Below are 69,843 nucleotides of genomic sequence, written 5' to 3'. Positions count from 1 at the left end.
TCGTATGACTTGGGTCTACTTCTTAAAAAATAAGACTGAGGTTTTTGAAAAATTCACCCAATTCTACAGCATGGTCCAAACTCAGTATAAACAAAATATCCAAGTCTTACGGTCCGACAATGGGGGGGAATATTTAAATGCCAACATGAAATCCTTCTTTCTTGAAAAAGGGCTTATCCATCAAACTTCTTGTGCATACACACCTGAACAGAATGGGGTAGCAGAACGGAAAAATAGGTATATCCTAGAAATCACCAGGGCTCTCCTCATCGAGTCAAAAATCCCCACATCTTTTTGGCCAGAAGCTATAGCCACCGCTGTGTACCTTATGAACCGTCTTCCAACAGGTATCCTCAACTTCAAAACTCCCATCGATACTTTTATCAACCATGAAGCCATACAGAAACCAACCTATCTCACCCTTGACCCGAAAGTCTTTGGTTGTACAGTCTTTGTCCACATCCCGAAACATGACCGTACCAAATTCTCTCCTTGTGCCGTTAAATGTGTTTTTCTCGGGTATGGGGTCAATCAGAAAGGTTATCGGTGCTATGACCCTATAAATAAGCACATGTATACTACCATGAACTGTGATTTTGTTGAGGGAGAATACTACTATAGCCAATCTAGCGGTCAGGGGGAGAGCCAACCACATAGACCAATTAGCGACCCACTAAATTGGCTATACATCCCAACGGACGCAATCCATCAGCCGGAACCTATACTAGGGGAAACCGAGCAAGGGGGAGATGAGGGGAAGGAAAACAGACCTATCATTGGCACAGAACTCAACTTAAACGAGGAAACAAGCCATGCCAATGAGCTATCAAAATCCACTAGTCAGGCCGCAAAGTTTGGAGACATCACCCAACCATCAACTCCGTCTTCGAATCCTGAGGTAAACAATCTTGCTGAACTCAACATAGTTCCTTTAGAAATCACTAACACTTACAGTGAAGGCCAAGAAGGGGACAGTGAGAAGCGGTATGAACTGCCACACAGAAGTACAAGGGGGATCCCTCCCAAAAGATACTCTCCAGATTGGAAAGGAAGGAAACAACGTATTCAATAGCAAACATAGCTCAAAGACACCTCACAGAGATGGCCAGAGCATTCGAGGTTGCCCTATATGAAGAAGAAGAAATTCCTCAGTCTTTCCAAGAAGCTGTTAAGCACAAACATTGGAGAGAAGCCATGAAAAAGGAAATTGATGCCCTGATCAAAAATGGAACGTGGGAAAAATGTAGTCTACCAGAAGGGAAGAAACCAGTCGGGTGTAGATGGGTGTTCACCATCAAAAGACGTGCAGATGGATCAATCGAGAGATATAAGGCGCGATTGGTGGCCAAAGGATATACTCAAGTGTATGGAATTGATTACGACGAGACTTTCTCCCCAGTTGCTAAACTTGACACGATCCGGGCATTATTGTCAGTTGCAGCATGTAAGGATTGGTCGCTACATCAATTTGATGTGACAAATGCATTCCTCCATGGAGAATTAGGTGAAGAAAAGGAGGTCTATATGGCAGTTCCACCTGGATTTGAGACCGAATTTGGTTACAGGCAAGTGTGCAGATTAAAGAAAACTCTTTACGGCTTGAAGCAGTCCCCAAGAATCTGGTTTGGAAGATTTTGCCAAGCAATGGTCAAGCATGGGTTCAAACAGAGTCTTTCTGATCATACGCTTTTTACAAAAAAGAGAGGAGATAAGATAACTTGTCTCATCATCTATGTCGATGATATGATCATCACAGGGGATGACACAGAAGAAATCAACAATCTCAAGATCAATCTGTTTAAAGAATTTGACATGAAAGATCTCGGCCCTCTAAAATACTTCTTAGGAATTGAAGTGCTCAGGTCGAATCATGGAATATTCTTAAGACAGAGAAAATATGTCCTCGACATGTTGGCAGAAACTGGCCTCTTAGATTGCAAGCCTGCTGACACACCAATGATACCGAATCATGGGCTAAAAATTGTTGAGGGAGCTGAACCTGCAGATCGAGAGAAATATCAAAGGTTAGTAGGGAAATTACTCTATCTGTCGCACACCAGGCCAGACATTGCATATGCAGTAGGAATTGTCAGCCAGTTCATGCACCAACCACAAGAAGAACACATGAACGCAGCCTTACGAATAGTAAGATACCTCAAGGGCACAACAAATTATGGAGTGTTCTTAAGAAAAGGAAAGGACCTTGAAGTAGATGGCTATACAGATGCCGATTGGGCAAGTAATCCAGTCGATAGAAAGTCAACCGGTGGATACTTTACCTTCATCGGAGGCAACCTAGTTACTTGGAGAAGTAAGAAGCAAAAGGTTGTAGCCTTATCAAGTGCTGAAGCAGAGTTCCGAGGCATCAAGAGTGGACTCATGGAGATCATATGGCTTAGGAGATTACTTACTGAGATCGGTTTTCCCCCAAACCGAAAGAGTAAGTTATTCTGTGACAATAAAGCGGCAATCAGCATATCAGAAAATCCAGTACAACATGATCGAACCAAACACGTTGAAGTCGATCGCCACTTCATTAAAGAAAAATTGGAAGGTGGAGTCATAGAATTCCCGTTTGTGCGATCCGAGGAACAATTGGCTGATATCCTAACCAAAGCAGTGAATCCCAGAATTTTTAGAGAAGTTTTGGCCAAGTTGAACATTGGAGATACCATTGCTCAACTTGAGGGGGAGTGTCAAAAAGAAGAGAATAACGGCTAGTACCAAGTTTCCATAACTTGGTAATTGGTATTACAATAAATGAGTGAACTTTCCTAGATACATTTAATTAGTGATAGTTCCTAGTGTAATGGTGGTATTTCCTATGGTTGTAATTCCCCTATAAAAGGGAACATGTGTAACCTATTCAAAACATAACAGAAAAATACAATCAAAACCATTCTTCTATCTTTGCCACCATGTTCTACCTCCAATACAACGCCTCTCTCAATTACCATCTTTAAGAGTTTATGTATAACACATTTTGCCCTTTGTTGTTAACTTTATAAATTGGCTGATGACTTGATGTGTAGCTTCATCAAACAACTATGTATTGTAATTTCGCACGGTCTATACTGCACCTAATGCATAAATGATTTTTTATACGTCCAAGAAATATTTTATACTATTCTTCATCCGTCTCAATTTAAGTGGAACATTTATTGTTCAATATATTTTTTGTTTGTTAAGTAGAAGGAGAATAAAGTAAAAAATAAAAATAAAAATAAAAAATAAAGAGGTGATGCTTCTATTTAAAAAAAGTGTATTTTTGAGTGTGATATCTCAAAATGTATATCAATACATGCAATACTCGGAGACTTCTCCACAAAAAAAATTTCAATGATTTGGACACAAATTAATTATGATGATTTATAACACTACTCACCACAAATAAGATAATTCTCACTTAAATATTCATTATTTTACATAATAAATATTGAAATATAAGTACATGGAAATTCCAAATCTATCCTTGTGTTTCCTTTTAAGGGTACTGTGTGTCTTTTGACTTGATTCAAAGATTCCAACGACACACTATTTTAGAGGTGCTCGCTAGTAATTTTCTGTTAAATCATACTTTGGGAAGGTGGGAAGAAAAAGAAAAAGATTTCCATTAGATTCGCTAAGTCATTATCAGTGTATCATTATTGATACGATATTCGTGGACTACTATTTTTTTAAATACAATAATACACCAAAGGACTACTATTTGTGTCTTCATTTTTTTCACATGTTTTTTAAATTTTTTTCCTTTAATTTTTTTTAAATTAACTTCATATATTTATATCATATATATGAAGGAGGAAATTACAAATCAACTCCTATAACAAGGAGGAAAGACAAATTACGCCACCCAGGGTTCGAACTCGAGACCTCCAGGATGGACGCGGTATCCAGCACCCTTTACCGCTAGGCCAAGGGGCCACCCAGGGTTCGAACTCGAGACCTCCAGGATGGACGCGGTATCCAGCACCCTTTACCGCTAGGCCAAGGGGTTCGAACCCTTTAATTAACTCTTTAGAATTTATTTTCACTTTAATTACATACAAAATTTTGATTGTTAGAGTTATAAATTCACAAGGTATACAATTTGTTCAAAATCGAGTATTTTTTAAAGAAATATTATTATACTAGAATAAATTTGTAATTTATACTAATATATTAGTACTATTATAATAATAGTTTAGAATTAGAACACAAAAATGAGACATTTAATAAATCTCATCCTGATTTGTATGTACAGATATTACGGAAACGCGTTTCAAGTTTCAACCTTTACTCAACATTATGAAACAATTATTCCACGTACGTCCCAAATAATTGGTGATATGCTCTCACTTAGATAAGTATAGACTTGTAAATGCAATTTATTTGCAATTCATTATGAAACAATTTAACTTTGCCTGTTACAATGATTAATTGAAGCATGTAACCGACGACGAGGGTTAAGAATAGATAAATGAAATGACACGTATATATTTAGGACTGGACGTGCTAACCTATGTTTATGAAAACTCCAAAATATAATATAAATTTAGTTTTAAAAAATTCCAAACTACAAATTAAAGGAATCTTCCTAGCACATCTAGATGTAAAAGTCAATAATTCAAATTAGGTAGTTATAATGTTAATTGCCAGAGGAAGGAAACCTCACGTCAAATATAATGCATAAATAGTATTAAATATTATTCATCAATTAATTCTCTGCTATTTAACTTGTGCAAGTACATTGTATTTATTCATCAGCACGCAAATGACTCCCTTAATTATAGGAGTACAAGTATAAGATATCGAAAATTAGTCGATTTTTCTTTCAAGGTTAATCCTGTTTGCTGTATAAGTCAAGAAAGAGAAAATAGTTAGTACTCCATCCGTCCCATAATAGATGGCATAGTTGAAGAATGACAAGAGATTTTAGCATATATTGTTTTGTGTGTTAAGTGGAGAGATAAAATAGTATATTTATATTAATGTGAGAAAGAACTTTTTCCAAAAAAAGGTAATGTGACATCTTTTGTGGGACAAACTGAAAATGAAAGTGTGACATCTATTATGAGACGGAGCAAGTACTATATATGGAAATGACTCAACTATATATGTGACATCTTTTGTGGGATTTTATGCACAGTAGGGAGTTATTTGTTCCTATTTGAAGGTGGTAAATGACCTCACCATCACTATCTTTCTCGTTAATACATAGTCTATTTCTCAATGATTTAGGCTAATTTTATTAATTATTATTGCATGCACATTGGCAAATTTGAGGGACAAAGTCGTTCACTTTGGACCCAACCATATATCTCGAAAATAGATGCTCAAAATAAAGCTCCCAATCTGGCCCATATAACATACCCCTAGGTGTGTAGCTACAAAAAGTAAATCACTTTTGGCTTCATAATAAATTAATTAGAAGTTCTAATCAAAAGTATCAGACAAATGGATCCATGCAATTTGGAATTGATTAAAAATGTTGTGGTAGTAGACTAGTAGTTAAAGCTCAGCCTATTCAAAAGAGAAATTGGATTTGCGATTTAAATATTAAGAATTAAAGCATAAAACACACACAATCCGGAAAGTATTTTCAGTTAAATAATTAAAGGAAAAACCACTCTTGTATAAATTTCTATTTATATGCTTTTACTTTTAATATTATATCCGTTTATAATATTCTTAGTATAGGGGCGAGCAAAATAATTGAAAATTGAATATTTGATCTGAATCAAACCGAAATTTAAAATTTGGTTCAATTTTTTTTCGGGTACGGTTTAAACTTTTGGCTAATTTCAGTTCGGTTCGGATATTAAAAAAATTAAATTTAATATTAATTTTCAAATTTTTTTTTTCCAAATATCTTGGATATAGTATTATGCAATTTCGATTTTCGAGTTCAGTGTTTGTAGTTTGAATTTTGGTTTTTCAAAACTTTTGGATATATTTTTTGAAAAAATGGTTTTTCTGATAATTCGATTTGGTTTTCATTTTCATAAAATTTGGATTTTTTAGTTCTGCTTGTCCAACAACTTAAACCGAAAATCGATTACTCACCCCTACTTAGTCTATTATGTATATATTTTTTCATACTCTCTTCGTCCACAAAAAAATCCTATTTATAGATGGCATCAATTATAATAAACTTAAGACAAATTTTAGTGGACGAACTAAAATACAAAAAATTGACTATTTTTATGGATGTATGGAATCACGTGTGATAAAATGGGATTAAATTGCAACAATCACTTATACATACTACTTTGAATCTACAAAACACACTCATGTACTAAAATACACGTATACCCTCATACCATATACGGAGTATTTAAAATTCATACTACTACTATTATACTCCATTTAACTGGTCATAATTTATTTGGTAATGGTACTAAATACTAATGTGCAGAGATTTAAACAATCATTTGCTTCAACAACACCAGTTTATTTCTTAGACCGCCAAAGTTAGATAACATGTTGCCTATGGAAACCACAGAAGTTTCACCAAAGGGAAACAGAAAATAGTTAACAAGAAAACAGAAACCAAATAAGTAAAAAATCAAGAAAGTGAAGCAAAAGAGAGACGCTATCTTGTACACGTCTCATTGTTGGCCGCGGACCACAACAACAATGAGAAGGATGACGACAGAGAGCAGCAACGAAGACCTAAGCTTCTCGTCAAGAAGGTCATCAAGTTGTGAACTGGGATTTTCATTTGAAGGAGGCTGGAATATGTCATTCACGAGCGATGTAAAGCTTTCAAGCAGTTGCATAACTTTGGACTTGGCCAAATCCAAAATCCATTTCAGCATAACATCCGCCAACGCTGGCTCTGCCTTAGCCTTCTCAAGGTAGCTCACCAGCTTCTCTTCTTTAGCTGCATTCATATTTATTACTACAAACCAATCATTGGAGCTAAAAATTTGTTTTATCAACTCTTACAACAAGAAAAAATGGAGCCACCTGCAGAGATTGAGCCTCGTAGATCACCAACCACCTTGTTACTCAACATGGCCTTCCAAACGGCTTCATCACACGAGATAGAGGTAACCAAATTCTGAACAAAAAGGACATAATCAAAGAGAATTCTCTACCAAAATTTTACTAGTATAATGAAAATGCAAGCTAGACATCCATGAAGCACCAGAAGAGGTGGTTCTGCTTGCATCATGGCAAACGCCTCGGAGAATTTTGTGAACCCGGGAGATAGCAAGTGGAGATGGTGATGCATTTGGTCACGCATAAACCTGACTATAGCATAGGATTAGAACACTCCACATTAAGCCACAGAAATGCAAGCAAAAGCCAATTGCATATAATGAACTAATTTCTGACATAAATATACAATCAAAGTAGTTTTCACTATTCTTAGGGTTACTTGACTGAGGCTGCTCTGTTTAGATGGTTACATATAATTATTTTCTTCATATGAGCATATGAAATTAAAGGTTAAAATTAGGCTATTCACATCAAATTGACAAATATGGTTTCACAAATCTAATAAATTTGAAATCCCCAAATTCGGTATGTGATTCAATTCCACCAAAAGGAAGCCTTATCATTCAATCATACATAAACAAATTGAGTATTTTTCAAAATATCCCACATCAAATTACCCATCTAATCAAGTAAAAATAACAACCTTGATCCCGATTAGAATCAGAAGTTGGAGAAGAATAAGAAGAAATGGAAAAAAGTAGCGATCTTTAACCTTTGGAGTTGAAGAATTGCAGATTCAACTTCGACCCGAGAAGGAACCGGCCCTAAAAAGCTGTCGTTATCAGAGCAATAGCATGGTTGAAGTTCAGTGCACACAGCCGGAGTTTGGAAGCTTCTTGAGGCGGGGAACGGCGGCGAAGCGGAGGCTGAGGCTGAGTTGGCAGAGAACATGAAACCGCCTCCCATTGATGATTGATGATTGTTTCAGACCTCAGTTGGGATAAGGTAAGCCAAAATACGATGAACCTTACTTCTTGTTGTTGGGAGTTTACTTTGTTTTAATAATTTGAGCATATTTTCATTTTTACCCCTTCTTTAAATTGGATTACATTTTCTAATCTGGTAGTGTTCCAAGGAAATAAACATAGAAAAGAAATTAAGAATTTATCATGATCTTAAACATTAGCTAAAGATAGACATCTAGTTATTACTTGACTCATTTATTACTCCAGTATTATTTTTTTGGACGAAAGCAATGGAGTATTAATTACTCCGTCCGTCCGCCATTAGGAATCTCATTTCTTAGTGACATGTATTTTAAGAAATGTTAAGAAAAGTGAGTGAAAAAAAAGTTAATGGAATATAAGTCTCACTTTTATATATTAGTTTTAAATTAAATGTGAATGAAATGAGTTAGTGGTATGTGAAACCTTATTAACATTTATGGTAAAAGTGAATTGAGACTCCTATTCGCGGACTAAAAAGAAAATAGAGAGTTCTATTTGGAAGTGGAGGGAGTATTAAACATGAATGAAATGAAATACATTTAATAATTTCCACATAGAATCTGGATTCATTAATATTTGATAAATAAAACTTGCACATAGTGTACCAAAGTTTATTAAAAGACGCATTTTAAATAGAGGGAACATCTTTTTTGGTCCACGAACTTTGCCAAAGTATCATTTTAGGTCCGTGAACTTTGAAAATATCATTTTAGGTCTGTGAACTTTGAGTTAGTATCATTTGAGGTACTTTTTACTATTTCTAAGTTTTTTTGGACGAAAATACCCTCAATACCTTAAAGTGTATATATTTTTAATAAATTTGTCATATACTCATATTTTTTATAAATATCTTTACAATATATTTTTGACAAATTTTCTAAATATCATTTAACCTTAAATATTATCACTTAATTTTGTGACATGCAAGTAAAATTGCTTCTTCAATTTTTTATATTATTTTTTTAAAATTGAATAAAGAACTTTTCTTTAATAATAAAAAATTGAATAAAGCAATTTTACTTTCATGTCACAAAATTAAGTGATAATATTTAAGGTCAAATTATATTTAGAAAATTTGTCAAAAATATATTGTAAAGATATTTATAAAAAAATATGAGTATATGATAAATTTATTAAAAATATATACACTTTAAGGTATTGAGAGTATTTTCGTCCAAAAAACTTGGAAATAGTAAAAAGTACCTCAAATGATACTAACTCAAAGTTCACGGACCTAAAATGATATTTTCAAAGTTCACGGACCTAAAATGATACTTTGGCAAAGTTCGTGGACCAAAAAAGATGTTCCCTCTTTTAAATAATAGTGGATGTATAAATTAAAGTCGTCTGTATCAAACCACATAGTTAATAGTAGTAGTATACAAATACAAGCGTAGCTAGTTAATCAATTAATGCATGGGAGTGTTTTTCGATCCGATAATTCTACCAACTAACTTAACTGCTACTTCCTCATTTCAGCAAATATAATTAATTAAACACAAAATAGTTTGAAATTAATCTCTCTTTCTGAGTTCATAGAATTCCCAAAAAGTTAATGAATTAATGAGAGAGATGGCAGAAGGGTCGTACGTAAAGCTAACAGAGGATCAAATTGCCTTACAAAACATCACTCCTGGTGAACTAAACGAACCCATTGATATCGAAAAGGTTATACATGTATTCACAAATTAAAAAGTTGGTCTATATGCACAGTTTAAATGTAAATTGTGAGATTCATTAATTGGATGAGAAATCTTGCAGGTAAATGGTAGAACATGTGAGCTATGTGGGCAATCCCTACCTGTATCGTACGTGCCTCCAGCGGACGAAGATTGGGCTACCGGCATCTTTGGCTGCCTTGATGATTCTAATAGTTGTAAGTTAAACTTGAAACAGAGAACCATTATTGATTCTCTTTCAAAAATTTTAAAAAAAAAGACTAATGCAAGAATTAAAAGAGCATGTACTGATGAAATAAAATACGTGCAGGCGTGACAGGGTTGTTATGCCCGTGCGTGCTATTTGGGCGCAACATGGCGGTGATGAACGAGAAGATATCCCCGGATAGGGCATGCGTGGGCCATGCAGTGTGCGTGGAAGGTGGCATAGCGGCCGCTGCTTTAACGATGGCGTGTAACGGGATGATTGATCCGGACACGGTGTGCCTGGTGACGGAGGGTTTGTTGTTCGCGTGGTGGGTGTGCGCCATATACAGCGGGATGGGGCGGCAGTTGCTGCAGCGGAAATACCACTTGAAGGATTCACCGTGTGATCCGTGTGCAGTGCACTGCTGCTTGCATTGGTGCGCCATATGCCAAGAACACAGAGAGATGAAGCATCATCTCTCTGAGGAATCGGCGGCCATTGTTGATCTTGATCCGCCTCAACTGCAGGAGAAGATCAACGCTGCTGCTGCCTCTGCTAATTCCCAACCAAACAATCAAATTGTATTAGTAACTACTAATCATGATAGTAATAATGTGTAGTAATTCCCTTCCCTACCTATTTTAATTTAGGGGACGCATAATATTACAATTTTTTTCAAAAAATTATTTTTTTCCACAAACATTAAACTTGGCATATAATATCACGAACTTAAATAGTTGTTGAATTTTTCCCCTAGCTACATTTCATTTATTATTACGCCACCTAAGATATGGTTATCACTGAAATATGATAACAGTGTGATTATAAAGTCCCTAGAAGCCATTTATGTTATTCATCTTATTTTTATGTAGTTGAATTTTGTCACCGGTGGGAAAAATTCAACAACTATTTAAGTTCGTGTTATTATAATTTAAGTTCAAAGTTGTGGAAAAAACAAGTCTTTCAAAAATTTTGTGATATTAGGTGTCAATAGCTCTTTGTTTTATATATATAACCCTTCACTTGTATTGTTAGATATATATTCACAATAATCCTATTTTCAATATTACGTGATTACAAACTAAGAGCATCCGCAGCGGTGGCGAAAGACGCCACCGCCGTCCGCGCCGTTGGCAAGGCGCAGGACCGCCGCCGCTGCAGCCGCGCCGCTGGCACGGCGCTGCTCGATGTATCGAGCGCGTCCGTGCCAGCGGACGCACACGTGGCGCGCTCCCATTCGTCAACGGCATAGCCGTTGTGTTTAAACTTTTTTTTATTTTTTTTTTAAAAAATCGGTATTTAATTATAAATAATGCTAAAAAATAAAAAAAAATTTTCCAAATCCCAAAAATATGGCCGTTTTTTTCCCGTTTTTTCTGAATTTTTTTGATTTTTTTTGATTTTTTTTTCCCCAAAATCATCTATAAATACACACATTCATCATCCATTTATCACATCAAATCATCTCTCATTCTTCTCTCATTCATAATTCTCATACAAACTATCAACACATTCATCCCCCACTCAAAATCTCAAATGGATTTCACCCATATTATGGCGGAAGCGGAACGCGAAGAACAAGAATACTACGAACAACATCGTGCCGCTTACGAAGCATATGTCGCGGCGAATACCCCTGCTCCTCCTCCTCAACGAACCAGATCAAATCGACGGTACATCCATCGTGACCGGGAGGGAGCCCACGAAAGGCTCGTTGCCGACTACTTTGCCGACCAGCCGCGGTTTCCGGCAGATTACTTCAGGCGCCGTTTTCGCATGTCAAAGCGCTTGTTCATGCGAATTGTCAACACATTGTCCGCACGTGTTGAATACTTTCAAACAGGTGTAGATGCAGCCGGCCGGCAAAGTATCACGGCGTTGCAGAAGTGTACGTGTGCCATCCGACAACTCGCTACTGGGCAAACGGCCGACATGTTCGACGAGTATTTGCATATCGGTGAGTCCACTGGAATCCTATGTTTAAAGAATTTTTGCGAGGGCGTTCGTTCTGCTTTTGGGGATGAATTCCTTCGAGCACCCACCACTGATGATTGCCAACGGTTGCTTCGTCTTCACGAATCAGTCCATGGCTTTCCCGTAATGCTTGGCAGCATTGACTGCATGCATTGGAGGTGGAAGAATTGTCCGACTGCTTGGAGGGGGCAACACTTGAGCGGTCACAAAGGCGGCGGCCCAACGCTTATCCTTGAGGCGGTCGCCGACTACCGCCTATGGATTTGGCATGCATATTTCGGCGTTGCTGGATCCAACAACGACTTGAATGTGCTATATTCGTCACCACTCTTCAATGATGTGATGAATGGTGTAGCACCGGCGATCGACTTCACCATCAACGGAAATATATACCGCATGGGTTACTATCTCGCCGATGGTATCTACCCAAGGTGGTCGACGTTCGTGAAGACGCTCCACAACCCACACGACCCGAGACGGGTTCTTTTTGCGCAGCGTCAAGAGTCAGCGCGGAAAGATGTCGAAAGAGCCTTCGGGGTCCTTCAAGCTCGATTCAACATTGTGAAGGCCCCGACTCAGCTGTGGTACGTGAATAATATCGCCGACATCATGTTCACGTGTATTATATTACACAACATGATTATAGCCGACGAAGGGCCGAGGGCGGCTAGCTTCTACGACGAGGACGAAGCCGGAAGCTCAACAGCGAGGTCTCCCCTACGCCGAGGCGAGCATACGACGGTTGGCGAGAGGATCGAGACAAGACACACAATGCGCGATACTCGAATCCACAATCAACTACAAGAAGACCTAATCAACCACATGTGGGCGAAATTCGGCAACGAGTAGTGTCATTTTTAATTTTTAGGATTTTAATTATGTAATTTTTAATTTTTAGGATTTTAATTATGCAATGTTTAATTTTATTTGTCATTTGTAATATTTATTGTGGGTTTTAAATGAATTTTAATATTATGGAAATGTTTTTGTGTAATTGAATTTTATATTAATTGTGCTCGTCCTTGCGGAAGAGCACAGTTGTGGGTGTTGTGCTCTTGCCAGAGAGCAGGCATGAATAGTACCGCCCGGGCCCACAACCGTGCCGCTGGCAAGAGCACGGTTGTGGATGCTCTAAGTTTAGCCTTTGAAGTAAGCATATGACGGTTTCTAACACCGGATCATTATGACTACAAGGAATCCGCCATTTCTCTGTCACAATGGTCATATTAATAACACTACATAAAATTAGGACATATTAATCATGTGTGATCAAATATCAATTAATTTATAGTAATAACTAATACTCCTTCTGTCGCAGGATAAGTGAGCCAAAACTTTTCGGTACGAGATTTAAGAATATGAGGTTTTGTTAGTAAAGTGGAAAGTGAATAAAGTAAGAGAGTTAATAAAGTTGAGAGAAAAAGTAAGTGAGAGAATGTCAAAAAAGAAAATGACTCACTTATCTTGGGACGTCCCAAAAAAGAATGTGAGTCGCCTATCTTGGGACGGAGGGAGTAACTAATATCAATTTGTATGTTAAAAATATCAACACAAAGACATAAATTTATCAATGTTCTCGTGTTAATAAACTTATGTCTTTGTGTTGATATTTAAATTTATATGTTGTATTGATATAATTATGTCTTTGTGTTGATAATTTTAATACACAGAATTGAAAGTTATTAGTTATTACTATAAATTAGTTAACACACTAATGCAACCCTATTATCCGATCCCATAATAATTATTGTAAAAATTATCCATACAATTAATCATATGTTTTATGTTCAATTATTGGTCAGTGGATAAAGTGTTACATCAAGGGAAAATAGTAGGTTATAAAAAGTTCTTTTGTAAATAAGTACTAAGAAGATAAACTATAAGGATGTTCATCACAAAAATAAGATAATTGATGTACATTTTTTGTGGACATTATATATTCTAAAATACTCCATATTAGGTTCATTCAAGCATTTTTAATTAGATTCAAACATTTATATAAACATGACAGTACATATTAATGAATAATTATTTAATCTGTTATATTAATATAATTAAACAGTTCACTAGTGCTTACACATTTAGACATTCATGACTACATAGTACATATGTTTGCCATAACATAACCCTATGATTTCACTTCATGACATGAAAATTGGAAAATTGTACTTGTACATAAAAACAACATCATTGACAGCGCCATGTTTAAAAATTCAAAATTCTGTTCCGAAAACACTAAGATAGAATGCGCATAGTTATACTACTGTTACGATGTGATAAAATAGCCTACGAAATACTATATAACCAAGTAGCAACCCCTAATCGTCATTCTGGCTCTCGTCTTTAACAAGCCTGATCATGTCATCAATCCGGAGAATAGTAATAGCAGCTTCAGTAGCAAACTAGCAATGAATGAAAACAGATTCTTGAGTTCAAATGTGTCTAGTGCTGAAAGATCAATGAATCGTTCTAGTTGTAGTTGCCAGGCTCTTACCTGGATTATTTTCACTTTGCTCATTGCAGGCTCAATAACACCAGTTTCCAAGTTGTTCCGAACGGTACCATTTATCAGATCCAGACCCATACTGCAGTAATAAAAAAGGAAGCATCATCAACAAAAACTGCCTTCCATCAAGGCCAAGAACAACTGTTCTTTGCAGCATTTTTACTAGATTTACCATATGATGAAGAAATTCAATATTATATCATCTATGCTAGGGATTCGAGGATATAAAAACAACAGTGACAATAAAATTCCAGGCAAAATCCAGGTACTCCAGTGTCACATAATATGGATTTAAGATTCAAGTGACAGTCATCAATGATTGAATTATATGACTCATAATCATCTAGCAACCTCAATTAGTATTAAACAAAAGGTAATTAATAAATGCAGAGCAAACCAATATGATACCATCATCCTTCTATGCTAACCAATTTAAACAGCCAATGTTAAACATGCTTACGATCCTAACTCCTAAAGATGTTTCAAAACACTACTAACGCTTACCAAAACAGAAAATGAGATCCTTGGACAACGGTAAATAGAGAAAATAAAATTAACAATGATGAGAATGATTGAAGTTAGGGTAGTTAATTTGAGGGTATTTTGTTCTCTTAGAGAATCTATTACTATTATAAAAGTGCATAATCTTACATATTTTTACGTATTACAAATCTAAGGATAGTAACATGCATTGTATGTACAATTTGGTAGTAACACCAAAACAAATAAGCAGTGTAATACTGCTAATATGCGATATATACCTTGACAAATGCTTTTTATCTGCTTTGGTCTGTGCAGTGTGGTGGTAAGCTCGTAGTTTAGCAACCAAATCAGTAGCGTCCTTAGCAGCATTGACAGCAAGTACCTAGAAGGAAAATATCCAGATGCACTTCAGTTGGCAAAAGATAACTTATGAGTTCTTGATGAAATAAAATCAAGAACAAAGTTTGCTTATAAGTACCTTAGGAATGATCAATAAAGCTTCAGCAAACTCAGCTATAGCCAACTGCTCCCGTGACCCCAGAGTTGTAGCTAAATTCTCCAAATATACAGATAGGGCAGCCTCAACTGCACCTCCACCAGCAACAACCTATATTTCATCGAACTCAAGAACATGAGGTAAGTGTATCTATGACAATTGTCTATGTTTTTGTCAGATCTAAATGTTTAAAATTTGGCTTGAATAATAGTAACTAACAATGTGTTACCTATAAATTTGAAATTTAAGCATAAAAATTACAAGCGCATTTCAAGAGGTGTAGCATTTAAGTAAAACTAATAGACATATTAAGTCTAAGAAAGAGACAACAATTAATAGAAAAAACAAGTTCAATACTTAAGGAATATACGAAAAATTAGACAGAATCCACAAGGCAAAATAAATGACAACAGAATCTTACAGTATTAGATTCAAGAGTCCTTTTGACAACGCATATGGCATCATGCAAAGCCCTGTCCATTTCATCAAGCATGTAATCGTTGGCACCTCTAAGTATTAATGAAACCTGAAAAAAACAAATTCCAGGTCAATATGTATAATACTGAATGAAAGTTACTGTAAGACATTAATCTATACATTTAAAAAATGAGCATTTTCATGAATATAAATGATTGGGAGTTGAACCAACCAACCCATCAAATTGCAAACTTTCAGAAGTAGCTCAAGCATTTCAGCAGGACAAGAAATCATTTTAGTATTAAAGAATTCAGAGCTAATACATACCGCACTTGAGGTTTTGGTTCCTTTTATCATAATCACATCATCATCAGCAATTCGTTCCTCCACTACTTCATCAGCATGTCCCAGAAGTGATGCATCAAATGTTTCTTCCCCTTCCATATCGGCAAAAGTTGAAACCTGTATAGGAGCAACAATTAAGGATGGAATGTTGATACATAAAAAATGATAACAGTTTTTCACTCTATCTTTTTCCAAAGCAAGAGATCTCAAAATAGAAATTTGATAGCTAGAAAAAGAAAATCATATAAGCCTATGCCTCTTGTTGAGAAAGACAAATCTCAAGAACTGCCATACTTATATTGCACTTAATTTTGTTGTTTATAAGTAGCATCATCGATGAGAAAATGGTAAACAGGAAATTAGGGATATTACCTCGAGTAAATGAATAATAGTAGGAGACCTCTTTAAGCAACCATATCGTTATGAATTATGATACCACACTTCAGTTTCGTGGTCATATTCATTAAACCCTTTTTTGTAACTATATATGGTGGTCGAGCCGTCGAGTCGTGATTTCAGCATAACCATCTCTTAGGTCATTCTAAAACTGAACTCATCCGTAATACTAATAATTTATCTTCCCTTTTACACGTTTATGGGAACAAACGAAAGATATAAGACAGGCAGTTGGAAGATAAGAAGCAAAACCTACCGCAGAAGCACCAGTTGCCTTGGCAACGTGACGCAGATCTTCCTTGCGAACACGTCTCACTGCTATTGCACCAGCCTCCACAAAATACTGTTACGGTATAACACACAGTCACGACAAGAGAAAACCAAGTAGATGTGCAAAGATAATATGTTAGCACAATACAACAATATTCTATTTCATGTCTTAATGAAAATGGTTCCGACTTCAACCCTTTCCAGAAGTGTTTCCACTGTTTGCCCAGTTATCATACAAGATTGTCTTATTTTTACATGGATGAATAAAAAGCAAGCTATAAAATGGAAGCATAATAAAACAGTAAGTTATTTCATGTATCTGCCAGTAAAAAGGATGAAAGAACTTCTATGCGACTAAGGTTGTGCTGAAGGCAGACCTTGAGTGCCATGTCATCGATTCCTTTTGTAGTTAAAATTACATTGGCTCCTGCCTGAAGAAGCTTCTGAATACGTTCTTTTGTCACGTCCGCTTCTCTAAAAGTCAAGAGGTCAATCAATTGTTAGTACATTTAAACTTCAGGGAAGTTGTGCGGGTAAATTGCTGTGGCCTTCAAAAGGCACTTAATATACACGAGCAACTATAGAATATGAATAAGCAACACCAGTAAAAATGCATATCTCCAAAACATGCAAATTTATTTACGGTTGCCTGATACAACTATTGTGTGGGCAAGAAATACAGAATTATAGATCCAACTTCATGCCCAAAAGAAATGAAAAGATGCTAAATAGATTAAAATGAAGTCAACTGCCGTGTTTAGGACACAATATCTTACAAGAAATGAATAAAATAAATCACCTTTGACGAATCTTCTCCAACTCTCTGGGGTCAGTGACCAAAACTTGGACACCCATTTGCATCTTTGCCTTCTGAAGATTAAAATCAAGACAAGCAATTCTGGCTGGAGCAACCCTCAATGGCATGCCCTGCGCAGCACGTCCCGTGTTGAGAGCATACCCCTTAAGTAAGTAGCTATCTCGGGCACTTTTACCATGGGCTTTAAGAATATTGATTCCCTGAATATTACCAATATCATTTGAGCTACTTCTTCCAGATCAACGGTTATAACAATGATGTGAAGCTAGAATTCATGCATATTCAGGAACCTTTTTCTCCAGCCTTTCAAATCTATGTTTATTGACTGTCCTTGTAGACACAGGGTTTCACATAGAAAGGTGAAGGAAAAGCAAGTCAACGAGTCTAGTTTCAACCAAATGTAAATGTCAATTATTCAATGTTTGTAAGTCGTCCGATATATCGCGATATATCGCGATATATCGCCTGTATCGGTAGGCCAAGGGTCGATACACACCCAGATGCGACTTAGGCGACTAACATTCGAGTCGTCCGATATATCGCGCGACTCGACCGATTAGTCGCCTGATCGAGTCGAGGACGACTTAATGGGCTTCACTCCAGATTGGGCCAGGCGGACAGGTAGGTGTCTATTCAGCCCATTAGGGTTTCTTTATACATCCCCCACACCCCCTCCCCACGTCCTCCTCCTCCAGAACTGCAGCCGCCGCCGACGCTCCCTCCACCTCCAGAAACTGAAGAACGCCGCCGCCTCTCCTGGACACGCCTCCGGCCTGCCTCATCCGCCGCCTCTCCTCATTCAGGATGAACTCTAGTTCCGGTAATGCTCCAGTTCCTCTTCCTCTCTTATGTCTCTCCTCTCTCGTCTATTATTTGAGTTCCTCAAGCGCTGCATCTGTTCTCTATTGTTATTTTTTAGAGCAATATGATGCTGTGTTTTTTCCTGTTGTAATTTGAAGTATATATTGCATATTTTACATGTGTAAAAGGGCAAGTCGCCCGATATATCGATATATATCGGTCTTGAGGGACCTGGACGACTTGTCTGGTGAGTCGCCCGACTTACTATCGATATATCGACTAAGTCGACCGATATATCGACTGAGTCGATATATCGGTCCTATGGCGACGCGGTTCGATTCACCGACTTAAAAACATTGCAATTATTAATGTGCTCTTTGAAGCAAATACATTTCCTATTTAACATCTAAAAAATTGTCCATGTGTTTGTACTTTGTACAAGCTGTAAATTAAAGAGAGGGGAAAAGGAAAGTATTTCCTTTAGCTTTCAATTTTTACAATAAACCCAATATGAAAAATACAACATTAATAAAATTCACATTCTTTTACACTCTTGTGATCTAGTTCTTGGATTCCTAATAAACCCGAAAAATGCAAAACTGTCTATCCCCAACCCTGCCCCCTCCCCCCAACCAAAAAACATGTTTAGAAGAGAACAGAGTAAGGGAAAGGATAACTAGAAGGGAATATCAAACAGCAACAAGCACCAACCTTGATTGGATATTTAACTTCACCTCTGGCATTGGTCATCTTTACTGCTTGTACAGCTTCCACAACCTGAAGTGAAACTAACTTGAGTTATGACTACAAATAAAGTGATGAGATGATAGGAAACAGCTGCTAAATGCACATCTCATGAACCGGGTATCTTTAGTGGGAAAGAGGAAGCACTTTCATGCCAGATGCCAGACACACAACTCAAAAGTTAAGAATGAAATCATCGTTCCTAGCTACTGCTAATCACTGAGCAACTTACCAGATTTGCAAAGAAATCGCTATCACCACCTATCAATTTTGAGGACATGCATGTCTTCGCAGAGTTTACAAGAGAATCTTTCCCAAGCTTTTCTACCTAATATACACATGGAAAATGGCTGTCAGAATGATGTAGTTGTATCAGTACATTTAAACAGATGCTAGACTGCAAAAAAAATTCTAAACCTTTCCAGTGGCAAAGTATCTATTTAAGTTGTTAATATAATTTTTAACTTGATACAGAAGCAACCATTCAAGGTTATCAGAGGCGAAAGCATCAGGTTGACTCGGAAGAAACCAAGGATGAAGCTTCTGTAATAATCTTGATTATTGAGTCGCTATGTATTAATAACATTAGATTATATATCTACATATCATATACTCCATCTGTCCCATTCAAGATGTCCACATTCATGAGTGACACGGGATTTTAGGAGAAGTTGTTAGGTGGAGTAAATCGAGAGAAAAAAGGTGGTTGAATATTTTAATGAGAGAGGAGAGTGAGATTTATTTCCAAATATAGAAAGTGTACATCTTGAGTGGGACGGAGGGAGTAGGGTTTAGGAAATATGGTTCCTTGAGACTATTAGGGTTAGGAATTAGCAGTTGAGTTTTGCAGCAGAAACTGTTGAACAGTCACTAGCCTGTGGAGGCTGCTTTCTTAGGTCCTTCATTGAGATTCATTCCATCATAACTGGCCCATTGTCATATGTTCGTGAAGCAGGCGGGAAAAGGGAGCACTTCAGTGGCGAGATTAAAAGAGGAGAGTTATGAGAGAGAAGCCGTATAAAGTATAAACCAAAAACTGTAGCATGACAACTTAAAATGCTTAAAAGATTTGGCAGTGTTGGTTTATCCAAACAAGAAAGGTAATCCAATTCAAATTATGGCATATCTAGCCTCTTCATAATTTTAATATTTTTTAAACTTCAGGAAATGTATTATACAAAATCAATAGATATCAAATGGTCAGGGGAGTAAACCTTTACAGCCAGCTTCTCATCAACATATTTACATGCTTCCCTCATTGAAAGCTGCCAAAAAATGTTTACACAATTAGATGTATCATGAACATACAAAAGATTACACCGTGAAGGGAAATATAGAGATCAATATGTACTGGGGAAACTGTATAGAAGGACAAAAGCTTACTCTGTATCCACTGATTATTGATGTTGGATGTATCTTATTTCTAACTAAGTCGTTAGCTTTCTGCAAAAAAAGACTGTCATATTAGTACTCAGGATTCATATTCCCAATATATAATAGGTGGAATGTACAACAAGATTAGAGGATTCTTTTATCTTGCTGCCAGGTCCAAATATGTTACCTTAAGCAATTCTGCAGCTACAATGACCACAGAAGTTGTCCCATCTCCAACTTCTCGATCTTGTAGTTCAGCCAACTCAACAAGGATCTATACGAATTGAAGATGAAGGCAACATAAGTAAGGAACTGGTTGTTCAAAAACTGATTTTGTAGAAGCCAAAAGTTTATTCATTCACCTTGGCAGCTGGGTGCTCCACTTCCAGCATCTTCAGTATTGTCGCACCATCATTAGTGATGGTCACATCACCAATATCATCCACGAGCATCTGAAAAGCAGAATATGGGATATTGAGCAAAATAGAACATAAATTTCCAGTTTGATTTCACGTTCAAAATTGTGCACAAGTAATAGTAGGAAATGCAGATGGGTCCATGACTCATGCACATCAAGCTGTTAGTTACATTATACCTACTCTTTCCTTCACTAAAAGAATCAACCACATACAGCATTCACTAAAGCCCTCAAAAAGATTCACATCCACAATTGCTTAGCCAAAAATTAACTGCAAATTTAGCTCAACTGTTATATACATCTTCTGATTCCACGTAGCCTAATCACAGGCATTATAAAAACATCACTAGATTCAGGATATTATAGGAGAACTCACATGTAACGGAAGCCTAAATGCACTCAGTGGTAAAATGTCATTCTAATCCAAGACCACCTTAAGCATAAATTAACGCAAAAAAAAATGTATAAGTGAAATACCTTATCAAGGCCGACAGGACCAAGCGAAGACTTGACGATGTTCGACACGGCCTGGCATGCCATCACTGCGCCATATCCAACAACAAAATACATCAATATCGAAGGAAAATCCAACATACATCCGAACAAGCGCTATACATCGAATGATAATTCATACCGTTTTGAGCGCGAACGTCTTGCCCAGATTGCCGCTCGCCGGAAATATCAGGTGTATTTGCAGAAAACGCCATTTTTTAATCTATTCAAACAGCTAAAAGAAGGTAGATCGAGTCGGCGGCTTTCGTCTGCTTTACAATATAGATTTTGAGCGTAGAAATAGTGAGAGTGATCTCTCTCTCTCTCTCGCTCTCTCGCAAAGGGGCTTCTTCGATAGCATAAACAAATGTGGAAGGGTTTGAGTTTGAGCGGAACATTTTGAAACTAAACGACGGCTTTATTATTCAGCTCAATTTGGGCTGACCGGGATCGGCTTAATGGGCTTTACATTTGAATGAGTCCACGACATATATTGGGCCTGCAACTATAATAGTAGAGGGCCAAAACTGTTTTGGGTGTCATGAAAATTTACACTAAGTATATACATTTACTTATTACTCTATTAAATGCAGCACAAATTTGTACAGTATTTCATAGAAATGAAAATTCATTTTTATTGCATTTAATTTCATTGTAGATTTTTATAAAATAAGAATTAAAAATAGAACCCATCATGAATTTGTGTAACAAAATGGTAACTCTATTAATTGGTGATGTCTATAATATAAGAACTGAAAATAGATACTACTACTATTCATTAATCATTATATATGCATGGAGGATGTGAGTGATAGAAAACTCTCAAATTATTTAAGTGATTTTACGTAATCTTAAACAAAAGCCTGATTCGTCACGGCAATATGCATGTGAAATCATCAATTAGTATCATTAGAACATTCATTATCAAGATAAAAATCATAAAGTTGGGATCCTCATAATTCAAGAGTGGGATGGGCGTTAGGGAGCATTTGTATTTGTTTTTAGGGCCTTTTTGGAACAAATATCAACAATTGATTCTGACAAATAGATATTTGGTTGGAACATGATCACATTACATGTTCACTAATTATTCCATTATACTATATGGATATGATGATATCCTCTCCGTTGTGATGATCAAGATTTGGCTGTGTAAATAACTACAGTACTATGTACTTCCTTCGTCCATTAATATGTACATGTCCCATTTTGATCCGATATATGTTGAAGAAATGTAAAGATAATTAAGTGAATTGAAAAATTAGTGGAAAATGGGTTTTAGTTTTATACATATGCAAAAATGTGTTAGTGGAATGCAAGGTTGACTATCCTAAACAGTAAAAATAAAAATGAAATAATTAATAAGAGACTGACCAAAATAAAGAGTTGGGACACATAATAGGGATGGAATGAGTATAAAACATTCAAAACAAAATGCTCATTTTTGGAATTTTGCTGGTATAATTTTATTTTATGTTTTGATAAATGTTGAAACCGACGGCAAATCAAGTCGTTGACAAGTTAATAATCTGTCGATAAAACATATAACATTTAGATAAGATGTTTTTATTTTTAATTTAAGAGATCGGAAGATGAAGTCAACATTAGATAAATTTGGAATCATTGATGGTTCAGAAAGAAAAAGGTAGTTGTAGATAAGTGTATGGATTTGAATTTCTATCCTTCCACGCAAGCTGCTCATGCAGACAAACTTCATAGATGCGGGGCCTAATCTATATACTACGATTTTGTATAATTAAATTGCATTAATAATTATATTGATTACCAGAATTCGAGTATCGTTATGCGTGACGTTGTATATATTATGTGGTTGGTGAGCTAGTGGTAATGGTAATTGATACTTATAGCACCTGGAAATTGTATATCATTGACATTACTCCTAGCTTTGTCCATGAATTTTACCCCAAAAACAGTTTCATGGTGCAAAATGAACAAAATTCATCAATATATTTTTCATGTAGCTAAAAGGTGCTGACGGGCATCATACGCATTAATTAAATACTCCCTATATGATATAAAAATAATTTTTTTAATAATTTCCTTATACATTAATATACTCCAATAATCAATTTTTTCTACATTCTCTTTTATTTTACCAATCATATAATAAAATATTTGTAATCCTAAATATATCTGTTTTTATAGGATGGGAGAGAACTAAATAGCGACATAAAATGCACATTAATTAAACATATACATATAGAGTAAAGGTAAAAACAATGGTCTTACACATATGACGATTTTATGATTTTGGTCCAAAACATTATCTTTTGAATTATTTCGTCCCTCACAAATCAAAACGGATCAAATTTAGTCCTTTTTGGACGGTGCCGTTAAAAATTAATAGTCAACTACAATTTAAACTATTTTGACTAAATTAGAGATTTAAATTAGAATATTTAATATTTTTCTTATTTTAAAAACAAATTTGACTCTCTCTCTCCCAACACTCTCTTCTATCCTCCTCTCAACACCATCTTCTTCCCCTTCCGCTCCACCACTCTCCGCCGCCGCCGTTGCCCGCCCCCACCTTTGCCGCCGCTCCTGGTTTGCTTCCCTCTGCTCCCTGCTCTTCTCCTGGGCTTCATTTGGGCAATCCGGCACAAGACCAACGCCGAATCCCATCTCGAGAAGATGCAAATTGACCCCCGCTTGCCGTTGCATCGGTTCAATTGGCTGCGGTGGCAACAATTGTACAGAATTGGGTTGAATTTTTGGGGAATGAGTTGTACGTGAGTCAGTGTTGTGATTAACAATGTCGATCTCGGCGAGCGAGAGACTAAGCCTCGTGGGCGGATCGGTGAGCAGAGAGCTGGTGTGGGTAGAACCGGAGGTAGAGGACTGGGCAGGGAGAAATAAGTGGCAGAGGTGGAGCCGACACTGACGGATCTCCTCAAGGGAGGAGTCGTCGTATTCGGTGAAAGAGGAGCACTTGCGCTTGAGGGTAGAATTGCAGTGGTTTTTGATTGCGTTGTCGGTGCGGCCGGAGAGGGGGGGACAATGGTGGCCCATTTGTTGACAAAGCGGGCGTGGGCGTGAATGATGGTGTCTTCCTCGCCGGGGTGAAGGCGCGATGCTTGGCCTGAGGGGAGAGCTGGTTGCACCGGCGGAGGCGGCAGCTCTTACCGGAGGGGCGGGTGAATGAGGGATTTAGGAATGTGGCGACGGCAATTAATCGCGTCAGAATCACCATAGTAATTGATTTGAATTGATGGGCTAGCTGCTAGCTTTATGTGTTTGATTTTACTATAAGAAAATCTGAAGGAGAATAACGAAGAAACGTAATCTCTAACCCAAAAAATTAAGGTATAATTTAATTGATAATAAAACGTTATTAGTTACATAATCTAGTCAAAATAGTTTAAACTGCAGTTGACCGTCATTTTTAAACGGTGCCGTCCAAAAATGATTAAATTTGACCCGTTTTTAATTGTGAGGGACCAAATAATTCAAAAGATAATGTTTTAAACTAAAATCGTAAAATCATCGTATATTTAGGACTAATTTCGACCTTTTGTATACATATATAACGTGGAATATTGTGTGCGTTTATATAAAACAGGGAGGCGCACACCGACTCTAAAGCCCCACTACTACTACTACCTTTCCTCCATTAACAAATTATTACTCCAATAAAACCCCTCTGCCTCTCTCTCTCACTCTCAGTTTTAACTTAATTGATCGATTTCTCAAATTAAGAAGAAAAAAAAATGGTGGATGTTTGCTGTCTGTGCGGCGACGTGGGCTTCTCCGATAAGCTTTTCCGGTGCTCCGACTGCGGCCACCGCTTCCAACACTGGTGAGAAAATCTATCTCCATTTTCTGCTATCTTTGCACGTGCATGTTTAATTTCCTTCATCATTGCCTCTGCCCTCCATAGCTCTAATCTATACACGAATCCCCATCCCCCTTATCCCTCCATTTTTCATTATTATTTTTTATTTCTAAAATACAACAATTGGATAATTTAGGTATTGCAGTAATTACTACGGAGAATACGGAGAGAGTAATCAAGTATGCGATTGGTGCCAATGCGACAAAAGGAGGTCCGTCGGCAAGAAAGGCGGCCGTCCGGCGGGGAAATCCGCCGGAAAAGGCGCAATCCGAAGGTACAAGCTTCTCAAAGATGTAATGTGCTGATCAACAAATCAAGTTACAACTTTGTTTTTGGCTTTAGGTGTTTTGCTCGGCTCGGCCCATCTTGTGTGCTGGCTAATTTCAATAAATTCATTTTACGAGTTTCGTTCTTATTTTTCACTTTTTATTTTTTTTTTTAAATTGCAAATTTGAAGTGTTTACGATATTCTGATCATGAATTTCATAAGGGAAAATGCCGACGTGTCAATACTGATGCTTTTATTTATTAAACAATATTAATGTACAGTAATGTTTGTATGACATTTGGAAGAATGTTTGTCGAGCAACGGCTTCAATGTAAAACATAAATGTTTATAATCAAATAAATAATGGAAATTTTAATGTTTTTTCGGAAAATATTCATAATTGATCAGACAGAAATTAAACTAAATTCACTAATATTTAAACGACTAATTATTAATATTAATCAATTACAAGAATAACTTTTTATCCGCTAATTAGTGGGCGATCTTCTTTAAACTTTGTTTCGACTTCTTAGGGTTTGAATATGAATCTCGTATGTATTTCACATAATTTTGAAATAGAAGAAGACTTGAACTATAGATTAAATCATAATATATAAATTTTGAACGGATCATTATCATATTGTCATATTTATGCATATAATTTAACTAAACATTATTTAAGGAAAAGCTAGTGTTGCTCACTATTATTCTGCAAGCCACTGAAGATGAAGATACGTATTATTTTAAATTTGGCAATAAAACACACATTCTGTTTTGGATAGCAAAATAACTGTTTCTAGGAAATAAAAGCATTTTTATTTTAAAAAGACTTATATACAAAAATCATGACATATGCTTGTGTAGCTGGTTTTGAACATGAAAAGTAAGTAGTTCCATATATGTTCGTTGCTTGCCTTCACAAAGTTTGCTTTCCAACTTGCAAGCAACAAATTCCATATGGAAGATTCATTGCATCATTTTGTCTTTAATTTTGTCATATATATATATATATATATATATATATATATATGGGTGCGTTAAAATATGATAACCATATTTATAGTGATAACCTAATAACATATTATTTTATGGGTCAAAAATATCATTTTTACTAAAAATGATATTTATACACTATAAAATGATATTTTTTCAGCATACATAGAATAATACTTTTAATCCATAAAATGATATTCTATTTTATAAAATGATATATTTCGTCCATAGAATAATAGGTTATTAGGTTATCACCATAAATATGTCATATGATCACATCCCATATATATCAATGCAAATATGTCACACACTTGAATCTCATATCATAAAATAGTAGTACATGTATGTTATGTGTTCAAAGACCTAAGTCACCATGCGTACAAGACATGCACGCCCCCAATATATAAAAAAATCATCTTGAATCTGGAGTTATAAATGAGGTTTTGGAGATTAAAGTTAGTATGCAATGCCAATGAATTGGGGTATAAATGAACTGTCATTTTGGCTATTTTAACTTTTACTAGGTGTTTATCTGAGTTTAAAAGTTGTTTAACTAAAAGGTTATAGGCTATTGAAAAGTGTTTGAGGTCGTTCAAGACTTGTAAAGTTATGAAAATATCGCACTACAAAAAAAGACGTGCATTTTACTAGTAGATAGATGAGGTCTAAACAAATTTGACGCTATTATGAGGTGTAAACATCTGACAAACCTTTCAAAGAAAAGGTTAACAACCTCATCTTATTTTTTCATGATTATATAAGTAAAGTAACACCCAATTTACATAAATAAGTTTATATTACTATATGAAATATTTTATTTATTGTTGGAGCTTATAAAATGTATACCTCTATATTATGTAGTGGAGGTTCCACGATTTCCATTACTTCACTGCAAAATGCATTATAATTTGTGGGGTAGTTTTGATTTGACAAATTCATTGTACATTAATTTTCGTTGGTTGAATTGAATTCATAAAATTAGCAATGGTGGATGTTGACTCACTACCCCACGGACACGTGGTACTACAGTTTCATCAACACGTGGTTGTCACACCTATCCAAATTTGTCTATAATTTTTTTTTATGTCTAGGTTATCGTTTTGAAGTTCATGCTCATGTCCTAATCGATTATCCCACATGCTATCAACTCAATATGTTTTGAATTGGATTGAATCAGAGTGTTTATATATATATATATATATATATATATATATATATATATATATATATATATATATATAGAACCATTCTTAAACGTAGAACAAATGTCAAACGGAGGTCGTTAGATCTTTTAATCCAATGGTGTTGATTTGCACAGCAACTTCCCATTACAACCAAAACTATTATTAATGGGTGAATGCAGAGAAGTGAAAAAATAAAACATGCATGGACTCTTCTTCGTTTCATTCATTCTTCCATCAACATGTGAGTTTTTTCACATGTTGAGTCCGGAATGTCGTGAAAACATAGTCTAATATGTATAATTTTTAATCTTGACCGTCATTTTTTCCTCATCCAATGAATAAAATATGTAGAGTTCTAGGTTCTACACTTAAGAATGGTTCTATCTTTAACACAACCCTATATATATATAATTTTAATATTTTAATTAAGTATTTGAAGAGTTTACACGATATATAATAAAATGGTTGAAAATGTAATCTTAATTAAGACATGAATAAGCCAATGTTTTTTCCTCCATCAACTCTTTTGCACTAATGTCCATCTTCTCCCTCGAAAATTCATCGATTTTGAGACCTGAAAATACATAAATCCATCGCTTATAATGAAGGATTAATAAAATATTATGAAATTCGACAAATTAAAATCGAAATATCGATTTGAGTTTTCTTAAAGTTTCGATTCAATTCAGATATTTTAAATCCATATCATTAGGTTTGATTTGGTTTTGTATTTCAAAAAACAAAAACCGAAATTTGAATTTTATATAAAATAATATTTTTATATGATTACGTCCAATTTTGAGGCAGAATTTAAGATTCTCAATATAGATTGTAGAAATTAAAGGATGATCACCAACTTAATTTTATTAATAGTAGTCAATTTTTATGACAAAATGACTCATACAGTAAAAAAATAAGGAAAAATTGCCAGAAAAATCACTACTTTAATAAAATTTCCTCAATTGTCACATTTATTTGTATTTATAGGAAATTGTGTACGACTTATAGAAGTAAGAGAAATGTGTTACCTTGTACGATAGACCATTGTCCGTTGTGACAAGTAACCGGGAAAGAATAGACAAGGCCGGCCGGTATGCCATAAGATCCATCAGAACATACCCCCATCGACACCCAACCACCCTACAAATAATCAAACACACTGTTCATAAACTATGAAACCAAAAGAAGAAAAAGAAAGGCATGCAAACCTTAGGAGTTCCAAGAAGCCAATCACGCATATGATCACAAGCAGCGCTCGCAGCAGACATCGCGCTCGACATCTTCCTCGCTTTGATAATCGCCGCGCCCCTTTGCTGCACCCTCGCCACGAACTCCCCTTTCAACCTGCCAAACAAACCGGTCCAATATTATTCACTACTACCTCGAAAAACAGTCTTATTTTTCTATTTTGGGTAGTCCCTATTTAATTATGATAAGTTTTTTCCTATTACAAGGTGTGTCTTATAATTTTTCACTAACAATAATTGAACTACTTTTTCCTTTTTTCCTCTTATTTTATCATTCTTGTATGCAAACTTGTGTCATCCATTGTCAAGACTATTTTTATACCAACCATTTGTCATCAGCAATCATTTCTCTTGCCGATTTCTCCCCTGCAATGGTGTTGACTATGGCGTGGGTGGCGTCGGGGTATTGGGAGGAGGAGTGGTTCCCCCATATGACCACATTCTTGACGTCGCCCACGTCCACGTCCAACTTCTCCGAGATTTGCCCCAGTGCTCGGTTGTGGTCCAGTCTTGTTAGGCAAGTGATGTTCTTCTCCGGGATCGAAGGAGCAAATTCTTTCAAGATCAACGCGTTTGTGTTGGCCGGATTAGCCACCACCAGAACCTGCATTCATCAGATACCAAATATTTGCCTCCGCCACTTAAGATTAATTTAATTATCACAATTACTACATACTTTGCAATGAGGAGCCGCGTGTTGCTCAAGAGCCGCGGCGTGGGCCTTGTAGATAGACACATTCTTGGACATCACATCCTTCCTCTCCATACCTTCCTTCCGAGGGAACCCGCCTACCATCACCGCAATCTCCGCGCCACTGCACGCCTCCACCACGTCCGTCGTGGCCACCACGCCTTTGAGAAGGGGTAGGGCGGCGTCAATGAGCTCCATTTTGACGCCGTTGAGAGAGTCAGCTGCGGCTTCGATGTCAAGCATGTGGATGATCACTGGCTGATCAGGACCCAACATTTCCCCTCTTGCTATCATTGGAACCAAGGCATAACCTATTTGACCTATTATGGTGCCAACAAAACATATTATCTTCATATCATAAAAAACAATCAAGAATTATTGTTCATTTTAACATGCCTGCAGCGCCAGTGACAAGGACAGTGATGGGTTCTTTCCCAACATCCAAGAAACTCCAAATGTGTCTAACAATTTTCCATGACAAGAGCACACACCCCAGAACAACAACAGGAGTTTCCAATGACAAAAGTTGTTCCATTTTTCCTCTCAAATGAGATGGATTAAACAGTATATAAATAGGAAAATCAAGGTAGATGGGGTTGCTAAAGAAAGAAAGAGCAAGACCAAATCCAGAAGGCATGTAATAGTATAACTTCTCTTCTTACCAAAGAAAAGAACATCATGTGTTAACATTAAACATGCAAGAGGGGTTTGTGCCAATTGCCATCTTGCATATATTCAAATTCAATATTGAGTCCCTTTATTGTTGTTAGTATATTAGCCTCATTCGCCAGATTGCATCATACATAAATTATTGAATAAAATGTCATCAATAAATAAAGCAAAATAGAAAGTGGACTAATTTTTCAGCATAAATTGAGTTGGGCTTTCCCGGCCCAGCCCAAGTGGCCATTGGTTAATGGGCATGAGCTCGATGTATGATGAATCCAATAAATAAGTTTCATAATAATAGTAATATATGAATAAATCATTTTAAAATTATTTATACGGCATGGTATAATGTGTGTAATTAAGTTGGGAAATAATTTGGCGCTCTCCAGAACAAATATCAGAACACAAAATTTCGATTTTGGTTGGAAGACTCGAAATTAGGGTTTTTGACTCACTACAATGTCTTACCCTCCAGAAATCGCCTCTCAGTTTGACATACCTGACCTTGTAGGTTCCCATTGTTATGTTTGATTCAGTGGTTACAATCGCAATTTCTCGTCGATGATAATGTGCGTGTCTTTTTTTCTTTGACGCAGGAAAAGGATAAATTGGTAGGGGAAGTGATCCGCTACATCCTCTTCAAAACCGAGCAAAATTCAGGCTGTCCAATTAGAAGGGAGGAACTGACTCAGTTGATTACGGCTAAAGGGTATAAGCAGAGAAATTTTCCTTCTTTTGTAATCGACGAGGCCAAATCCAAACTCTCTTCAATCTTCGGCTATGAAATGAGAGAACTTCAGCGCTCTCGGCCTTCGGCAGCAGCCAACACAGGCCGTGCTTCGCAATCACAACAGTGTGAGTTTCCTTAGTTTATTTTGGTTTTATTGAAAGGAGAAATGTTTGATTATTTGCTTTGTCGTTTTGCTTTGTTTAGGAGCTAGAATTTGTGAAGCTTTAAAAATGTTATCTTTGCCCTTATACTATAGGAACCAGAGATGAATAACAATGTTCTTTAGTAGTAATAGTAGTTATATTCTCTTGTTTTAAGGTGGAAAATGCAAGCAAGTATATATTAATGCCTAAGTTGAGTCCTTCCCCTTTTTAGCCTTGGTTTGCAAAGGTAGCCAGTCATCAAGGGCTACTGATTAAGAGTAACATAATTAACTCTTATTTGGTAAACTTTTAGCCTGATGGTTCCTTTTTTCTTTGTTGCAGCTGTTGGTGATGCAAAATCGTATATAATCATAAGTAAGCTGCCTTCTGATGTCTATGGAAAATTTGTAGAGGATAAGAGTTCAGTACATCTGTCAGGCTTAACTTTTGTCGTAATTGGGATAATTCATTTAGCAGGAGGCAAAATCACGGAAGGTGTGGCTTCTTCCTGATTCAATTATAATCATACTACTGTTGATTCGTTGTTTAGATTTTTTCATTTATCATTCTAAAATATTGTTTTCATTGCAACTCTTGAAGAAAATCTTTGGCATCATCTAAAGCGCTTGGGATTGCATGAAAATGAGGAAAACCATCCGAAATTTTCAAATACCAAACAGGCGTTAGAAGCACTTGTCCAGCAAAGGTGATTGTTAGAACATTCTTACAGAGTTTGGTTGGCCTCAATATCTAATCTTGGTATTGCTATGCAGATATTTGCAGAAAGAAAAAGTTAATGGTCCTGAAGGCAACATTGTGCATTATGAGCTTGCTGAGAGAGCTCTAGATGCGCCTATTTACGACAAGATCAAAGAATATGTAGCTCAGGTGAAGTATAGTAAAATTCATTTGCCTTATTTTGTTATGTGTATCAGTGTATATTTCATGTTTTCTATTTTTTTCTGGCAAGCTAATTCATATCCTTCTTTGGGGCATTGCATGATTTGGTTTCAATTGCGATGCAGTTTTCAATAAATAAGGTCTCACGAGCAAATTATTAATCAATTCAAGCAGCTATGAAATTACTAGGCAGAATAGTCTAAAATTGTCTGCTTGTGAGCTCTTTTGAGTGTGTTAATGCAGTTGCACAGTTGATTTATCTTTGATTGTCTCCATACCTGTGTGTTTATGGGAAGGTTAATATTCATGTTCTGTGTGGCTGGCCTATCCAGCATTGCTGTTCTAACCAGAAGATTTTTAAGAAACGAGGTTTCCTTTGTTAACGCTGATGTGCAGTTAATATTCCTGATGAATTCTGTGCTGCACTTTTTCTTGACAGATGGTGCAGAAAGATGCAACGCCATTGGAATATGATTAGACATCTCCTTTTGCTCCGGCTGTACATGGGACAAGTATATGCTATTCAACGTGACCTTTTGTGTATAAGCTTGAACTGTAAGTGAGTTCTTCTGGATTGTGGTAGAGTTTGTTGGATTGATTGGATGGTTGATGAACAATGTCATTAGTTATGTAGCTGCTGCTAGTATTGGAAAAGAAACCTTAATCTTGTCAATAGCATCTGTTTTGCGGTCAAATTGCACTGGATTTGTCAAATACATGTGCAGTGGATGCATGTTGAACATTGTGACAAATCTTCTTTATGCAAAATTTTAGTTTTTCTCAAAGTTCACCAAAATAAAATTTAACAAACAGTAGTTTTTCCACGCCCAGAATTCAGTATGTAGACGAACAGCACATTCTACTCCTTGTGGACAAAGTAGAGCTTGCCCGCAACATGAAGTACAGCAACAAAAGCTATGAAACCAATGCTCATCACAAGAACAACGTTTGGAGAAATCTTAAGCCCTGGGGCATCGTCTGTATAAAACTGAAGCATGGTCCCACTAGTTCCACCTCCCGCTCCACCTCCACCTCCACCTGTTCTCCTCCTCCGAAGATTAGCTGCAGCAGCGGCAGCAGTTCCTCGTTCGGGTGCAGCTCCACCTGTTGCCATTACTGCACCCAAAATAACAACCTTTAGAACCAAATCGCAGGAGAAGTTAAAACTAGAACAGATAAGACCTTTAAAGAATAGATGCATTAAAGAGGAAAATGTAGAGTATGTTAATGAGACAAGTCAAAGAAATCAAATTACTAAATGAAAAGCTAGGATGCAAAGTATCAAGCAAGCATATGCATTTGATGGCATTCCTGTGCACTTCCTATAACATACGCCAATAAAGTGGTGTATACACAAAATCTTAAAAAGTTACATCCTTTAGACAGAAGCAATTGCACATCTTGAAAAACATTTTGAAAATTCAAGAACTGAACTAAGCATGAACACCAAATGGCATCATCGGAAATTCTGTCTGTTGTTCAAGTTGCTCCGTTGATGTACCTGGTTATAAATCCTCACCTAAAGAGAAGGCTTACCATAATTGATAAAAATAACCCTAAACTAAAAACACATTGATAATTCCCCAGATCAATCTGAGATGAGGCATTCATTGGTATATACCAGACACTCAAATGGTAACAGAAGGAAACACATAAACAAGACAACATAGCCATGTGCTTCAACTGTGCCATTAAAGATTTATTTCACCACTATTCAAGGTTCAATTTTGAGCAATCCTATTACTAATTTGAACAACACATTCATGGTTCAATTTTGAGCAATCCTATTACCAAACTGGACTTTGGATAGATAGAACTGATTAATCCTAAGTCGAAGCAACGAGGCATGTTTCATTTACTTTTAAGGAGCGGTTATAATTCAGATTCTGAGACGAATTGGAAGGACTGGTTCCCACTCCAAAACAACACAACAGGAAAACCAGTGTTCAACTCTTTGACATGAATAAACAAAAACTCTGCATAATCGATCAGATTATCAAATAAAGAAGAACGGGAAAGGCAACAAACAGATCTGACACGAATTTACCATAAACTCCAGAATCCTATCTTCAGAACTGAGATACGGAACAAATCATATAGATCGATACATTGCAATAATCTTCAGATCACAAATACGTATAACAAAAGAATATCATCCGAAAAACCAGATAGATGAATTGCTGGATTATATTCAGTCAACAATTTAAAATCAGTACACAGAATAATATTCGGATGAATATGTATTGGATAAACCAGATCTGCGCATGCAATTCGTAAGAGCTACCTTTCGCAAGTTGAAGACGGAGAAATAGTTGAATTGGGGTTTCTCTCTAGGTTCCTGAATTATCAGATTGGAAATTGTTTAACTGTTTTTGTAAATAACACGTCAACGTTTTATTTATCAAACTCAACACACACAATTCAGAAGGTCATAATGCAATTTTTTAAATTCATTATTTTCTTTATTATTTAATTTATATTTTCTGTTTCTGTATTTTATAATTTTACAATTCAGCTGACAAATGACAATATTGAATGAATCTCTATTGCATATACATACATGGGGTGGATATCACGGCATTCCGAAATCTATGGGCTGATCCAAATAATTCATAAAATTTAGAAGGTTAGAATTGAAATTTTTATGCCGATAAAATTACAATCTGATTAATCCACATCTGATCGATCTACAACTCAAATAGGGCTGATCGTAACCTGATCGGTAGGCCAATCCGATGAATTGGACCTAGATGCAATTTTGTTCTGCGTTTTTAAGCAACTAATTCAACATTTTATTTTATACTTATAAAGAAAATTAACCTTTCATTTTATATTTAATATAAATACATACTATAATTTTATTATTATAACAATAAATAAATAAATCTGAAAATTCAAATTTGCTACTATAAGATTTTTTGGATTCTAAAACATGTTTTAAAATTTCTGCCAATATATTTATATTTTATTTTATGATGTGAACCTTAAATTAATATTTAATTATGTTTAAATTTTAGCATATATCTCAAAATATCATAATTAAATACTCATACTTTATACTCTATTTTATAAATATGACTAATTTTCATCATTATGTATTGCACTGGCGAATCTAGGGGGCAGGAGGGGGCGGTCGCCCTCTCCGTGCGACTAATTCCCCCTTATCGGGACGTAAAATTACCATGTTCACCCTAGACCCGCCCACGGTTCATGAACCGGCGGTTTCGGTTCGGAACCGCCGGTTCCGGTTTTAGGAAATATGGAACCGGAACCGAACCGTGAGGCTGTTTCACGGTTTCGGTTTCAGTTCGAAAATCAGTGGTTTCGGTTTCGGTTCCGAACCGCCGATTTTCGGTCGGTTCGTAGCGGTTTAGGTTCGGTTTCGCGGTTTTTTTCCTTAATTTTTTTTGCCATGTAGTTTGAAATTACAAAATAAATTGGAACAAAGAAATGATAGTTTAAATTGAATTAAGACGAGTAAGGTGAAAATGATACTATCAAATTTACAATTTATATATACAAATTACAATGTGATATAATTTACAAACAAATTACAAAGTGATATAAATAGGGGGAAATACGATCCAATTTGAATTTAAAATTAGCATTTAAATATATAAATAAATAATTAAAAATAAAAGAAATGGTGTTTTGTGCAATTAATTTTGAATAGTGCAGCCATCACCCACCGCCAACCAATCAATTTTGAAGACTCAACTAATCAATTTTGAAGACTACAAATTCACTAACCAATGTTAATTAGAGTATTATGCTTTATTTAAAGTAATCAGTTCTTCTAAGTTTTATTAAACAATGTTCAATAAATATTTATTAATAATGATCTATACTCCATGGACTTCATACGTAAAAAACTGTGTTAATTAATAAAATCGGAAATAGTATTATAAAGTTATTACCATAATCAATGGTCCATACTCCATAAACTCCATCTTGTAATCTAGTCTATTTTTTTTATTATCTTATCTTATGTTTACCAAATTACCATCCAATTTTACCAAATAGTATTATAAAGTTATTTTTGCTACAAAATTTTGTCTCACATTATTGTTTCCACAGATATTACCAAATCCAAAAATGAATGTTACTTATAAAAGTATAAAACTCAAAAACCGGATCATTCAATAATTTTATTTAATGGAGTATAGTTTTAATATAAGGATTAACTATGTTTAAATTTATCATTGCATTGGCGGTTCGGAACTGTGAAACCGGCGGTTCGGTCGCGGTTTCGGTTCGAAAAATTTGGAACCTGAACCAAACCACGGTTCTAAAATTCACGGTTTCGGTTCGGAACCGTAACCGGCGGTTACGGTTTCAGTTTTAACCGCCGGTTCGGTAAACCTTGGGCAGCTCTAGTTCACCCGCTCGGTTTGCCTCCGGCGTCACCCCAAACTCAGAAGAAAAAAAGTCACGTCCGCACTAAATCAAGCTAATACTATATATTCCACCATTCTGTTTCCGAATCCTGGATCCGCCACTAATGTATTGTATTGAACGTATAGAATTTATTTTAGCAGTAGCAACCCGAAACCTAAATATTTAGGGTCAGTGATGAAAATTTATAACGATAAAAGCATTTGATTAGCCCGCAACTTGAACGAGATTGACCCAAAATCAGTTAGGCCGAACTTGATTGACATCCTAACACAGATATCAAGATTTGCATGAAACAATGTCAAAGAAAAATACAAGCAATCAATAATCACATTTTGGGAACAAAAATAACTATTGTATACATTTATAAGAGAAATTCATACAGCTTGAATAGGCGAATACAAGAAGCTATGCCACCAACACTGTTATCATGGACTATGCTCTAAAGTTTCAGTCTGCATCTAAAAGTCCATCACTAAAATCCATCTTCTCAATACCTAACTGTTCTACACTACCAATGGGAAATACATCATAATGGATAAAAACTGTATCAGGTTAAAGAGGCTAACCAAGTTTACAGAGCGTATTTGGGTTACCGGAAATCTTCTTATGGGTCCGATGTACCTTATCTTCAACAAGCGCCGAACTCAAAGTTTTCGACACCGCCTTGAAAAGTTGTATTCGATACAAAAAAAAAGGATACAAGCAAATATGTGAGGTATCGTGGTTAGATCAGCATTTGCTTGTCGTCACTTCCATCTCAGAGATCTACTGCCTTTTTGTCCAATACCTGTACCAGCAAGGCTAGCAGATAGGATTGACCGGGAATCCGGCTGCCACTTCAGCTCTTTGAGAATGGAAAATAAGGTCGCTAGTTCTGCGGTTATTTCACTGTCTTTAATGTTGTTACATGAAACTACTCTAAGCCTATTGAGCTCCTTCCAAGATAGAACTACGGATTCTAGTCCTTGTGTTGTCAGTAACGAGCATCCCTCCAGTGAGAGAGATCTTATGCTCCAGCTGTGAGAAATTAGAATGAGTATGCCTTAACCATTCACATTCCATTCAATTACTAACTGCTTAAGCAAAAAGAGTATTTTTTTCACAAAATACTGTCTTGGAGGTTACTCATCATCTACAAAATCTGGGGATGAGCAAAAGTTCCAGTCAATCATAGTTTTTTTAATTGAAGAACGGTTAAGTTTAAGGAAGTTTTTACTGGACAATAAGTTTCTTATGATGTGCAGTCAACGATAAGATTACTCCGATTTTGGAAAACTGGATATCCTGTCTAACACAGTGGAATATCAACAAAAAGTATGTATATTTCATAAAAAAATTTCAACTATGCCCAACTACATATTTAGAAAAGATGAACAGCTTAGTAAAATTGCATCACATTTCTGTTTCTTCAATGTAGGCAGATATTGACTCTACTTTATTTTAAGACAGCAGTATCCAAGCCAAAGTATTTGAAGAGATAGTTATGTCATAACAGGCACATTCAAGCATAGGATGATATAATTTTGTTCTAGGTAAGAAAAGCAAGAGTTGATTTATACCTAAAAACAGTGGCAGCAGTAAAGATACTGTCATCCAATCCCCAACAGTCCTCAAGAACCAGCTCTCGAATCCTCCGACACACTACAAACAACGCCTTCACACCCTGCTTGTCTCGCATTTGGCACTTCCTCAAATGCAACTCCTCAAGCATCATACATGATCCTAAATGCTCATCTAGTCCGGGATTTTCATCAATATTCTTACACGACTGGAAACTCAAACTCTTCAAGTTCCTACAGTATGACAAGGCCGACAACCACCCTCCTTCCATCCTATGATCACATATCGTTAACTCCTCCAACATCTGGCAACACTGACCGATTGCCTTGATACCGTCATAGCTCCCCTCACATCCCACCAGCTCAAGTTTCACTAGTCGGCTGCATCCTTGTGCCAGTATAGTCAATCCAATATCAGAAACCACAGAGCCATAAACACCGTTTATATTCCCATTCAACTTCAAAATCTGTAAATTCCTGCAATTATAGATCCCCCTCAATGCGAAATCACCACAGTTATGCAACTCCATCTCCTGCAACAACTCACATTCCTTCGCCAAGCAATTTAGCCCTTCTTCACTAACATTCATCAACACTACTCTCCTCAAATTCTTGCACCCTTCAGCTAATATCGCCACCCCTCCATCGATAGCCTTCGACTCAACAACATCCCCCTTCCTAACGAACAGCCCTTGGCCATTTTCCAATATCCCCGAACTCAGACGAACCTCAATCAAGTTATTACTCAACAAAATACCAGAATTTCTAGCAGATTTAATACAAGCCGGAACTAAATTAACATCTTCTAAATTAGGAAAGCGAAAGCTCATTCTACCTGACTCCAAAAACTCCCAATCAATTAACTTAATCGACTTAACCAGCTTCCCGCACAGCACGCACCACCTCCTGCAAACCAATGAATTCGCAATGTGCTGCTTCCTGTCACGAATTTTACCCAACACCTTCAGCAGCAGCTCATCCGAGAGAAGAGCGGTGCAGTCGGCGGGGGCAGGAAGATGGTTAGGGTTTGACGAATCGGATTCGGGCTCAGACTCGGAGTAGGGAGAGGTTGACCCGGATTGCGAGACGGTGCGCGGGCGCAATTTGAGGAGAGCATGCTTCAGTGCGTCATCCGGGCTGGGAATCATCTTCTTGTTGTGGTTGGAATTAGGGTTGAAGATTGGGTCTTTTCGAGGTGAGGACGACATAATCAGGGGTTAGGGTTTCGGCGCCGCCAAAACCGGAAAGCATCGGCGGCGAATCAGATGGAAATTATCGTTGCAACGCAGCAGTCAATGCACCGGCATATCCGCCTAGGTAAAGGCAAGCTCGGCGCTTGTGTTGGTGCGTGTGTGAAACTCAACTCTTCTTGCAATTGCTTCTTGCTGCGGAAATTCAAGAGTTAATTATTTGAAATTTTTGTTTTTTCCAGATGAGTTAGGAATTATGAGCCTATTATTACTCGCGAGTAGATTAGAATGTTCATGGTGACCATATCCATGTCTGACTCTTCTTTTTAATTCTATTTATATCTGTTTATACAGTTGCCATTTGCATAGAAAAATTGCAGAAGATAAGCATTTGAGTTGGATTTGGATATGAAATTAGTGGTGATGACAAAAGTGCAATTTGATTCATTTTATAGTAGTACTAATTTTTAAATACTCTAGAATATGTAAATTGTCTTTTTTTTTACTTTAGGATGAGAGCAATTGGCTTTAATTTCTAGACCTCCATTTTATTTTTTTATGTTTACATAACTACAACATGCCCAAATATTTTTAGTTGATTCCTTAACATAAAATTGTGGCAGGAACTATCAATTATAATCCCAATTTTAACATGAAAAATCAATGTACTTTGCTCAGTAAAAATTCAAGGGTCCATCCACACCATGGTGGCATAATGATTTGGTGTGCTCACCAATAATTACTTGACAATTGAAAATAAAAAGGGTTCACATGCCACATCACTTGAACATATATTTGGCAACCTTATATCTAAATTTAAAAACATCCATTTAATTATTTTATGGAAATTGTAATAAATTAAATATAGAAATTATATCATATGAATAATGAATTAACGTTAATATACTAGTAGTACAATTTATATATGCATGTTAATTTCATAATACAATAATATTATGCACATAAAAGTAATCATATTGCATTACTTTTCATGTCAAGAAAAAAAATCATATTATTATGGATAAAGATCTTTTTAAATTGTTTTAGTGTTTATATATATGATAAAATTCACATAAATAAAAATTATGACTGAACTTATATCTTGTTAGCATATAGTATATATTGTAATTTTCATTATACTACCATGTAAAAAAAATCAAGAATTTATAACACAAGAAAATAAAAAATAAAAAATGAAATATTCATATAATCTGAATATATTATTATTTTATAAGAGAGATGTCTTGTATATTATTAGTATTATTATATTATGAGATGAATATACATATATAAATTGTACTCCGTATATTAACACGTCAATTCATTATTCATAGGATAAGTATAATTTCTATATTTAATTTATTACAATTTTCATAAAATGATTAAATGGGTGTTTTAAATTTAGAATAAGGTTGCCAAATATATATCTAAGTGATGCCGCATGTGGACCTTTTTTATTTTCAATTGTCAAAGAGTTATTGGTTAAGCACATCAAATCATTATGCCACCATATTATTGAAGGACCATGGAATTTTTACTCGTACTTTAGTTGCCAAATCGTTAAAAATGTCGTTGCAATAATTTCTATTCACGAGGATTGATTTCAGAAAAATCAGATCCTAAATCCTCGTCCCAAATGAAATATCTCCGCAAATTGCAATCCACAGTTAGTTCCATTAAGCAGTCAAACATATTATTGCGTCAATAAAAAAAATCAAGATATCAAGAACTCAATACAACAACATGAATTCTTCGTATTATATCGTCAATTAATCCTATTTTCCAAAAAAAAACGAAATCTAGACTTTGAAATTCGATTATGACAAAATTCGTTGTCGGCGGCAACACTAATAAATTACAAAAAGAGGTTTAGGTGAAAGTAATTGATTAGTTGTCATGGTTTTGACAAAAGCATTATAGTCCAGAAAAAATAAGGTGCTCGAAATTTGTTACTATCTTTATGTCTGTTGTTCCCACCACAAAACTGATAATGGTACTACTCGTACCATTTTAATTGGCCCACTTATATCACACGGTTTCATATTAATTTTTGCAATATGAAACACCCACTCAATTTAATTGCATAATGTGCACATTGAATTCATATAGAAGCTCATTCTAATCACAATAAATTTGAATAAATACATACATAAATGTCATGTCTTGCAGAAATTTATGAAATGTTAATACCTATAAACAAGCGATTTATTTAGAAAAAGATTGTTGGTGATTAAAAAAATATATTTATCACTTCTGATCACCGAATAATTCCAGTTCTCAAGTAAAAGAGACGTTTTCTCCACATAAATCTCCAAATCAAAACACCTCTCTCCCAAATACTCATCTCATTGATATAAATAACCCCAAGAGTCTATGAAAGCTATTCTTCAAAGTTCAAATAATTATCACTTGTCCAATAATCGTGCTACAATCTCGTTCAAGTTCCTTTTTCTATACTTACCACTTCGTGATTGTTTTTATCAAAACTTTGAAAGTTTGCTATTCGCCCCCCATATGCTTCTTTGTGGGCTTATACCTCACTTCTTCCAACTCCAATAAGGTTACTAATATTGTGATTGGACTTCACGATTCATTCCCAAAATATAATTTTTTGGGCTCTCCCGTAGCGCCACCACCATTTGAACAATAAGAAGACGTTTTGAATGAAATATTAATCTCATTTTTATATATTAATTTTATAATAAAATATAACTTAAATGTATTAGTGTGTATAAAATTCACTAATATTTTGTAATACTAAAACTGAAATGAGACACTTTTATTTACCGATGGTTGAAATGACAAAAATGAGTATTATTGGATGGAGGAGTACAATTTTTATTGTACATTTTGTATCTTTATTTTTAGGGCAAATGGCCAAAAACTCATGAAGTTTAGTCAAATTCTGGTCCAATCCCAGACTATAAAAATGACCGATTATTATCATAACTTTGATCCTAAAGCAAAAATTTCATCATGCTAAGTTTCTAAATTTAGCAACACAATACGTACATTCTACATATATAAAATTTAAATACATAATTGACTAAATATATTAAATGACATCGTTTAAATAGTCGAATGTTTTGTTCGCATGATATTTTCATGGTCAAAAGTATCATAATTTCCTCCAAATCTTAGAGTATGAGATAATTAATAAAAATATCAAAATTATAATATACTATGACTAACCATTTTTGAAAGTTGCATGAATGATGTGAATTTAACCAAAAATTCATAATTTTTTTTTCATTTACCCATATTTATATTAGTCATTGTTACTCCTAAATTTACTTTAGGATATATATTCGCATAGTATTAATTTTGCAGCAAGAATATAGTATTTCAACATTCCAATTTTTAAGATCGTAAATTTACTTTATTTCCTTTTCTCTTCATTTGACTTAAATAAGATTAATTTTAAAATTCACTCTTATTTTATTGAAAATATATAAAAATTAAGATTCGGATAATTATCAGCATTAATTAAGGGCGTTTACATAAACCGGTTGAATACAAACATAATACAGGACAATTTCCGATCCGAAATTTGAGAACCCTAGAGAGAAGCCCCAATTCGACCATTACTTCGTCTTCAAGTTGTGAAAGGTAGCTCTTAAGAATTGCATGCGCAGATCTTGTTTTCTCTAACAACATATTGATTCAAATATTTCCGTGAGCTGAATTTTATTTTTTTGACTGGATACAATTCAGCAATTCATCTATCTGTTTTTTCCGGATGATATATTTATGTTATACCGATTTTTAGTTTGAAGATTATTGCATTGTATCGATCTATATGATTTGTTTCGTATCTCAATTCTGAAGTTGGGTTCTGGAAGCTTATGGTAAATTCGTGTCGGATCTGTTGCCTTTCCCTTTCTCCTTTATTTGATGATTTGATTCGTTATGCAGAGCTTTTGTTTTTCATGTCAAAGAGTTGAACACTGGTTTTCCTGTTGTGTTGTTTTGAAGTGGGAACCAATCCTTTGAGTTAATCTCAGAATATGAATAAAAACTTTTTAGGCCACCATTCATCGAGATGAGACTTATCTCCACGCTTTGACTTAGGATAATTCATCTCAGTCTCAAACAAGATAACTTGATTGATTTTTTACTTTGTAGTATCATTGCCATTATATAAATGTGTTGTTCAAATTAGTAATAGGATTGCTCAAAATTGAACCATGAATTTATTTGAAAAAAATCTTTTATGGCAGAGTTGAAGCAGAGTTACTAGTAGTATATACTGATGATCTCAGCTTGATCTGGGGAATTATCAAACATTGAGCTGTTTTTAATTTAGAGCTTTTTTATTCATTATGGTGAATCCTTAGTTTAGTGTGAATTTATAAGCAGGCACAACAACTTAGCTACCTGAACAACAGACGGAATTTCCCATATTGCATTTGGTATCATACTTCGTTCAATTCTTGGGGTTTTCAACATGTTTTTGAAGATATGCAATTGCTTCTATCTATAGTGATATAGTAACTTAATGATCTTTGGTATTCACCATCTTATTGGCCTATGTTCTTCTAGGAAGTACCCAAGAATGCCATCAAATGCATCTGCTTGGAGTCTCTGTCTATAATCCAAAATATACATGTTGGATGCTAAAATATGCATTGGGTGCATCCTTGCTTTTCATTTAATAATTTGAGTTCTTTTCATTTATCTTATTAACATACTCTAATTTTTCTGCTTTATGGCATCTATTCTTGAATGGTCTTATTTGTTCTAGTTTGAACTTTGGCTGTGGTTTGGTTCTGAAGGTTGAGATTTGGGTGAAGAAATGGCAACAGGTGGAGCTGCCCCAGAACGAGGAAGTGCAGCTGCAGCTGCAGCTAATCTTCGTAGGAGAAGAACAGGTGGAGGTGGAGGTGGTGCGGTTGGTGGAACTAGTGGAACCATGCTTCAGTTTTATACAGATGATGCCCCAGGGCTTAAAATTTCTCCAAACGTCGTTCTTGTGATGAGCATTGGTTTCATAGCTTTTGTTGCTGTACTTCATGTTGTGGGCAAGCTCTACTTAGTCCGCAAAGACTAGAATGTGCTGTTCGTCTACATACTGAATTCTGGACATGGAAAAACTACTTTATGTTTATTTTATTTTTATGTTGGCGAACTTTGAGATCAGTCAGTAGGAAAAGCAAAGTCTTTGAGCTGTAGCTTTTGTCACAAAAGCATGTCTGATTAATTTCAAATCTTCTTGGTTGATTCGTGATATTAAATTAAAGTAGCTAATGAGATTGATTGCCACTTGGCTTGTGTCTGTCACAATTTCATAATTTCACGGCTGCTTGAATCGTTCAATTATTTCCTTGTAGGGAATGAGTATGATTGTACTGAATGAAATTCATCCCAATTCGACTAAAGTCAAGCCTGGCATATGTACGGATCTCACATCTCTTATCCTCTACAAAATTTCCACAGACATCATAGGGAAGTTTACTTATGAATTAGAACGACTTTGCATCACCGACAGGTGCAACAAAGGAAAAGGGAACGATCAGGGTAAAAACTAAGAACCACAAGCATCCCCAACGGTGCTCTTGGGGAAGGACGCCGTCCTTGCCAACGGCGCGGCACCCTGATGTCCGCCGCTGCGCTCTTGCCGTTGGCACGGACGTGCTCTCCGTGCCAACGGCAAGAGCACGAGCAGCCGACGGGGCATGCTCTGATTTGCCGTTGGTTTATCATTTATTATTATTTTTTTTTAAAATCGAAAAAATCTGAAAAATTTAGATTTAATAAAAAAAATATTTTTCCACTTCCTAATAAAATATATTCATTTTTTTCCCACTTTTAATTTTTTTTTTCATTATTTTAATCCTAAAATTCATACTTTCATCTATAAATACTCTCATTTCAAACACAAAACAATGACACTATACCAAACAACTTTCTCAATCTCAATTTTTAGTATTTTAATTATGTAATTTTTAATTTTTTAGTAATTTGTAATGGTATCGGGTATTTTTAATGCATTTTAATATCGTGAAAATATTTTTAGTAATTGAAGTATTTAAATTGAATAATGGAATGGTGGGACCATCGAGCATGCTCTTACAGATGCGGGTGTTGTGCTCTTGCGGAAGAGTATGAAGTAAAAAATTAATAAATGTGGATCTGGGCACACATCCATGCTCTTTGGCAAGAGCATGGATGAGGATGCTCTTAAGGCTGTCAAACCATTTATAAAATCTATTCTATTGGTACGTCTAAATTATAAAAATATGTATTTTGAAACAATGATAATAATAAATAGATATTACAAAATCAAAAAATTTAAAAAACTATATCTTTATATACCTTATTAATGATCAAAACATTAATTAAATGCTCCATCCAACCGTTAAGTATATCATTTTATGTTCAACACAAATTTTAATAGTTAATAATAACTACAAAATAAATCCAAAATTTAAATATATTGAAATCGAAGAAAAAATGACAAAAAATTGAAAAAACTTGATAGTATGGCAATAAAATTGCGATAGATGAAGTGCTTATTGGGATTGGATGTCGCACGTACTACTAATTCAATAACTATACTACTATTATAATACTACTAATATTTATTTTAAAATAAAAATTAAGTTTAAAATAATGTAACCAAATAGCTATTCTTAACTAATGCAAAAAAGTATGGACAACTAAAATTGGGTGGATCATAATAGTTATTAATTAAAAACCCACGACAAGACTCTCCGCGAATCATAGAAAAATAATTTGAGTTGAAAATGACAATAAGTTTTGTGTTTGTCTTTAAACAAACATTCCATGTTAACTAGATATGTTGCAGTTGAGTTGTCCGATCGAATAGACATACTCATCTTATAGTAGTTGATTAGTTTTGCACAATCATTGGCTCATTGATATGATGATAATCAGGTCAAATATGCTATATTTTAAATTAATATTTGCATTTACGGAGACACTTCAAATTTATAAAAAAAAAAGATCAAACATACGTCTCATAATTAAATTCATCATTCTCCTAGTACAAAAATATGATTACCTAGTTATATATATAAACAACAACAACCCTTATCAAATCGACGCGGAACAAACACGTTTTCAATATATAAAACAAACCCAAAAAAAGAGTTACATTCATAATAACTATTTTACATATTTTAGAAATCATTTTTTTGAGGCAGACGTTTGTTGCAACTGCTGATACATAGCTGCCAATCTGGTGTAGCCATCGACCGTCATTGGCTGCTGCAAACACAATTATTCGTCTTTTTAATCTTAATCTTTATCGTATAAATATTTGATTTTCCGCTGGAATGCTACTTACTTGCGATTGAGTAGCAAAGAAGTTGGATAAAAAGTCAGGCGTGGGCGGTGGAGGCTGAATGTCCCACGGCATGAATCCAGCGGACGAGGGCATCATGGGCAACATTCCAGTGGCGCGACCGATATCCATGACTCCCATGGGCATAGGCAAGGCCATGGTTGGAGTCATCATAGACATCTGAAGGTGTTGTTGCATGGACAATGGCATCATCATATTCATGGATGGCATACTCATCCTACTCATCATCTGCACTTGTGCTTGCAATTGTTTCATGTAATCTATTACTTCATCCAACATTGACGCCTTATCCGTCTGCAATCATTAAACCAAATTAAATTAATACACCTAAATTTGTGTTGCCAGTTTTTAACTTAGATTTTCTCTCCCTCTCATGGGAAACGTTGTCGTTGCCAACTTAGTAAGAATTTGTCGGTATGCAGTTGTCCATATACATGAAGACTTTCACATTTTTTTTCCTAATTTATTTTGCTATATGTTTGAGTTTAAAAGTCCAACCACTTTCATACCTTGCTGGAATTGGGGACCAACTTCTGCAATGTCTTCATTCTTTCATTAATTTTGTCCCTTCTTCTCTGGAACAACACATTAATGAATTCCACAAGTGTGCATATACACATATTCATTTATTTATGTACTTTTTAAATTTTATTAGGATACAACCTAATAAAGGAAGATGCATAGGAATTCAAATTTTACAAATAATAACAAATATTAAACATATGGAAATTAATTAGAAAAGGGGAAGAAAAGCTTACTCTCTCAGACTGGTTATGGATGGCAGCTGCCCTAACTTTAGATGAAATAATTGATGATTTTCCGATTCCCAATTTCCTGTTGCTTTTTTTTCCTGCCTGCCTCTGCAATCAAAGAAAACAATAATTTAAGATACAATCATCATGTTTATATTTTGTCGAAATTAAACAGAAAATTAAAAATATTGTTTCTTGTTCTTCAAGATCCTTTCTTTATATTCAACAGATTCACATGAATAATTTTTAAAATCATCGCACGTTTATTTTTAGTTTTTACTAGTACTATATATAAATAAAGTTTTGCAGAATTTTTTTTAATTCAAGATCCATTCCTTATATGTATACAGTAAAGTAGTAGCTGTCAACGTGAACGAATATTATTACTAAAAGTTGAGCAAATTTAGAATGGATAAGATATCTAGAAAAAGAGACGCGGAACATGCCTGTGATCCGCCGTAGCAAACGGTTTCGTGGTCCTCGGCAGAGGTCTTGGTGCAATCTTCGCCGGAGCTGGTATTTTCCGGCGACCATAGGGAGGTGGACGTGATGCCGCGGCCTGCGAATTCTCTGTCGCAAGAATCAAGCAGGCTGTCTCTCCCGCCGCCGCACGTGTCGCTCGTGTAACTCGTGCAGAAACCCCGCCCCGCCGCACGTGCCAAGCCCTCGGCGCCGCTGCACGATCCCACTGTGCACGCGCCGCCGATTCCCGGCACCTGCGTCGAGTTCTCATGCTTTTCGTTCCTGCTGTTGTTGCACGGCACCAGGGCGTCCATGCTCGCGGCGGCGGCAGCAGAGGCCGAGGCGGAGACGGCGCCGTGGTCGAGCCAAGGAACCAAGGCGGCAGATTTGGCGTGGGGGAGGCTGAAGGTGGCTTGGTCAACTATGGACTCCAGCGTGTCGGCGCCGGCGGCCTTGTTGTTGAGAGGGCGCGGCGCGCCGAGGCCGTACATGGCGAGCTGCCCGTTCTCCCATGCTAGCTCCGCCACTTCGTAGTCCAATCTGTGTTCATTAATTAATTAAGCGTCACAAAATAATAAAAAAAAATATACTCCTACTATATAAATCATGAAATGGGAATTACGAGGGGGCATCTGTGGCGAAGGAATTGGATGATTTAGAGCAGGAGGAGTGATTCATTTCGACAAAATTGTTTTTTTCTAGAATAGGTATGTAGTATCATGATAGTATATCGTATATATATCAAGTTACGATATTATTGAGTTATGTAATAATATATGTGGTGTGGATTGGAGGGCATATTTATGATTCATAAGATAAGAAACAGCATAATTTGAAAGATGCTCATTGGACAGTGGACACCAATACAGAGTTTGTTTTTCCACTGTGACTGCAATTCTGCGTCTGTTTTTATGTGCATCAGAGATAAATTATGTGTACATGGGTGAGGTTAGACATGCACAAACTGAACCGGACCGTCGGTTAACCGGCGGTTTACAAACCGGAACCGGCGCCGGCGGTTCGAACCGGATGGTGGTTCGGCGGTTCAAGCGGGCCGGTTCAGGTTCAAAAAAAGCGTGAACCGTAACCGGCGGTTCAGCGGTTCCAACGGTAGGATTCCGGCCAGGGAGTAGGTTTTCAGGCTAGGTGTGCAGAAAAACCGGCGGTTTACGTAAGAAACCGGCGGTTTTTGCCGAAAACCGGCGATTTCCGACGTAAAGCACAGGTTTGAACCGCCGGTTTCCGACGGTTCATCACCTTTTCCAGGTGGCAGTGTATAGGCCTGAAAACCGGTCAGAAACCGTCTGTTTTCGGCCAGAAACCGGCGGTTTCCGTCAGAAACCGTGGACTGAACCACCGGTTTAGTCCGAAACCGCCGGTTCAGGCGGTAAAACGGCCGAAATTTGAAATTTTATTTTTTTTATTTTTTTATTTATTCCAATTTTACTCCTATAAATACCTCACTTCCCCCATCATTTTTACTCACTCCATTCTTGTGTTAACAAGGATTTCCTTCTCAATCTCAATTTCTCTATTCTCTATCCTCATTCTCTCTAATTGCTCAAGTTGTTTACTACTATATTTATTGTTGTGTTCGTAATTTACCATTTATTCAATACTCCATATTCCATACTACTTTCATTTTGCATTATGTCTTCTTCTCGTGGTGGACCGGGATTTGGTGATCGGGGCAAAGGAATTGCCCAAGATCAAAGTAGTCGTCCCAAAGATAAAAGCGACCTAGTCGTCGAGAAGTTATAGAAGAGGTTTCCCGAGTGGCGGCTGAAAGCATGCAAGTAAGTTCTAAAAAATAATTTTAAAATAAAATTATTTTTACAATTCATAATTTTATAAGATTGAGTTTTTTTAAATTTTTTTTTTGTTCCTAATTAAAACTTCAACTTATATAATATTTATAGATAGAAGAAGATCATAGGATGGTCATGCTACTCGCTGAAATGCATCAAGGTGGGGGGAGGGGCAGTGGTAGTTCCCAACACCAAGATGACGAGTACGACGTGTTTATATCGTCGGACTCGGACAACAACGATGATAGATCTCATTCTCATATTTCGTCTAGCACCGACGGAAATGAGGACATGCCTCCCCCTCCACTCACTAAAAAAACATTGAAATTTGATATTTTTGTTAAACACTACAAGAAGGTCCTGGTGGTAATTCCAAGTCGTAATGATCCGCTCTCTCAAGAAGAGACATCGGCGTTTCATGCATATTGTAACTATTGTGATAAAGTCTACAAATTTGCGAGTGGTGGGGGATATGGCACCCTCCGTCGTCATTTGGTGACAAAGCATCCGGTAGAATGTGGCACTGCATCTACCCAAACCCAACTAAACTTCCAACCCGATGACTCAGGTTCGTCAGGTACGCCTCTTTTTAAATATGATCCTAAAAATTTTGCTGACGTTATGACTAGATTGGCTGCAATGAAGCATTTTCCTTTTAATGTTTATGATGACAAAAAAAATTGAGGATACTATGCAAAATGGTTTGAACTTAGTTGTCAAAAGAGTAGGTCGAATGACCGTTCAAAGATCTACCGTTCGACAATATTTGGAGGAAAAAAGTTGAATTATTACGTTATTTACTCAACTTGGGACATAAAGTGAACATTTGCTCAGATGTATGGACTGATTGTTTTAATAGACATTCATACATGGGCATTACGGTTCACTTTGTGGACAATAGTTGGACTTTGATCAAGCGTTTGATTGGTTTTAGAGAATCTGAGACATCACACACTGCACCCGAAATTGTTTCGTTAATTATTCAAGTTTTGAATGAATTTTAATTATGCAATAAGATATTTTCTGTTGGTTTGATAATGCAACTGCTAACACTACAAGTATTAATGACTTGATTGCGGCTTGTGCTCTGGTTATTGGTGGTAAGTATTTTCATCAAAGATGCATATGTCATATTTTGAATTTATGTGTACAAGATTCGCTTGAATTATGACAAAAGTATGTTAGTCCTATTAGAACTGCAGTTAGATTAATCCATCAAAAGCCGCCTATTGGCAAAGCTTGGAAGAAGTATTGCCATCAAAAGAAGGTAAGATATACGAATTTTACCATTGATGTGTCTCATAGATGGAATTCGACGTATGATTGTCTGAATTCTACTTTGACGCATAAGAGCATCCACAGCGGTTGGAATCCACCGTCCGTCCGTCCGTCCCAGCGGCGCAGCAACAGCTGCTTGCCGCTGGCACGGCGCTGCTCGATGCATCGAGCACATCCGTGCCAGCTTCCTATTGGCCAACGGCATAGCCGTTGGCAATTTAATTTTTTTTTTAAAAAATCCGATTAAAAAAAAAAAATTTCCCACTTCCTAAAAAACTATATCCGTTTTCTACCCACTCTTAATTTATTTTTCAATTTTTCCCCAAAAATACACATTTTCATCTATAAATATCCTCATTTCCACACCAAAAATTCACACCACACTACACAATTCTCATCTAAATTCTCTCATTTCCATTCTCAATTCTCAATCTTTCTTTCACTCTTACTCTTACAACAAAATAATGTCCGGCCACGGCGATCACCCCCCGGCTCCCACGGTTGGAACCCCAATCGGTTCGGTTCACAACCGTTTCCTAGTCTGGAAACGGAATATTCGGCCCCTCCTCAAACCCAAGGTTCGGAAGTTCCGGGTGGCTACCGGCCTTACTCGATCGACGACCAAGATGCCCCCGAAGGGCAATACGGGTGGACACTCGAGCCTAGAGCAAGGTCGAGCGGCCACTTCCAAACTCCGACTCCTCCCACTCGCGGTATCCGCACACCCTACACTCCGGCGGAGATGGAGTAATTGTCCAAAGCGTTCTTGTCAATCTCCGAAGATCCGGAGGTTGTCACGAATCAATCCGACGATCATTATTGGTGGCGCATCTGTCGCCGGTACAATGAAAACCGGCCGGCTGGAACAATCGAGTGCAACGAGAGCATGGTGCGCAACGCCATATACAGAGCCAACGAAGAAATCAAAAAGTTCCAGGGGTATTACCTCCAGGAAGAGCGGTCAGCGGGGAGCGGCTGGAGCGAGGTCGACATCATCAGTTCCGCCTTGTCGACCTACCAATGCATAAACTACAAGTCGTTCAAGTACCTCAACATTTGGCAGGAGACGCGGTCGCATCCGAAGTATAGGGGAGGCGTAACATCCTCCTTTAGCGGCTCCTCCAAACGGTCAAGGTCGGTATCCCTATCCGACGCCGGCTCCGAAGACGTGGCTAGCCAACCTGCCGGAGCTAACTTGGGTAGCCCCGACGCCGGCCCGAGCGGTTCCAACGCCGACCGCAAGGAAGGAAGAAGGCGGCGGCCAACCACCGTCGCGCCGCGACTCCATCCGCCCCCGCTCCCCGAGCAACTTCGATCGCATGTGGCGATAATACGGGGTCTCCAAAGAACGTTGGGGGTATTGTCGGATGATGACTAGTCTTCCCCGGGGGCATTTTTACTCTTAAATTATGTAATTTTTATTTTTTAGGATTTTAAGTATGTGATTTTTATTTTTTAGTATTTTAATTATGCAATTTTAATTTTTTTAGGAATTTAATTATGTAATTTTTAATTTTTTTATAATTTGTAATATTATTTCAGGTATTTTTAATGTATTTTAATTTTATGGAAATGTTTTTATTTTAATTGAATAATGGAATGGTGGGACCCTTGTGCTCGTCCTTGCGGAAGAGCACGGATGTGGGTGTTGTGCTCTTGCCTAAGAGTAGGCAGAAAAAGTAGGACCGGGCCCACATCCGTGCTCGTTGGCAAGCGCACGGATGTGGATGCTTTAAAGATTCTTTATGTGATTTTTTTAGAACCTATCCCGTTTCTGATTTATATCTGTCGCATAATTGTTGGGATCATAGCGTGAGTTTATTTAAATTGTTCAAGTTGAATTATCAGGTGTTTATTATTGCACCGTTGTTCGTGTTTTAGAGCATTGCATGTATATATCACTTGGTTTTAAAACTACGATGAAAAATGCTTCATTTTCTCCTGAATTGATGTGTGTTTTATATTATATGATTGAAAATTGGCTTAAGTATTTCAGTGAGATTCCAACGGTGTTTTTGATTGCAAAGGTCTTGGATCCAAAATGGAAATAAGTCGGTACCTCCAGGATTTTAGATTTTTATTATAACAATTTGAGTTCTATTGATCTTGGTCCACTTTAAGCATTGCAAGCGGATACTAATGACCAATGGGGAGTAAACCTAACCGAAACATTTCAAATAAATCTCCCGGACCGGTCAATTGTCCAACAAACCTTCGAGTTTAACTTGCGTGCTCTCTACACCGAATATGAAATTAAGTATAACAGTACCCACCAAGTCAGAAGACCTACCCCTCCTCAACAATATAATTTTGGCTTCGCATTTCAAACTGATTATGATGACCTCGACGCGCAATCTCAATTAGCCGACCTATAGAGCTACAGCACCGGCGGAAGGTCGACCTCAGGTATGGTAAGTGAGTCAGATTTATATTTCGATTCACTATTTTCCTTTGGTGATGACGGTCCTACTCCTCCCGCCCAAATCGACGTCCTCGATTGGTGGGAAACACACGAGAAAGATTTTCCCATACTTGCGTCAATGGCCAAAGAGATTTTTTCGGTTCCGGCTTCCACTGTCGCCGTTGAGTCCGCTTTCAGTGTTGGATAATGTGTGTTGGATGAATCAAGAAGTAAGCTCTTCGCGAAAAATATGGAAGCCGTGATGTTACTTGATGATTGGGCCAAAGCTGACGTCAGAGAACAAGAAAATTATTGGGATGATCATCACGAGATCGTAGGCCAACCGTCAACCGCCGGCCAAGTAAGCCAGATAGGTAAGTAAGGTAAGAGAACTACGTGGGCTTTGATTCCCTAATGCAAATGAACATTAGGGATACGTAGGCACCTCAACTTAAATTTTAAATTTAAGTTGAGCTCAAGTCATTTTTCCTTTATTTCTTTTTTTCATTTGTTTCTACTTTAAAAATATGCAAATACAATTAAATAATTGTATTTGTATATACTCTAGTCGGTTAAGTAGATTTCTCTATAAGGCTAAATTCTGGAAACTTTTGACAATTCTACTATAATTGTTGATTGTTAGACTAAACTCAACATTTAAGGTTGAATTGCTAAAGGTGTCCTCAATTTAGTTATGTAGAAACATCTCATTCGCCGACTAAGAGTATATATACTTATAAATTTATTGTTCAGAACTTCAAGTCTTTTTTGTAATTTGTAATTAGCTTCGTTGTATTTAAATTTTTTTATTTAAGACTTCAAGTTTTTTGTGATTTGTAATTGTTGTAACTTGTAATCTCAATAAAATTGCAATTTTCATCGTAATTTTTTTAATTTTATTTACGCACATTTCATAAATAAATAAATAAGAAAATGCAAAAAAAACAAATTACGAACCGCCAAACCAGCCCGAAACCGGCGATTTCGGCCAAAAACCGGCGGTTTTGAACCGCCCCATGAACCAGTGGTTTTTTGAAGCGGAACCCTTGGCGGGCCGGTTCCGGTTCATGAAAATGTTGAACCGTGAACCGCCAGTTCCGAATCGGAACCGGCGGTTTTTGCTGCAACGTAAACTATGTTTGCTTTCTTTTGACTTTTCTGAGTTTTAGTTTCATTTTTATATACGCAAAATTATCTATTCATCATAAATGTTGGTGAGGTTTTTTTCATTGGAGTGTCCTAATGATGATGTGGTGTGTCGAATGAGAAAAAATCCCCTAGTGTAGACATACCAAGGTGGAATGATGATGTGATGTGTCCTAGTTATAGTATATTTACAAATGGAAATATATATAGCTCAACTTCTAGCTGGAAATTACACATCTACACATGCTAATTGTCAAAATTTTTAATATGGAAATTATGAAAATCACATATATAAATTACATAACCATATCACCCATGCAAAATATATTTACGCAATCGTTCTATGATTTACATCTTCATGCAAAAAATTATTCATTGCAATCAATTAATTTCAAAGGAATTCCATTTTTTTATGCACACATACATTTATAGGGTCATGTTAGGAATCCCATTTTTTTATGCACACATACATTTATAGGGTCATGTTGTTGAGATTATTTAGCTTAATTGAGAATTGAGATGCATTTTCAGTCACTTATCTACAACATTTTCGAAATGTCAACTGCAAGTAGAGTATGTCAACTCGGGTGTATTATCGTCAATAGCCTGTACATCAAATGTAAATAGCCTGCACATCAAATGTCAACAACTTATAGTTGACATGAATCATATATGTAATTGACATTATATGTATAGTTGACATAGAGTGTACACATAGTTGACATTATATGTGTGTAGTTGACATGAATTGTATATGTACTTGACAAAAAAAAATTTAACTTTTTTTTAAAAAAAAATTAAAAAATTAAAAAAAAATAAAATAAAAGAAGTATTTATTGAATAAAATGTACCATTCTTCCCTTTTATAATTAATTAATCTAAAAATATTTTCCATGTGGCAAATTCTGGACCACTCATTTAATAAAAATGAGTGGCTGATAATGCATCTCAATTCTCAATTAGGCTAAAAAATCTTAATTGATCACAACCCTACATTTATATATATGTTCGTTTATAAGTATTCTTATGAATACCGACTACACATTTATTTTAAATATTTATCTAAATGTTCTTTTCTATCATTACATAATTATGTATATAATCGAATGAATTAAAATTTAGTCTTCTTAATCAAGTAAAATTATTTTTTATCATTTAATTATTATTAGCTACCTTTGTATTTTAACATGGCATATAAATAAAATACTTAAGCTATAAAATAGTGATTAATATGTTATATATACAAGTAAAATAAAAAACCTTTAGCTATATAATCGTATTTATTGTGTTTAATGCTATCAATTAAAAAATATATTCACGTGAAATGTGACTACACTCTATTATGTGTGTTTACATATATAAACATTAAAAATATATACATATATAATGAAATAGTTTCATAGTTTACAATTGCAGCAATGATTTTTTCAGTTGATGAAAAGAATGGGGACTTAAGTTATAACGTTATGCGTATATAGGTGTATATATGGGATACTAATAATTTCCATATTAAAAATTTTGACAATTAGCATGTGTAGATGTGTAATTTCCAGTTAGAAGTTGAGTTATATATATTTCCATTTGTCAATATACTATAGCTAGGACACACCACATCATCATTCCACCTTGGTATGTCTAGACTAGGAATTTTTTCTCCCCATTGGTCGACTTCCGTTTTGGAAAACAATTAGACTTAAATGATTGCTTCAAGATTATTCATCTTACGATCACTCTTATATCTAATTTAATGTATGACAAAATTTATTATATATTACTTTATATCTTAGTATTATCTTATTTAATATTACTAACGCTGCCTGATTGGACGAAGACTCTATGTTGTGATTAGAAATTTTACATTGATTTTATTTTTCATATTAGAAAAAAAAATCAAAGTAAAAATATTGATTATGTTATGATTATCTAAACTGTGAAATTTGACAGATGCATTTTAACGAGTCTTAGTCCAAGTGGTTGTGACAATTGACCATCTTAGATCATGTAATAATTAAATAAAAGGAGATAAGATTCGTATGGACAAACCTCAAATTCTTAGACAACATCAACACCATCACTATTAGTCGGTGACTATCGATAAATTCTTTAGGACATTTACAAAAATTTCCATTTTGAACGGTGGTCTATTGGCAATTGAAACTATATATACTATAAAAACATAATAATCTCATATTAGTGTTTAAGAAAAACTAATACAATATATCTGTGTTATTGAGTCTCTATCACCGATTGATTTTAGGATGACATCCATGAATTTCTGATATGGTATTACAGCAGGTCACCGATTGTGAGCCAAAATTAATTGACTCGGTAGTATATCTGGGCCGAACCTCAGTAGTATGTTTGGGCTCAAAACTGGGGTCAGTTATCCAACCGATCAGGAAAAAATTGGGCAAGTGGTCCAACCGATCAAAAAAAGGTTCACCTTAAAGGGTTTGATAAAGTGTGTAGTCAATTGAAACTAAATACTCTCTCCGTCACAAGGTAGCTGAGTTGTATTCATTTTTGGGTTGTCCCAAGATAGACAAATCATTTTTTTAGCAAAAAGTTTATCTTCTCTCTCATACTTTACTCTATCTTCATCTCTTTTACTTTACTCTCTCTACTCTAACATTTTGCATTTACCAACTCAATTTCTTAAATCTCGTGTCTAAAAGAAATGTTTCAACTACCTTTAAACGTAGGGTGTATATAAATACTATAACTATCCCACATTCCTCGTCCCCAATCCTCTAAGAGACGTGTGACACGAGTGGAGACGTTATGTATAAAGTATTGCAAAAAGCCTTGTACATAGATACAGGTATTATGACCTCAAACTAAGTAGATGTACGCTAGAAGATAATAAAGGAAATGGATGTGCGTTGTGGATGACCTAAGTAAAAAGAGTGATTTTATTTTAAATTGTCATTTATAACGAAGCGTATGAAGTAGTATCAAATTCATATAGTTACATAATGTATACAAGTATACCACTCTATTTTGTGAGATGGACATTATAAAAAACAACTTATTGTTTAAAAACTAAAATATTTTTAGATGGTCACAAAAATTCCCCTATTTCACGTGAAGTTTGATCCCCACTATGTTGCTTTAAACTCTAACACACTTTTGGCGGGTCGGACGGCACGTGAAGTTGCAACCCTACTCACATCCTAATCCAAAAAGAAAAATGCGATTTCACAATAAATGGGGCTCCAAAGAAAAATTCAAAAAAAATAAAATATAGGATTTTAAATGATTGATGAATAATGGAAACGCTTGTACACTTAACAAGCCACACTTTCCCCCCAAAATATCGTTATATGTTTAGTCTTGGCTTTTCATTTTATTTTTGTTCAAAATGATTATGACTTATGAGTCTTATTTAGTACTATTATTTCAACTGTTGGGCCTGTTTTATTGTGCTAGCCTCTTTAGCTGGTTTATTCTGTATATAGACGTTGATTTTATATGAGACCTTGAAAATCTAATTCCCAATCTTCAAATTCTTTCACAAGATTGAAATACTTCATTCGAACTCAAAAGAGAGCAATAGAAAACTTAATTAAAAACACAAATTATTGTCGCACTCAACACAAACATGAAATTCATCGTTGCTATATGTTATAAAGCCAAACATCTATACATAACAATAACATGTGTACATGACTTGTGCGAAAGGTGAATTGCACCAATTATCTAACATCTCTTGTCAGCAAAAAAAGGTTCGAAGATGCTGGTAAATTCCTACAACTTGTTTTCCTTCCTTCCAGGATATGGCTTCTGCAACGCCGATTAAACTAAGCGAAGCATTCGTGTGCATGAATCTTACAGCCTGCAGGTAGAAAGCCGTGCAGAACGCGTTGAAATTGTTCGTAAAATGTAGCTAGCTCAAGGCCAAGGCACTTGTTTGCACTAGATGTTGGTCAATTGCAGGAGGCAACTCTTTTGATATACCTCCAGCTGCTTATAGTAATAAGAGAGTGCATAGTAGATAAATGGCCATCAATTACAGGATAGACAGATGAAGAAATGGACATTATGGCTTCTGCATCATTCATTACCAAGTATCTCTACCTAATATTCTGAATTCTGAAACAAGTATAGTTCTAAGGTAGACAGCAGCACATTGACATGCTTAATTTTAATAAAAAAGTTTACAAATAGATATACCTTGCTTCGGTCCACTCAAAATTTGCTTCTTACTAACACTAAACTCCACTCCAGCTTGGAAATGTTAAATTTATGAGGCTTCTCTGTTGTGAGACGATCAATCACACCTTTCTACTCGGATGGTATATTGCTATTCTCTAAAACAAATATGAGCCCTAAGTGCTATAGAGCTCTTTCTAGCTGGGGCATTGAGTATGAAATATCACATTTTCATGATGCCAATATTAGTCATCACTCAACAGACCACCTAGTAAAATCCACAATACTTATCTTGTAAATACTCTCTTCCTGTGGTCCAAAATGAACATGGATCTTCATCAATTTTAACATCTACGGAAGAAACAAAGTTTCCATTAGTTGAAAACACCACTTTTGGAGACATAAGTTGGCCATGATATCCTTCTGTTACACTGTAAGAGCTTTCAGACTCAATAAACACCACTGGCTGTCTGGCTCCATATGACCATATGCTAACTTTGTTTTCTTTGCTGAATATAGATCCAACCATATTAAACTTAAAAGTAAAAAAACTCTAGTATAGCACTCACTCCGTCCCACAAGAATATGCACTATTTCCTTTTTAGTCCATCCTATAAGAATATGTATTTTCCAATTTTAGAATTTTTTATCTCTAAGAGGTGGGACCCATTCTCCACTGATAACACTTTAATTACTTTTCTTCTCTACCTCTCTCTTACTTTACCAATTTTGCTTAAAACTCGTGCCGAACCAAAAGTGCATATTCTTTGGGACGGAGGAGTATATAGTACTCCCTCCCTCAATCCCACAATAGAAGTCACATTTGGTATATGCACAGGTTTTAAGAAATGTAAATAATTGTGGGTTGAAAAAGTTAGTGGAATATGAGTTCCACTTTTTTATATTGATTTTATAATAGAATGTGAGTGGAGGGAGTTAGTGTAATGTTAGACTTACTTACTAGTATAATGGTAAAAGTGAAATGTAACTCTTATTGTGAGAATGACCGTAATGGTAAAATTTGACTCTTATTATGGGCCGGGGGAGTATATCTGATCAAACAAAACATTACAGTAAAAGAATCCAATACTTAAATAAAATGATTGATATAAGAATATAATGAAATAAAAATTTGTACAAGGATCTAAGGATTAAAAAATACTCACATTAGTATATAACATAAATCACGTTAAGCAAATATGAATATATAAGTGGTGGGATTTAATAATGCAAACTCTAAATATATAAGTGGTGGGATTTAATAACTCTAAATATGATTTGGACTATTAAAATGTTGTCAACAGATGACAAAATGGTAGCAAATTGTGTCAACGGTTGATTCCGTGTGACATTTTTTTGTTGCTACTAAACATTTTTTAATAATCCAAATCATAATTTAAAGTTTATCACTATCCTTATTCTGGGGTGCGTTAAAATGCTAACTTTTCTTAAATTGCTAACTCATCAACATAATGTATTAAAAATGTCAACACATATTTGTGTTGACATTTTAATAAACTGTGTTGATATTTAAATATCAATGTCAACATAATATATTAAAATATAAACTCAAGTTTATATTGACATTTCAGTATATTTGTTGACATTTTTAATACACTGTATTAATTAGTTAGCAAATTAGTAAATTAAGAAAAATTAGCAACGGATCACACTTCATTTCTTATAAATGGCAGCAGTTGTTTTTATTTTTCCGAATTCAGTTACTATCACGGTATCAATTGTAAATACCATCCACTAATATTAACTACCGAATAGGTCGAGGATTAATCCATTTTAAAATCTGTCCAGAAAAAATAATTTCCTACAACTCCTGAAAATTTACGAAATCCCACTGATTTAGGTGACGGATGATTTTACACATTTTATCTCAAATCAATTGCACTTTGCCGTTCCAAGGTACTACTCTCAATTCAATTATTTTTGTGTTTAATCCTAAATTAAAAAAGACAAATTAGGGTTTAGACATTCCGGTGTTTGTTATCCTATCTGAACCGATCATCGACTCCTCCCTTCGTGTTTATCGAATTGAAAAAGAAATGAATCTTCACTGAGTTTTTTGCGTCTTTTGAATTTTATGTTTTTTGATGTTACTGCTTTCCTCATGCTTAATCTCTGGTTTATGGTGGGTTTAAGAACAGAAAGATGTCAGTCTCTTGTTGCTTTGAAAATAGTACAGTACATGATTTGTATATGTGTGTTCAGGGTAAAGTGTAAACAAACTGTCTTTCTGGTGATTTTGGTGTGTCACAGTAGTAGATTCTATCTAACTGATTAGTGAAAGGTTAAATGAGTTTAGTCTTGTATTAATAGGGCAGTGATAAAATGCATACTCATATATTGTACAAACTCCAAACTTTTCAACACACTATCAACACAATGTCATCACAATGTAAAATTTCAAGATTTTGATGTCAACACAATGTCAATACAATGTCAACACTATTTCAACACAACATCAACTGGTGATATTGTGTTGTCATTTTTTTGTTGCAATTATTTTATCATCTGTTGATATTTTCTAACGGTCCAGAACATAGTTTGGATTTTGTACAATATTTAGAGTTTGCATTTGATCACATTCCTGTATTAATAAGGCTTTATTAGCATGAGGTTTGATCGCTGTTATTCATTGAAACTCCTGTATCAAGTTCAGAGAAGGGCTTGTTGCGGAGAATAGTGTCTTCTTAGTTGTAAATAAGCTACCACTAGATTTTGGTTATGGGTGTTGAGGGATGGCTTCACCTGTGCTATTGTAAATAAGAATAGCTTTAGTTTAGTTGAGTTTGTACGAAGCGTCATGTCTATTTGAATGTGTAGGTATAGTTCTTGGACACAATTGGCGCACGACACTAAGCATGTGAGCTTGAAGAAACTTACAGATTTTGAAAATACACATCAATGATTCTTTCATATGTTGTCGGTTGTCCATGGCTGTTAGTTTGTTTTGAAGATCTCGCTTATTCTCTAAAGTGCTTCTTTTTCTTTTACTTAGGTAACTGGAAGCTGAATTCCAAGCTCTGTCTGTAAGATTCATTTGTGAACCTCATCATGTCATTGTTTACCCAGTCTCCATTCAGTAATCCAGTGCATTCTGTTTCCCGATTGCATCATAGAACCCCTAAATTATATAAATCTCAGAGTCTGTTTGGCAGATGCAACTTGCCATATGTTAGTAGTGGTCTTCGGATCATTTGTTGTGCTAACACATCTCGATGGGAACCACCTCCAGTAACATATGTTCCCGAGAAAGAAAGTACATTGCTCAAAGAGACTAGCAATATCTTTGAAACCATCACTTCTTCTAGCGAGGCAGCTGAAGCTTCAATAACTAAGACGGAGCATCAACACGTGGATGCAAATAAGCAGCCTGTTATGCAGTTCCACTACCTTAGGCAGCCTCTATGGCTTCTTGGCCCCTTGCTTCTCTTGGTGACCGGCGTTGTGCCCACCTTGTGGCTGCCAATATCATCTATTTTCCTTGGCCCCAACATAGCCAGCCTTCTATCCCTCACCGGACTAGACTGCATTTTCAATCTTGGCGCGACCCTGTTTCTCCTCATGGCAGACTCCACCGCTCGTCCAAACAAGGAGAGTGAAGGTTGCAGCAGCAAGCCTCCTTCAAGTTACAGATTCTGGAACATCATTGCAAATGTAGCTGGATTCATCATTCCCTCAGTGATGTTAATTGCTTCCCAGAAAGGATTGCTTCAGCCTCAGCTGCCTTTGATCTCATGGGCAGTGCTCTTAGGCCCTTACTTCCTGCTTCTGTTGGTGCAACTGCAGACTGAGATGCTGACGTGGCACTGGCAGTCACCGGTGTGGTTGGTGACACCGGTTGTTTATGAGTCGTATCGACTGTTGCAGCTGATGAGAGGGCTGAAGCTGGGGGCAGAGGTCGGGGCACCATCGTGGACGGTGCATATGCTTAGGGGATTGGTGTGCTGTTGGGTGCTGGTTCTCGGGGTGCAACTCATGAGAGTTGCTTGGTATGCTGGTTTTACTGCTCGTGCTTATCAACAAGAGTCTGCTGAGGCTGGATCATAAACTGGTATTTATGTGGCAGAAACAACATTGTATAATCGCCCCTTAATTGTTTCATCAATTATGTATTAGATTCATTGCAAACCAAACTCATATCATGACTAATAAATTAATAATAGGCTGTAATCTTAAAAATCCAAGTGAGCCCCCATGCCATGCATATTCATGTTCATATTAAGTAGCCGCTAATTGCCACCTCTAAAGTGAAGTCAAAAAGCGGCCCATAAATATTTTGTCTCGACTTTCAAGAGTTATCATTATCATAAAGAGAAATAGGGAAAAGTTTTGATGATAGCATTAGCATACCCATCTGTCACGTTATTAGTCCAAATACGTAACCACTATAATTTTCTCTAGAGGGGTCTAATTCTCTTGGCAAGTGCTAGAAGAAGTCGCCCACCCAAATTATAAAATAAAAAAAGTTGTACTATCTCTTTTAGTGATATGCACCATTACACCTTATACTTATAGTAATCATATATGTTTCTTCAAAGAATAATACTGTAATAATTAATGTTTCTTAGTAAATAAGTTTAACTAATGTGGAGTATATCACAATTAAGAATAAATTTTAGGCTATATGTTAAATGGTAAACTAATATATCTATATTATTTTAATAGTTCACGAACTTAATTTAATTGTGATTGAACTTTGTCATAGTGATCAATTGCTAACGCATCATTTAATTGCTAACTACAATTAATTTAAGATTATAAGATTTTAGAAATTTTGTGGTCTAAGATTTGTCACGTGTAATTTTCGTTTTTATTAATTAAATCAAAAAAGATAAAAAAAACCACCAAATTAGGGTTTTGGATGAAAATGTCAATATAGTGTTTCGAAAATATCAACACGGTGTTTTGAGAATATCAACACAATGCTTTGAGAATGTTAACACATTGCTTATATTGACATTCTGCATGTATTATATTGACATATTTTATATAGTACTATGTTGACATTTGTTGCTGTACGAAAAAATTGAAAAATTTTGAAAAAAAATTCAAATTTTGAAATCGGAACGTATGCAAGTAAGATCTCGTTAGAATCCTTGTGAAATTATCTTTAATTTGATATATGTTGTGCGAAAACATAATTTAAATCGAGAAAGTTGTATGCGTTTTAAAGTTATGGGATATTTTTTAAAGTTAGGTATAACTAATTTCTGGTAAAGTGACCTTAATACCCTTATTGACGTTTTTATCGTATTGACATTCCGGGACATATGATCTAGACCCTTGGTTTGAATATCTAATGGCTATTATTTAATTGTAGTTAGCATTAAGTATTGAGTTAACAATATAACACTCTCCTATTGAGTTAGAATAAACTTTTCTCAAATATATTGAGTTTAAATAAGTCTATATATCGGGCATAGGGGTGTCAAAATTGATATTGGGTATTGGATACCGATATCTGAACCCGAAATATCGGGTATTTGGATATCCGTCCGATTTTTTGGGTTTCGGGATCGGGTTCGGGTATAGGATTTTTAAATTATCGGGTATCGGATAACCCGATACCCCATCGGGTATACCCAAATTACCCGAATTACCCAATTTTTTTAAAAAAATTTAAATTTAATAAATTATGTATTTATTCTATTATTTAAAAAAAATTAAATAATTAAATCTAGTCCCAAATCTTTCACTCTTAAGTCACATTTAGGGTTAATATATGAATTGTGATGTTTATTATTGATGAATGATGAATGTTGTAACTTATGAATTTTTTATTTCTAAAAATTTGTAGTAGTTTTTTTCTCTTAATCGAACTAATTCAAGTTTGTATCAAATTCGAACCGTTACAAGTTTGTATTTCTAAAAGTTTGTAGTTAATTTTCTTAAAAAAAAATAAAATCAAAATTAAAATAAAAATAAAAATTCAAAATCGGGACTGGATACCCGAGTCGAGTATCTGGGTACCCGAAATTATTTTCGGATCGAGTATTAGATTTTGAGAAATTCGGGATCGGATACCCGAAATTTTCGGACCGGATATCCGCGGGTACCCGATTTGACAGGCCTAACCGGGCTGGTCATTTATTCAATCTGTGGGGTCCACTGGAACCAAAATCAATTTAAAAAGGCACAAAATGGGTTGGTTTTGGCTGGACTATCATCAACACCCTTAAATTGATGCTCTATTATTATAAATTTATAATTATTACTCTAAGGTCCGGTCCGTAACAACTTACATTTTGAAAAATAGAATCAAATCATAGTCAATTTGTGTAAATGAGTCTCCTTTTAAATTTTATTTTCAAATATTCTTCACATAAGCATCAAGTAGAAAGGTCAAGTCAATTCGTGCAAATGAGTTTCCTTTTCCCAATATATTTCATTAAAAAATATTCTTCGCCGGGTGCCTTTAATTATTCCTACTGACCCATTCCTTTTTTAATTTTCAAAAAGGGGTTCATGTTCATCATATTGCATCTAAATGTAAAATTTTAAATATCTGTGATTATGTCTATATGCCATAATTACAGTACTTTGATCGCACGTAAAATTAGAAGAAGAAAAAAAACAAATTTTAGAAACTGAAATACTAGTAATAATGGTATCATTATGCTTTTGCCTTTATTTTCACTTTTACGTGAAGGAATCAGCCAATCGTGTAGAAGGACACTTCACGTTTCATGATAATTAATTGATTATGCCCTGTAATTATGTACTATGAAATTGTATATATTTGTCTCTCTGTAAACAATACTAATATTTTATTTAATTTTCTTGCTTTTATCTGTTGCAACTTAATTATATGAGTTTAATTCCTTTAGAAAAACTCTTATTGAGTATTTTAAAATATAAAAGGAGATATGTACTTGTATAGTTATACTGCTAGAATATACATGAAAAATATGTTAATTTACAACCTTGTGATATGCAATAAAGAGAATAAAAAACACAGAACAAAGAAAAGCATAAAAGGGAAAGAAAAGCATAAAAGGGAAAGAATATCCGCAATAAAATAGTACTCCTAACATTGGGGCGCGTTATATTGCTAACTCTGCTAATTCATCAATACAGTATTAAAAATGTTGACATCAAAATGTCAACACATAATATCAACACATTATATTAAAGTTCAACAAAATTATGTGTTGACATTTTAATGTCATCGTGTTGACATTTTTAATACACTGCATTGATGAGTTAGCAAGTTAGCAACTTAAGAAAGTTAACAATTGATCACACCCCAACATTAATATATATTTATTTCACTGTCTTGTTGAACATTAATATATATTTATTTCACTGTCTTGTTGATTAGTGATTGCAACGTAACTTTAAATTAGGTTCATATGTTAGTTTTTTTTTTTATGTTGCTATTGCTCTATTCTTTGTTTCATCAACTTAAATAAAAATTATAAAATATCCACTGAAAAATAGGATGCTATATAAGCATCAATCAGATATTTTTTCTTTTACGATTTCTGGCTGGGGAGGTGATGGGGTACGTACTAAACAAGCCCAATAGCAGTGACAGCTCGGCCAGCCCAATAGCAGTGACAGCTCGGCCAGCCCAAAGCCCAAGAGTTCAGTTCGGCATTACCAAAGAGTTCGGCCTCAGCCTACAGCTCGGTAAAAGCCAACCAATCAAGCTCTGCTCTCAGGTCGGCATCAAGCTCTACTCTCAGATCGGCAACCAAAGCAGTTCGGTCTCGGTATTCGGCCGAACAAGGAGTTAGTGGACCCATACAGGATGTCCAACACACCCACTACCACGTGATGTCAGTTCAGGCCACGATCGTAGGCCATGACCTACGCTTCACCCACGATCTTAGGCCATAACCTACACGACATCCACGACTTAGGGTGGTGATGCAAGCCATGATCTGAGTTCATTATATAAATAGAACTTAGATCTGATAGAAGGGGTTGGAAGCTCTCTAGAGATAAAACACCATATAGAAAATAGCAAGTTTGTATTTGTAAGCTGTAGAAAACAGATCAAGCAATACAATCTTGCCCTCCCTTTTTCCCGTGGACGTAGATTTACTTCAGTAAATCGAACCACGTAAATTCTTTGTGTCTGTATTTTCATTCTCTACCAGCATTTGCTAACATCAGAAATTCGCGGATCAATCACTGGCGCCGTCTGTGGGAAACAGAGAACAAAATTTGTGATAAAGCGAATTTTTGATCCATTTTTTTCCACCCAAAAAATGCATACCAGATCGCAGAGTACCCGTATTCCTGCCCGTGAGAACCAGGAGGAAGCCAATCCATCCCATAGGTCTGGAAAACAGCCTAGGGATAAATCCACCACCAGTTCTCATGGCGAAGGAACAGGCCGCTCCAAAAATCGTCCCACTGAGTCTTCCCAGCAGCCTGATTTGAATGAGGCTGTCAAGCTGTTCTTGGCTGAGAAACAGGATGAGTTCTTAGCCTTCCTGCAAAAGAGCCAAGAGCCGAAGACGAAAGCGGAGGATTCTCCTTCCTCATCCAGACATGAAAGTCACTACCGCAGTAGTGCCGTGTCTTCCAGGAAGAAGAATCCTCAACCCCGACATATTCCTGCTCTTCCTCGGTACCGGAATCACAGGAGAACTCAATCTCCTCCATACCGACGAGATATCGGATTCGCCGTGTACGGAGCACTGAAGACTCCGTTCTCGGACGACATCACCCGAACTCCCCTACCGCAGAACTACCGAACTCCGTCGATGACTTACGACGGGCTCGTGGACCCTCACGATTTCTTGGGGCGCTATCAGTATAACATGGCGAACCAGGGTCTCAACGAGGTCCACATGTGCAAGCTGTTTCCCGAGCTGCTCATCGGGAACGCGAGAAGGTGGTTCGATAGCCTCCCCCAGGGCAGCATCAGATCTTACCGAGATCTAATGGATGCCTTCCACAGGAGGTTCTTTCAGAAAGCGGAAGCCCGAATCACTTCGGCTCAGCTGCTTTCCATTCGTCAAGGTCGCGACGAAAAAATCAGCGACTTTATGACAAGATTCCACAAGGAATGCCTGCAAGTAGACGATCTCAACGATCTGCTTGTCATCTCGGCATTCCAAAATGGAATCCTGCCCGGAGCTCTCTACAGGAAGCTCGTTGAGTGCGGTCCGCAGACAGCTCAGGAAATGTGGGACATTGCGGACCAGTACTCCCGGGCCGATGAGGCAGACCGTCGCAAACGGTCGTTAGACAGCTCATCGTCCCGAGGAGACAGGAGGAAGCCCGATCATAGCGATCAGGGACATCCTCGCCGAACTCCTTTTGGCGATCAGGGACATCCTCGCCGAACTCCTTTTGAAAGGATTCAAAGGACTCCGGTGCAAGACAGATTGGGACCCCGTCTCAATCCCGAGAAGCCGCCCGCTCAGTTCGTACCGCTGAACAAGCCGAGAGCGGAAATTTTCGAACTACACTCCGACCTGTTCGAAAAGCCAAAGCGGATGACGAAATCTGCCGCGCGCCGACCCCAGGATAACTACTGCTCCTACCATCAAGACCACGGTCACGATACCGAGGAGTGCAGAAACTTGGCTGCAGGTATCGATGTTCTTGTGAGGGCAGGGACATTGAAAAAATACCAAAGCAAGCAGTCAAAGAAGAATAAGAAGCAGAGAGGTGCGAACTGCGCTCCTCAGGATCCGAAAAGGCAGCCGGATCCCGAAGACGATGACGAGCCGCAATATGATGGAGTAATCCTGACTATTGACGCTCTCCCTGCCGGGAAGACCAAGTCGTCCCTGAAGTCAGAGCGCAGGGGCTCCAATCGAGAGGAGCCAACGCATAAAAGGCTGAAGCAGGACGAAGTGATTACGTTCTCGGATGCTGATCCCGTCCCGGCCATCTCTCCTCACCAAGACGCCATTGTCATCCAAGCCGGAGTGGCAAACAAACTGATCCACAGGGTGTTTGTGGATACAGGAGCGTCAGTCAGCATTCTTTTTAAAGAGTGCTTCGACAAACTAGAAGTGGACCCAGCTCGGCTCAGCCCGGCTCCGCTTCCCCTGAAGAGCTTCGCCCAGGAGGACACCCGCCCTGAAGGTATTATCAGCCTTCCGATCACGGTGGGGAAAGCGCCTACTAGCTCCAGTACGATGATTGAGTTTTTCGTGGTAAAAGCTCGGTCCCCGTACAACGTCATCCTGGGAAGAGACTGGCTCAACACAGTTCGGGCCGTTTGCTCCACCTATCACCTCACCATCAAGATCCCTACTAAAGGAGGGATAGCGGTCATCCGAGGTGACCAAAAAAGAGCAAAGGAATGCCTGCAAATTGCGCTTAGAAGTGCCGAGCAGTCAGATCGGCACCACCAAGCATAGCAATCACAGCAGCCGGAGTCAGAGGCGATGACCGAAGTCATACCGGAGCCGAACTCGATGACAGTTCAGCTGTACGAAGACGATCCATCCAGAACGGTTAAGATCGGCTTCGCGGGAATGCCTCTACTTCGGGAAAAAACCATCCAGCTCCTCAAGGAGTACAAAGACGTCTTTGCATGGTCTCCGTTGGACATGACCGGAGTGCCCCCCGAGGTAATCACTCATCGTTTAAATATTGATCCTTCGGTCCGGCCGATAAAACAGAAGCAAAGACTCTTTGCGGCAGAACGAAGTCAAGTCATCCATGACGAAGTCCGTCAATTATTGAAGGCGGATGTGTTATTCGAAGTGAAGTATCCTTCGTGGGTGGCCAATCCTGTCATGATCAAGAAAAAGGAAGGAGGATGGCGGATGTGCATAGATTTCACCGATCTAAATAAGCACTGTCCCAAAGATTGCTATCCCCTTCCGAACATAGATAAAAAAGTAGAAGCTCTGATAGGCTTTGAAATTTTTTGTTTTCTTGATCTATACAAAGGATACCATCAGGTTTTAATGGATGAGATTGACGCTTCAAAAACGGCCTTCATTACTGATTTCGGCATTTTCGCTTATAAAAAGATGCCATTCGGTTTAAAGAATGCCGGAGCCACTTATCAAAGGATGGTAGACAAGCTTTTTCGGCACCTGATTGGAAAGGAAGTCGAAGTATATGTTGACGATATAGTCGTCAAGAGCAAAAGCACCTCGGAGTACGAGCACAACCTCAAGTCCACTCTCAACGTGCTCAAGAAAGCCAACCTCAAACTTAATCCCCAAAAGTGTACCTTTTTGGTAGATTCGGGAAAGTTTCTGGGTTGTTGGGTTTCAAAAGACGGACTCAAGGCGAACCCCTCAAAAGTTCAAGTCGTTCAGAACATGGCAATGCCGAAGTCCGTACATGACGTGCAAAGGCTAACCGGATGTCTAGCCGCACTGAGTCGATTCCTTTCCCAAGCAGCCGAAAA

At 36.4% G+C, this 69,843-nt stretch overlaps 9 protein-coding genes and 2 long non-coding RNA genes across 15 annotated transcripts; 5 read left to right on the top strand and 6 right to left on the bottom strand.

Moving 5' to 3' along the window:
- Positions 1-6,412: 6,412 nt before the first annotated feature.
- On the bottom strand, positions 6,413-7,984 carry LOC121800469. Its single transcript, XM_042200043.1, has 4 exons — positions 7,700-7,984; positions 7,133-7,235; positions 6,952-7,045; positions 6,413-6,865 (listed from the first exon to the last, which is right to left on the bottom strand). The coding sequence occupies exons 1-4, from the start codon at positions 7,891-7,893 to the stop codon at positions 6,591-6,593; spliced, it is 666 nt and encodes a 221-aa protein (XP_042055977.1). The 5' UTR covers positions 7,894-7,984; the 3' UTR covers positions 6,413-6,590.
- Positions 7,985-9,500: 1,516 nt separating this feature from the next.
- On the top strand, positions 9,501-10,420 carry LOC121790394 (cell number regulator 6-like). The gene is made up of 3 exons (XM_042188648.1): positions 9,501-9,602; positions 9,696-9,810; positions 9,924-10,420. The coding sequence occupies exons 1-3, from the start codon at positions 9,507-9,509 to the stop codon at positions 10,418-10,420; spliced, it is 708 nt and encodes a 235-aa protein (XP_042044582.1). The 5' UTR covers positions 9,501-9,506.
- A 3,465-nt stretch (positions 10,421-13,885) lies between these two features.
- Positions 13,886-21,711, bottom strand: LOC121751964 (T-complex protein 1 subunit alpha). The gene is made up of 17 exons (XM_042146805.1): positions 21,476-21,711; positions 21,319-21,383; positions 20,786-20,875; positions 20,611-20,697; positions 20,433-20,492; positions 20,264-20,314; positions 19,282-19,377; positions 19,017-19,082; positions 17,487-17,704; positions 17,065-17,161; positions 16,674-16,760; positions 16,004-16,138; positions 15,681-15,785; positions 15,242-15,370; positions 15,042-15,145; positions 14,269-14,359; positions 13,886-14,176 (listed from the first exon to the last, which is right to left on the bottom strand). The coding sequence occupies exons 1-17, from the start codon at positions 21,546-21,548 to the stop codon at positions 14,093-14,095; spliced, it is 1,638 nt and encodes a 545-aa protein (XP_042002739.1). The 5' UTR covers positions 21,549-21,711; the 3' UTR covers positions 13,886-14,092.
- A 3,216-nt stretch (positions 21,712-24,927) lies between these two features.
- On the top strand, positions 24,928-25,848 carry LOC121804471. The gene is made up of 2 exons (XR_006051158.1): positions 24,928-25,153; positions 25,326-25,848. It is a non-coding gene; the product is annotated as an uncharacterized LOC121804471 (long non-coding RNA).
- Positions 25,849-28,036: 2,188 nt separating this feature from the next.
- LOC121751942 (malate dehydrogenase, cytoplasmic-like) lies at positions 28,037-30,107 on the bottom strand. Its single transcript, XM_042146774.1, has 6 exons — positions 29,969-30,107; positions 29,558-29,892; positions 29,208-29,485; positions 28,843-28,978; positions 28,663-28,774; positions 28,037-28,208 (listed from the first exon to the last, which is right to left on the bottom strand). The coding sequence occupies exons 1-6, from the start codon at positions 30,105-30,107 to the stop codon at positions 28,114-28,116; spliced, it is 1,095 nt and encodes a 364-aa protein (XP_042002708.1). The 3' UTR covers positions 28,037-28,113.
- Positions 30,108-30,603: 496 nt separating this feature from the next.
- On the top strand, positions 30,604-32,799 carry LOC121751949 (non-structural maintenance of chromosomes element 3 homolog). The gene is made up of 6 exons (XM_042146787.1): positions 30,604-30,748; positions 30,838-31,096; positions 31,457-31,609; positions 31,715-31,820; positions 31,888-32,002; positions 32,454-32,799. Exons 1-6 carry the CDS (start codon positions 30,701-30,703, stop codon positions 32,490-32,492), a joined length of 720 nt encoding a protein of 239 aa, XP_042002721.1. The 5' UTR covers positions 30,604-30,700; the 3' UTR covers positions 32,493-32,799.
- Positions 32,800-33,052: 253 nt separating this feature from the next.
- LOC121751959 lies at positions 33,053-34,288 on the bottom strand. Its single transcript, XR_006040217.1, has 2 exons — positions 34,062-34,288; positions 33,053-33,990 (listed from the first exon to the last, which is right to left on the bottom strand). It is a non-coding gene; the product is annotated as an uncharacterized LOC121751959 (long non-coding RNA).
- Positions 34,289-36,742: 2,454 nt separating this feature from the next.
- LOC121751930 (F-box protein At5g51380-like) lies at positions 36,743-39,540 on the bottom strand. Of its 2 annotated transcripts, none has more exons than XM_042146758.1 (2): positions 37,972-39,538; positions 36,743-37,429 (listed from the first exon to the last, which is right to left on the bottom strand). In XM_042146758.1, exons 1-2 carry the CDS (start codon positions 39,177-39,179, stop codon positions 37,159-37,161), a joined length of 1,479 nt encoding a protein of 492 aa, XP_042002692.1. In that variant the 5' UTR covers positions 39,180-39,538; the 3' UTR covers positions 36,743-37,158. The 2 variants fall into 2 exon arrangements, with proteins under 2 accessions (XP_042002692.1, XP_042002699.1); XM_042146765.1 differs by having other exon boundaries at positions 37,287-37,553; positions 37,972-39,540.
- Positions 39,541-42,661: 3,121 nt separating this feature from the next.
- On the top strand, positions 42,662-44,423 carry LOC121800452 (protein transport protein Sec61 subunit beta-like). 2 transcript variants are annotated; one of them, XM_042200037.1, is made up of 2 exons: positions 42,662-42,770; positions 43,955-44,423. In XM_042200037.1, the coding sequence occupies exon 2, from the start codon at positions 43,957-43,959 to the stop codon at positions 44,209-44,211; it is 255 nt and encodes an 84-aa protein (XP_042055971.1). In that variant the 5' UTR covers positions 42,662-42,770; positions 43,955-43,956; the 3' UTR covers positions 44,212-44,423. The 2 variants fall into 2 exon arrangements, with proteins under 2 accessions (XP_042055971.1, XP_042055965.1); XM_042200031.1 differs by having other exon boundaries at positions 42,663-42,770; positions 43,937-44,423.
- Positions 44,424-46,111: 1,688 nt separating this feature from the next.
- On the bottom strand, positions 46,112-48,503 carry LOC121800431 (transcription factor UNE10-like). 3 transcript variants are annotated; one of them, XM_042200014.1, is made up of 6 exons: positions 48,325-48,503; positions 47,687-48,242; positions 47,247-47,348; positions 46,998-47,063; positions 46,471-46,782; positions 46,112-46,388 (listed from the first exon to the last, which is right to left on the bottom strand). In XM_042200014.1, exons 1-6 carry the CDS (start codon positions 48,378-48,380, stop codon positions 46,311-46,313), a joined length of 1,170 nt encoding a protein of 389 aa, XP_042055948.1. In that variant the 5' UTR covers positions 48,381-48,503; the 3' UTR covers positions 46,112-46,310. The 3 variants fall into 3 exon arrangements, with proteins under 3 accessions (XP_042055948.1, XP_042055941.1, XP_042055956.1); XM_042200007.1 differs by having other exon boundaries at positions 46,112-46,391; positions 48,325-48,495; XM_042200022.1 differs by lacking the exon at positions 46,998-47,063 and having other exon boundaries at positions 46,112-46,391; positions 48,325-48,498.
- An 11,747-nt stretch (positions 48,504-60,250) lies between these two features.
- Positions 60,251-62,684, top strand: LOC121800422. Its single transcript, XM_042199997.1, has 2 exons — positions 60,251-60,404; positions 61,501-62,684. Exon 2 carries the CDS (start codon positions 61,557-61,559, stop codon positions 62,550-62,552), a length of 996 nt encoding a protein of 331 aa, XP_042055931.1. The 5' UTR covers positions 60,251-60,404; positions 61,501-61,556; the 3' UTR covers positions 62,553-62,684.
- The last annotated feature ends 7,159 nt before the right edge of the window (positions 62,685-69,843 follow it).

The sequence above is a fragment of the Salvia splendens genome, chromosome 1 (genome assembly GCF_004379255.2).
Source record: "Salvia splendens isolate huo1 chromosome 1, SspV2, whole genome shotgun sequence".
In the NCBI taxonomy this organism is placed as follows: Eukaryota; Viridiplantae; Streptophyta; class Magnoliopsida; order Lamiales; family Lamiaceae; genus Salvia; species Salvia splendens.
This window is presented reverse-complemented; position numbering and strand designations above follow the sequence as displayed.

Bases quoted from the DNA above. Each gene is read 5' to 3' on its own strand.
- LOC121800469 (XM_042200043.1), bottom strand. From the start codon at position 7,893: ATGGGAGGCGGTTTCATGTTCTCTGCCAACTCAGCCTCAGCCTCCGCT. The intron at 7,236-7,699 runs GTTAAAGATCGC...TGCTATAGTCAG, and splicing joins GCAATTCTTCAACTCCAAAG to GTTTATGCGTGACCAAATGC. The intron at 6,866-6,951 runs GTGGCTCCATTT...ATATGAATGCAG, and splicing joins ACGAGGCTCAATCTCTGCAG to CTAAAGAAGAGAAGCTGGTG.
- LOC121790394 (XM_042188648.1), top strand. From the start codon at position 9,507: ATGGCAGAAGGGTCGTACGTAAAGCTAACAGAGGATCAAATTGCCTTA. The intron at 9,603-9,695 runs GTTATACATGTA...GAAATCTTGCAG, and splicing joins AACCCATTGATATCGAAAAG to GTAAATGGTAGAACATGTGA. The intron at 9,811-9,923 runs GTAAGTTAAACT...AAATACGTGCAG, and splicing joins CCTTGATGATTCTAATAGTT to GCGTGACAGGGTTGTTATGC.
- LOC121751964 (XM_042146805.1), bottom strand. From the start codon at position 21,548: ATGGCGTTTTCTGCAAATACACCTGATATTTCCGGCGAGCGGCAATCT. The intron at 19,083-19,281 runs GTAAGTTGCTCA...GTTTCACTTCAG, and splicing joins GCGATTTCTTTGCAAATCTG to GTTGTGGAAGCTGTACAAGC. The intron at 17,162-17,486 runs GTGATTTATTTT...CTTGACTTTTAG, and splicing joins TTGGAGAAGATTCGTCAAAG to AGAAGCGGACGTGACAAAAG.
- LOC121751942 (XM_042146774.1), bottom strand. From the start codon at position 30,107: ATGGAACAACTTTTGTCATTGGAAACTCCTGTTGTTGTTCTGGGGTGT. The intron at 29,893-29,968 runs GCATGTTAAAAT...GCACCATAATAG, and splicing joins CCTTGTCACTGGCGCTGCAG to GTCAAATAGGTTATGCCTTG. The intron at 28,979-29,207 runs GTTGGTATAAAA...TTTGTTTGGCAG, and splicing joins ATGATTGCTGATGACAAATG to GTTGAAAGGGGAGTTCGTGG.
- LOC121751949 (XM_042146787.1), top strand. From the start codon at position 30,701: ATGTCTTACCCTCCAGAAATCGCCTCTCAGTTTGACATACCTGACCTT. The intron at 30,749-30,837 runs GTAGGTTCCCAT...TCTTTGACGCAG, and splicing joins AGTTTGACATACCTGACCTT to GAAAAGGATAAATTGGTAGG. The intron at 32,003-32,453 runs GTGAAGTATAGT...TTTTCTTGACAG, and splicing joins TCAAAGAATATGTAGCTCAG to ATGGTGCAGAAAGATGCAAC.
- LOC121751930 (XM_042146758.1), bottom strand. From the start codon at position 39,179: ATGTCGTCCTCACCTCGAAAAGACCCAATCTTCAACCCTAATTCCAAC. The intron at 37,430-37,971 runs GTATAAATCAAC...AATTTCTCACAG, and splicing joins ACTGCTGCCACTGTTTTTAG to CTGGAGCATAAGATCTCTCT.
- LOC121800452 (XM_042200037.1), top strand. From the start codon at position 43,957: ATGGCAACAGGTGGAGCTGCCCCAGAACGAGGAAGTGCAGCTGCAGCT.
- LOC121800431 (XM_042200007.1), bottom strand. From the start codon at position 48,380: ATGAATCACTCCTCCTGCTCTAAATCATCCAATTCCTTCGCCACAGAT. The intron at 48,243-48,324 runs GTAATTCCCATT...TAATGAACACAG, and splicing joins TTCGCCACAGATGCCCCCTC to ATTGGACTACGAAGTGGCGG. The intron at 46,783-46,997 runs GTATGAAAGTGG...TAATGATTGCAG, and splicing joins TGGTCCCCAATTCCAGCAAG to ACGGATAAGGCGTCAATGTT.
- LOC121800422 (XM_042199997.1), top strand. From the start codon at position 61,557: ATGTCATTGTTTACCCAGTCTCCATTCAGTAATCCAGTGCATTCTGTT.